The sequence below is a fragment of the Nannobrachium achirus genome (assembly GCF_963921795.1).
Source record: "Nannobrachium achirus genome assembly, chromosome: 7".
NCBI lineage: Eukaryota > Metazoa > Chordata > Actinopteri > Myctophiformes > Myctophidae > Nannobrachium > Nannobrachium achirus.
Genome location: NC_137816.1, coordinates 61,022,270 through 61,094,358, shown reverse-complemented (window position 1 = coordinate 61,094,358; position 72,089 = coordinate 61,022,270). Strand labels below are relative to the sequence as shown.

Sequence of the window (72,089 nt, the reverse complement as noted above, 5' to 3'; positions counted from 1 at the left end):
TGAAAACTTCTGAAATGGGATATTCTGCATAATGACTACTTTCTACTTTTGTACTTTAATACAATTTGATACGTATACTTTTGCACTTTTACTCAAGTACATTTTGAATACAGGACTTCTACTTGTAACAAAGTATATCTACATTGCAGTATTGATACTTTTACTTAAGTAAAGCATTTGAGTACTTTTTACAACACTGATTTAGGCAACGTTACATGGATATTATGAGTAAATATGGAAATAGAGCTCATTTGGATGTTAATGTTCGAGCAGCAAACAGTAAATAGCCTCCTTTCATATATTGTCATAACGGCTAAGCTACTGCAGCACCACTGTATGAGGTAAGCTTCTCTGGCTTCCAATTTAGGGAGACCAAAATAATACTGACCCTGTTAACCTTGCATCACCAGTCTTTACCTGTTAACCTTGCATCACCAGTCTTTAATAATACTGACCCTGTTAACCTTGCATCACCAGTCTTTCCACCTCGGATGAAAGCCTGCTATTGGTTTACAACAGGCCGTGTGATCCGGTCTAGGCGTGGCCTAAACCGGCAACAGGTAGGGCTGTCACAATTATTACATAATCGTCTAATCGTGATTATTTGACATAATCGTGATTATTTGACATAATCGTGATTATTTGACATAATCGTCATAATCGTTTCCATGTCAAAAATAGTGGAAATAGCAGATCTACAAGCTCACAACGCGTCGCATCGCGACGCGTTGTGAGCTTGTAGATCGGCTATTTCCACTATCAATGTTCTTTTTTAAGTATAAAGTTGTCAAATATGTCAGTAATTTATTTGTATATTTAGGTTATGTGTCATATCTACCATATGCAACTTCAAAGCCTAAAAGCCAAACAGAAATGTAATTATCAACGACAAATACACAATTAAATCGTTAATCGCCAATTATTTGAGTGACAATTAATCGTCATGTAAAATTTCATATCGTGACAGCCCTAGCGTCGTCGCTTTGTTTTGGTCCCCCTGTTTGTTTCCCCAATCCCCATTTAAATGCTTGAGTAGTGTAGTCTTGCCAGTCGCTACGAGTTGCACTAAAAGATGGATATACCAAACGAACCATTCAAAGAATAAGCAAAACTACGCCCCATTAAGGGTTTTATTGGCTAGGACCTAAACTTATGTCCTTGAGTTATTTGAGGTTATTTGGTGGTGCGTGTGCTGGTGTGCACCACCACCCCTGTGCTACTGAATTGAACTATCAAAAGATTACAGCACGTTTGCCTTCATCAAGCATGAAAACAAAGCAGAAGACTGGAAAAAAACACCTGTTGTACAGTCTGTTACAATCAGTGAAGTTCAGTGGTGTAAAATAACTAAGTACATTTACTTTTATTTTGAGGTATTTGTACTTTACTTGAGTATTTCCAATTTCCAATACATTGAATTCTACTCCACTACATCTCGGATCCAAATATTGTACTTTTACTCCACTACAATTATTTGAAAACTTTAGTTACTAGTTACTTTGCAGATATACATTATAATAATATTATAAAACATACATAAACCACTTTAGCCCAATTTTATACCTTGGCTATTTGAAAATAGCAGATCAACAACGCATCGCGATGCGAGCTTGCAGATCTGTTATTTTCGAACATTTTGTACTTCTGGTGCTTTAAGTACATTTTGATGCCAACACTTTCATACTTTTACTCAAGTACATTTTTAATTCCAGACTTTTGCTTGTAAAAGAGTATTTCTACATTGCACTATTGATACGTTTACTTAAGTAAAATGTGTGAGTACTTATTCCACCACTGGTGAGGTTTAAATGTCTAGCTGTGAGCAACAGTGTTTCCTTGGCATCTGCAGTGAACACAGCCTAAAGCCATCAACACTTTAAAATGATACTATACATTCTATACATGAGATGGTAAACATACTAGAACAACCCACATAAAGTGGGATGAGTTTTGCAGTACAGTACAGTGGCGTCAGTTCAGCAAAAGCTAGGGTATGGCAAAGATGGGAGCCCTCATGGAAAAGAGGCATTACAGTACATTTTGTATAATACGGTTCTATTGTGAAAATAGCCGATCTACATGCTCATAACGCCTCGCAGCGAAAAAGAGTTTTGTCCGTTTTTACACAGGTTTCTACAGTTTCTTGGGCTGAATATGGCAGCCTGCAATGGTTTTTCAAGTGCATCTAAACTTAGCATGTTAGTAAACGTGACACAATTAACAATAATGCATTGCACCTGTGCAGCTGACCTGCGGAACCTGGGAATATACCATCTTGTCAAGATGGGGAGAATACAAGTGTGGAGAATATAATTATAATACATTGTTAAAGTGACCATTTTGTTACATTTTGCATTTGTAGTTATTTTACTGTAATTTAACAACATAATAACCAGCACAGATAGACAAAGATACATTCATGGATTTATATTTAAAAGTAACTTCTATTTTCCTCCCTGGACCCAGGGTATGGCAGCTGCATACCCCTGCCATACCCAATTGACGCCCCTGGTACAGTAGCTCTGCCTATTGTCTCTCTAGTGTGAACAAGGATTGCTCCATTTCACACTAGACTAAAGCTGTAGTAAAAATGGTGCAGTATCCCCTCCGGTGGTAGGACGTTGAACTGCATCAGAGTAGACAAGTACTGTAGTTAGGTTATTGTACTTTTACTCCACTACAATTATGAGACAACTTTAGTTACCAGTTCCTTTGTAGATTTTGATTATCATTACAAAACACACCAACCACTCAAGCCCTACAGTATATATATTTCGACCATTTGAAAATGGATCTGCAAGCTCATTATACATGTTGAACTTGTGAAACGGGATAATGCATTATGCGCACTTTCACTTTTGGTACATTTTTAATGCCCAGTTTGCCCACACTTTTGTAGTTTTACTCAAGTCCATTTTGAATATGGTACTTCTACTTGTAACAGAGTATGTCTACATTGCAGTATTGATACAATCACTTAAGTAAAAAAAATGAGTACTTTTTCCACCACTGATATTATTGAATGAATGAATGAAAAAAAAAGGTAATTCTTCTCTTGTCTTTCTTTATTGATAGTTTCACAGTTAGAGAGAGTCGCGGAGTGACGTTCAGAAAAGGTCCACTGGGCTCGGGACTCACCGTCAGGCATTATGGCCAATAATGCCCCCCCCCACCCCTTAATTACTTTTATGCACCGGTGGTGTCATTGGCAAGAAATAGATGAGGATTACTGTGGGGGAAAAAATCCATAAAACATCTTAAAAGAAAAAAAGCAGTTTGATGAACCTTCTTCCTCGGATATCACCCATTCAAGACTGCAAAAAATAATCAATTCAATCAAAAGCCTACATTGCTTGCAGCCAGGACTCTTTCCAGTAAAGATATCTCTGCTAGTGTCTGCTGCATAATATTGAGGGGGGAAAAAAAAGACAACTCGGATTGCTTCACCCTTTCCTTACTTGTCTGTGGCATTCAGTACAGTACAGTACAGTACAGTACAGTGTGTTCTTGGCAGAAAAATTGAGAGAAATGCCTCTAGAAATTTATAGAGACGAGAATGTCAGTGTACTGTCTGAGTGGTGTATGCGAGTGTATGCATTTTCTTTGTTGTATTCATTGTTGCATAGACTTCATGATGTTTGCTGGATCAGCTCTGAATCTCCACCGACCTGCTCCCGGTACTGTACTGTACTGTACTGTACTGTACTGTACTGTACTGTACTGTACTGTACGTACTGTACTGTACTGTACTGTACTGTACTGTACTGTACTGTACTGTACACTGGTTCAGCTATGCACTCCACTAACCTGCTCTCTGTATGATGTCTGCTGGTTCAGACAGTGGTGGGAAAATAAAAGTATCAATACTGCAATGTAGAAATACTCTGTTACAAGTAGAAGTCTGGAATAAAAAATGTACTAGAGTAACAGTACAAACGTGTTGGTATCAAAATGTACTAAAAGTACCAAAGGTAAAAGTACTCATCATGCAGAATGTCCCATTTCACATGTATTAAAAATAGCCAATCTACAAGACTCACAATGCGTCACATTGCGAGCTTGTAGATCGGCTATTTTCAAATGGACGAAATGTATATAGGGTTCAAGTGGTTAATGTATGTTTTGTAATGATATGCAATGTACAAAGTAACTAGCAAATACAGTTTTCAAATAAATGTAGTGGAGTACAAAGTAAGTACAATATCTGGATCCGAGATGTAGTGGGGTAGAAGTAAAAGTATTGGAAATTGAAATCACTCCAGTAAAGTAAAAGTAGTACCTCACAATTGTACTGAAGTACAATACTTAACTCATTCTGAGCCCCAGACATTAACGGATTATAATGTCCAAAGTGCCTCCTTCAGGTCCCATTCACTTGCGTTGTCTTATTTTGAAGGCCAGAAGTCCACCGCGCAATCACTTCCGGTCTGACGTCATCGGATCGTGCGCCGGAACCGATCCGTGTCCACGTGGAGTTGTGTAATGGCCGACCGGGAGCTTTTATAACTGTGTAACATAAGCGAGCATCTGCCTCCATCCTAGCTTCTAAAGTGTAGTTTTGAGATAATGGACATTAAAGATGAGATCCCCCGTCCACCTCAATGTTATGGATGGGACTATTTTGTGCTCGTGGAGCCGTGATGATGCGAAATCAGCGACGGATTTCGTCTCCGGACCGCCGGCCATTCTTCTCGGTAATGTACTCGCCGTTACAGTAATATATTACTTTTCCCGAGATATCCCGTGAATGGCACTACAGATACTCGAGTACATTTCGCGAGATATCTCGCGAATGGCACTAGATGAGTTAAGTAAATGTACTTAGTGACTTTACACCAGTGGGTTCAGCCATGAATCTCCACTAACCTGCTCTGTGTACTGCTCCTGAGACAGGCAGTCGGTCATGTTGACACAGCCCAGCAGACAGCCAGTGGGGTAGTCTTTAGGAAACCTGGGCTCTGCACACGCACACGCACACGCACACACACACACACACACACACACACACACACACACACACACACACACACACACACACACACACACACAAAACAAGAGCAGCTTTCAATCACCAATCCCATGCAGGGTCATGGACATTTGGTTTTGGAAAGAGTAAAATCCAAAGATTAAAGGAGTAGTTCACCCCATACAAGGTTTCCTCTTGACAACAACAAAGTAATAATGGTTAAAAAAAATGAATGACACAGGGAGCACGGTGGCGCAGTCGGTAGCACTGTCGCATGAGCTCATGAGCTCTGAAGGAAGCATGAGCTCAGTTTGGGGCTCTCCCCAGGTTGGCAGAGGGAGAGCAGCGCCCAGGATTATAGCTTAGGCAATTGGCACCGGGGGTGAAAAATGGGTTACTAAATCGTGGGATAAAAATTGTAAGAAAGAAGAAAAAAAAACAGAATGAAACAGATGCTTGGGTTGGGGTTTGTGTGTACCTTTTTTGTAGAGGTGACGGTACATGCCCTCGACTTCCTGGATCTCCTGAGGAGTGGGCTTCTTACCCGCAGCAGCAATCCAGAGACGGCCACGGTGGGATGTGTACCAGTTTCGGCCCTCCACCCTACAGACAGAGAGAGGACGACAAGATGTGTCTTTGACATACACTGAAGCATTGCTGCTGGATGGTGCTGTTCACTAGCCTATGGGTTACCAAATATGTTCTGATTCCGGGGTATGTCACCCGATGCCGTCATGATGACATAACCGGAAGCAAAACAGCCTTTCCCTTTTTTTAGAAAAAGAAAAAAAAGAAAAAAAGAAAATCCTCATCATGATTGTGTCTTGGGAGATGCTGCGCATGGAAGCTTGTATCTTTCAAATGGATCGTCGCTCTAACATGAATGAATGAATATTTGAATGCTCTTGTGCATGGATCCGCGCGACGCAGAATATTCAGTGTTTTTTCAGAGGTACGTGAAAAACACTCTTTTTTTTGCTAACTGCTCCATCGTCTGTCTTTGTGTATACAGTAGGAGCACGGAATGAGCAAGGAACTCCATGTATGGAGATGACTAACGTCACAGACAGAACATCCCATACAAGGAGATATGCATGTTTGTCTTGTTTGATACCATGCGAAGTGAGCCCCGGTGTGATTTCTTGTTTAAGTCTAGTTTTAGTCGACTAAATATACGATTTTTTTAATACACTTGGTTTCATGCTGAAAACTACCGATCTACAAGCTCACAACGAGTCGCAGCTTAACTCTTTGTGAGCTTGTAGACCTGCTATTTTCAGAGTGCAACACCGGAGCACAACCAAACATAAAATGACTTATTTTAGTTCTACTGGATCTCTTCTGCAGTAGTCATTTTAGTCGAAATTGTAAGTATATTTAGTCTTAGTATTAGTCATCATAGCTTAGTTTTTATTTAGTTTTTGTCTGTGTAAACAGTCGGCAAAAAAAAAGAAATCTTCATAGTTTTAGTGGAATGAACGCTGCATTTACCTCTTAATGAATGAATGAACGCTGCCTTTACCTCTTAATGCCCTTGACCAGCAGCGAGGCCCAGGGTTGGTGCATGCTGAGGCACCAGCCTCCGTCAGCGATCTCCTGCAGCTCTCTGTCCTGCAGTCTCAGTCTGGAGCGCTCTGCTCCTGCCTTGTCTTCCACCGGACCAGCTGCTTTCTGCAGGCTTCGCCGGTGGCTCTCACCACCACCCACATCCACCCACTGCCAACGGATAGCATATCGTCACTGTCAGGCAGAAACCTTGTATCTCCAAGTTTCAAATTTGTACGTTTTACCATAAGGAAAAGCCCTGGTTCAAGCCCTGGTTCATCACACAAGACTATTGCAAAAAACTAGTGAAAATAGCTGATCTACAAGCAACAACGGTGCGAGGCGTTGTGTTCTTGTAGATCGTCTATTTTCACTAGTTTAGATCATTTTAAAACGATAAATACAAAACGAACGGTTTTGGACACCCGACAACGACGATATGTTAGTGCAGGGTTTCTCAAAGTGGGTGCCATGACACAAGTCCAGGTGTGCAGCGGTGTAAAGTAACTAAGTACATTTACGTACAATTCTGTGGTATTTGTACTTTAACTGAGTATTTCCGATTTCCAATACTTTTACTCCACTACATCTCAGAGGCAAATATTGTACTTTTACTCCAGTTACTAGTTACTTTGCAGAGAAAACATACACTAAACACTTCAGCCCTACAGTATACTGTATACTTTTCGGCCATTCGCGATGTGAGGCATTGTGAGCTTGTATATCTGCTATTTTCAAAAGATTTTTTATCCACAAGTTTCCAACGCCCCATAGTGCATTGCGTAGACGCTGTACCGAGCTTCCGGCACCGCAGCCGAGTGTGATTTACAAGCTCACAATGGGTTGCATCTGCGACGCGACGTGAGCTTGTATGTCTGCTGTTAACTCATACCTCGCGATCCCCGTAGAGCCCGTAGATTTCCCGCTGTACCGCGCTGCCATGCCCGTAGAGCCCGCATAGTTTAATTAGCTTTAATCATTATGAAAGGATTAAAAGTATTAGCGCAGATTTTCGCTGATTCTGGCTCTTTAGGCCCGCCCCCCTAACTGTATCCGGTCATTTCCGGTCTGGACCGGATCCAGCTTTCCGTATCCAGTCTGAGCCTTAGTCCCATAAGTCCCGCCTCCATTGGTTTACTGTGTAACAGAAGTGGAAGCTACTGGGCGATGGAACGCTCGTTTTTCAATCTGATTTTTGCGTTTGGAAACTTTGATCCAGTCTCTACACGCCTGGATTATGATCCCCGCACATATCGTGCGTTTTGTGCGCGAACGTGTCCACGTGTTACCATAGCGCACAGTTGGCTTTTTTCAATGCTTTTTCATGTAAACACTGGCTGATAAGCAGAGATACAGCGTGGCAACGGATATGTCTTTTTCAATGGGGTTTTTTGTATTCGAAAGCTTGTCACCGAGTCTACACGTCTACTAGATGAGTCGCGCACAGATTGTGCACGATGCGTGCGCGTGCCCACGTTAAAAGGTAAGGACAATTTGGCAGCTGCTTACTACAGCTATGTTTAAAATGGCAGAGAAAAAGTTAAACTGAAAGTGTGGTCCAAACAGGTCCACATAATCTCCAGTAAACTCCCGCGGAAACAGGTGGATACATTTGAAAACTTGAAATGGGACATTCTGCATAATGAGCACTTTTACTTTTGTTAAGGACAACTTTGTTTTTTTTACAACAAAGGGTTCAAAAGCCTGGTGATGTGAGGTTACCACTGCAGTATACAAAGGCATACTGTACCTCCTGGTGATGTGAGGTTACCACTGCAGTATACAAAGGCATACTGTACCTCTGGTGCGGCCTGCACAATGTTGGGGTTGACCAGTTCACTCATGTTCTGCCGTCCACTTTGTCCTTCTGGGCGTGAAGGAGATTTAACCTGAGCACCGGTGCTCAAGGCCTTGACTGTCTCATCCAGCCTGCAAATATGTTTGGTAATTGTGAAGGGATATTTTTTCTTACAAAAATGATCATCTGTAGCACAAAGTACAAACTGCATTTGTTTTTTATCATCAAGACATATCTATAATAAACCATTGGATCCCAAAGTGGTTCCTTGAGGGGGTTTCACGGGGTCTCCCAGAAAAACGTGTTAATCCATTTTAACCCCCTTTTCCCTATTTCATATGTTGGATATTCAAAAATAACAGATACACAAGCTCACAGTGTGTCACTTAGTGCTCGCTGCGAGCATGTACATCTTCTATTTTTGAATATTTGAGGAAAAATCTTGAAAGTGTTGGAATCATTTTGAATAATTTGCATTGTATTTTTTTTAAACACAAATCTTCTCTTCTGGTAGCCTGGTTCCCAGTCAGATAATCAGGCCTACTATTCTGGGGATCTCTGGCCCCATACATTTTCAGAAGGGAGTCCGCGGCCCCAAATACATATCAATTTGGGGGTCCTTCCTTGGAACGGAAAATGTTTGAGACCCACTGCTAAACATACAACCAGTAACCCAGGGTTCCCCAATTAGTTTTCCCCAAGGGCCGAATTATGTCTAGGGTACCAAGCCGAGGGCCATAACATTGCAGGGGGCAACGGTGGCGTTCCCGCTACTCCAGCGACAGTTTTCGTCGTTGTCGGGTGAAAACCTTGTATGTCCAAAACCGTTCGTTTTGAATTTATCATTTTAAAAATGATTTAAACTAGTGAAAACAGCCGATCTACAAGCACACAACGCCTCGCTGTGCGAGGCGTTGTGTGCTTGTAGATCGGCTGTTTTCACTACTTTCGTGCGACGGCCTTGTATGATTTGTGAAAGAACGTGCAAATTTGGAGATACGAGATTTCCACCCGACAACGACGATATACTAGTGCTGTTGCTGCTCTTATACCACCATTATTACTGGGGTTGGAGTGGGCCAGACAGTATTCCCCCGCGGGCCGCCTATTGGGGAACCCTGCAGTAACCCATCGTCTTGTGGTACTCACTTGCTGTAGTACTGGCTGAGGTCATCTCCCTCGTCGATCACTTGTCGTCCAGCAAAGTCCAACGTGATCTTCCTGTCTTTCCGGGAGGCGTGGCGAAGTTCTCGTAGCTCCTCCTCCTTCTTCCTCAGCTTGTCGCGCTCACTGGGCAACAACCACTGATTGGAGTCGGTACCAAAGTAGTCCGACTGGTCATCCAGAACCTGAGTTCTCCTGGTGCTGTTGATAGAAACAGGATATCAGAGGTGGGTAAAAAGTATTTTTTTAGTTTGTATTTACCTAAGTAAAAGTATCAATACTGCAAAGCAGAAATACTCAAGTAAAAGTCCAGAATTCAAAATGTACAAAAGTAGAAAGCACTCGTTGTGCAGCAAGTCCCAAGATTTCAAATTTATATTAAAAATCTTTTGAAAATAGCAGATCTACAAGATTGGATTGTAGATCTGCTATTTTCAAATGTCCGAAATGTATATAGGGCTGAAGTGGGAAATGTATGTTTTATAAAGTAACTAATAACTAAAGTTTTCAAATAATTGTAGTGGCATAAAAGTATGTTTGCCTCTGAGATGTAGTGGAGTAGAAGTAAAAGTATTGAAAATTGGAAATACTCCAGTAAAGTAAAAATGCCTAAAAAAGTACAGTACAAGTACATTTATGTGGTATTAAAGTGACTTTGAGACCTGTTTCACCATGCAATTTAAGTCATTGGGGAGCATATTTTTGAATTATACATTTCTAATAAAAAGGAGCAACTATTGAAGATACCTCGCCGTTGGAGTTACATCATGGCAAGATAACTACACAAACAAATGTCTACCAACGTCTCTCTCTCTCTCTTTGATTGATTGATCGATTTATTAGACATAAAAATGCATACAGTACAAAGCACTTTGGTCCAAAAGGATATTCACTGAAGAAAGACCATGTGGTCTTATTTCCATTCAGGTCCCTTGCATTCATTCACAAGAACAAAACACATTGATATAACAAAGAAACATCAACAACAACAACAAAAAATGTATATATATAAAACAACTCTAAAACATTTATAAACACAAGGTCTATGAACAACATGAGGTTAGGATGGACATCCTATCATAGGTGGCTTACCTCTCCATATGACCTGCTAACAGGTGAATTTTCAAGCCATTTTTGAATGAAGCCAGTGAATTGTTTCTTTTGAGGGAAGGGGGAGAGCATTCCACACCTGAGTGGCAGTGTTGTGGAAGGTGAATTTACCCATATTTGTTTTAAAATGGGTGGCACCAGATCCTTATTTGCGCTCCCTCTAGTGTTATGACCGTGAGAGTTGCTCACTCTTTTTAGGTAATCAATCAGATAATTTGGCACAGAGGGCATGGAGGGCAGCGATGCATTTACAATTTTATATGTCAGCCCCAATTTCAGTTGATTGACTCTAGTCGTCCTCAGAAGTGTAATTTTGCTTTAAATGCACTTTGTACAATACCTATTCTTGTCATATTCTAGCAGTTTGTCTTTGTGCTGGATGGCCTTCTCCAGGCCTGCCTTCATACGAGCCTCTTGGTGTGGGAGATGGTCTCTCTCTGAGCCCTCTGTCCCAACAAGAACACAACCAAAGAAAAAATACGAAATTGAATAATATCAGTGAAATTAGCATCACATTAGTTTTGCTTTGCGTCTCACCTACCCATCAGTTTCTTTCGCAGTTTCTGGCTTTTATTGGAGTCTCGCTGCAGAATCTCTTGCTCTTCTTTGGTGCAAACCTGATTTAATAGAAAATAAAAAACAAACATCATGGATTAAAGCAAAAATAAAAAAAAATGATAAGGTTTTGTTCGACCTGTCCTAGAATGCGATTTGTGAAAAACTGTGAAAGGATTGCAAACATTTCACATAATATGTTTGTTTTTTTCCTGCTTTTTTTGTCAGTATCAGTCTTAACCAGGGGTCATCACCATGTGTCGGACATTTTGTCATAATTATATTTTGGACACGGACATACAAATGAGCAGACAATATTATTACCAGATACACAAAGAGCTAGTTAATAAACTTTATAGTACAGTGTTCAAGACCTTCGGGGTTCCTTGAAGGTGTCTGTAACCCTGAGAGTGTGCCAATGGAACCAAATGGTCCATTTGGGTCCATTTGGTTCCGATGGTACACTCTCAGAGTTATGACGGTCCTTGAAAGGTCTCTACTAATGGACTCCTAATGTGCCATAGTGTCATAGTAAATAAGTGTCATACATATTCTGAAGAAAACCTGGAGACTGATTTTCAGTCACTGGGTCTTATAAGAACATTATTATTATGTTATTGTATGTAAAAACTAAACGTAACATTTGTCACGGACAAGGACAAGTCTTTGTCACAGACACAATTTGTATGGACATATTGAGCAACCCTTGTCTTGACTGAAAAGTCCCAGAAACAAAGCAGCCAGACTTACCAGGCTTCCACAGAAGAGGCAGGGCCCAGAGCCTTCTTGCTCACACACAATGCGGCCACAGCTGAGGCAGTTGTTGATGAGGCCGTGCTTCTGGGCCAGACACTCACAGCCGTGGCGCCCGGGCAGAATTATAGCCAGTTGGTCCTGTCCCTCTTTAGCGTAAAGATTCACAAACTTATTTTTCTTCTTGGTCGAAGAGGAAGTATTGATTTCTTGGGCCTGTGGATGGATAGGGGAAACCGGTATGGGGAGGACATCTGAAATGACTGGAGGTCAGTGTTTAAGTGAAGCAATCAAAGTACTGTGTAAAGTCTCATCTGCAAAGCGTTCTCTGTCTTGTGTCATCAATGTGACACATCCAGGACTAGCAACATAAATCAAATGGAAAATAAAAGCAAGGGATGGACAGATAATTAATGTATTGCATTTTTGATCATTTTGTTATTGATTTGATCTCACCAGTAGATTGTATTTTCATATTGATAATTCTTTACACTAGTATAAATAAGTATGGTTGCAATTTTCAGTGACTAACTGTGTTTGGAATATTACTCTTCTGTGCGAAATGTGAAGGGCTTTCTTCAAACTGTAGACTAGGCTTTATGACAAAGCATCCATGCATGTCTCCACAAGCAACACGCATTATATAAAGCAGACGTCTTAAAATGTTCTTCAGGTCAAGGGTCAACCGCTTAGTGAGAAAGAGATGAAGCAGGGACACCCATACATATTGCGTTGCGGATCAAATATTTTCATAGATACAGCGTCATACACTTGTTTGACATCAGTGTCATCAGTCTTGGATTCATGAGTGTATTTTTCATTTGGCCAAAATGGCAATAAATGTACTTAGTAATTTTGTATCTGTATTTTCTCTTACAATAATCAATATTTAAAATTCCATTATTGGCCCAAACCCAAATAATAGCTAAATAGCTTCAACAAGGAGCAACAAGCCGCTTACTCACCTTCTTCAGGTCAATGGGGGTTTTGACTACTTCTACTTCAGGTTCTGCTTGGTTTATGGTCATCACCTCTTGCTTGTTGTTTCGGCCCTTACGCTTCGACTTCTTCTGGGAGTCTTTGGTAGCGTCAAAGATCTCTGGGAGAACAGAACCAGCTGCCCACAACAAACAGACACGTGTTAAATATTTAACTTAGCTGACACATTAGGGCTGGGTAATTAAACTGAAAATATATTGAAAATTATTATAACCGACTTATAACCAAAATAATTGAGAAGCAATATCGCCTCATGAGTGAAACATTCATTCATGCATATTTTGTAGATTTTGACTATCACACATATATTGGACTATGACTAATTTTTTTTATTAAAACTGTGGTTGAAGATAAATCAAGAAACACTGCAGTATAACATTGCAACAATACAGAGATATTGCCCTACCTGGTCCGGGCCTAGACTCTCTAAACAGGAACACGCCTTGGTTATCTGTAGCCTGAGTCAGAGGCTGTCTTTGAGTCCGCTGCCATCGATTCAGGAGCTCATCTATAAATTCCCTCTTTTTCCCATCAGTTCCCTGGAGAAGGTCTCCCACATACTCCACGATCTCATCAGCATTATCAATAGATAGAATGTACCTAAAAAAAAGAGTTGCTGTTAAAAAAGGATTTCCCCTTTATACAATACAATCATACAATGAAGGTGTTGTCCAAAAAATAACGCTATAAGTTCTAAGCTGCTTTTAAAGTCTACAGGTTATCCATAGATAATGTATTCATGCACTTGTTGGGTGGCACGGTGGTAAAGTCTCTGTCCATGAGAACAGAAGCCGGGCAGGGAGGGTGATACTAGTCTAAAGCAAAATGTTGACGTTCAGGGTTCATCGCCATGCTGGCTTGTGGTGGACATGTTTGTTCAAAATTCTATTGTTGACATGGACATACATATATTAGTACTAAATGTACGTATACTACTGTATTAGTGCTGTGGTCCCCAAGAAAGCACCATACTTGTTTCCACTGGGGTCCTTTGTACTCAATTCACTGAAAGATGGAACCAACGTTTGAGAACCACTGTCCTAGTCGACTCCTAATGTGTACATAGTGTGTCATACATACATACATACTAGCCGCAAATTGCAACACTAGATTTTTTTTATACTCGGATGAATCTAGGGTTGCAATACCACCCATAGGGATTCAATGCATGAAAACAGTTTTTTGCTAACTGATTGTATTAAACGACTTCAAACTCACCAATATTGTGGCTCTATGGAAAGCTTGGAATTTACTCTTGCTAACTGCAAAGTGTTTGTTTCTGAAAATTCCACCGTGGAATTGTTATGATTTTATTTTCTGTCAAGAAATTCAGTTCGGGTGATTATTTTTTCTAAGTGCTGGAGTTTGGAAGCGCTCGTGGGAAGTCACTCAGCAGTCCTGTGTACCAGCTGGTTCTGTCACATAGCCTAATGCAGGAGGCAGCGGGACGTGGTGTTATAGAAGACGAGCGCTTCCTAAGTTCAAGACTTAGAAAAAAAACATGGCTGCTCGGATTTTATTAACAGAAAATAAATCATAACAATTCTTCGGTGGATTTTTCAGAAACAAACACTTTGCAGTTAGCAAGAGTAAATTCCAAGCTTTCCATAGAGCCACAATATTGGTGAGTTTGAAGTCGTTTAATACAATCAGTTAGCAAAAAACTGTTTTCATGCATTGAATCCCTATGGGTGGTATTGCAACCCTAGATTCATCCGAGTATAAAAAAATCTGGTGTTGCAATTTGCGGCTACATACATACATACATACATACTAACATACATACATACTGTATGTATGTATACATACATATGGCATACATATGTCTGTCATTGTAAAGTCCCTATGAATTGAGTACAAAGGACCCCTTTGTAAACAAGACACTGTCTTTTTTGGGTTTAAATCCTTTTAGTAGACCTTGTATCTTAACTATACTGTCCTGTATTTTCCTATGCAAACTGCTAATAAAGTATTCAATCATTCAATCAATCAATCAATCAATCATGTCATACACCTATTCTGAAGAAACCCTGGAGAGTGACATTCAGTTAAACTGGGTCTTATGATCAAAATCAGAACATTAATATAGGTAATGTAAAAACAAAATATAAAATGTGCCATGCATGATGTACAAGGACATTTCTTGTGTGCGTCAGCTAACTTTTCTGATCAGCACCCGGCCGCCTCTTATTGAACACGTTTCACTTACTGGACAATGTCTTCAGACGCCTCCAGTCCAAAGCTGTTGTGTAACTGGCTCACACACCAGCGAAGCAAAGCATCCGACATGTCGACAATGGAAAGCCTATCTTTTAACAACCATTACAAAACGTGTCTGTGTCAGACTGTGTGTAGTGTTAGTGTAAATACACCCGGTCGAATAACACCGACGCACACATGCTGCGTGGCAACACCGAATTGTATCCTGCCAGAAAACAGCACAGTCGGTGCATTTGATAAAGGTTCCGCCACCTTTTCCATTGTAAATTTCTCCTATTTCTCTTTATCACTAATTTTTATTTTTGCCCTCGTTATTTTATTTTATTTCTTCTTTATGACTGCTTTCCCCCCTATTGTTGATAATTTCCTATGCAAAGTAGGCCTACTGAGATACTGTAGCCAACATGTGGTTCGCTAAATAAGCCGAAAAGCTTAGGATTCCTCTTAGTTAACCTTGTACCAGTGATTTGTACTGTCATGAAACTTTACTTTTTCCTATGCAAGTAAGTTATGCATCATTCTATTACATTCTTCAATCAATCAATGAATCAATGAATCAATGAATCAATGAATGAATGAATGAATCAATCAATCAATCAATCAATCAATCAATCAATCAATCTTGTTTATATTTTATAAGGACCCAAAAACCGAGAAAACATCAACAGGCAGTTCGCTAAAAGAAAAGTAACATTTCTGTCACGAGCGGGTGTACTGTTCATCACAGTCACTGGGTGGCAGTCTTTATACCTCTGTGGCAGCATAAGAGCACAGGCCTACAACTGAAGTTGTCGAATGCTGAGTTAACTTATTCCCCCAAAGCCTCTTTAAGGGTAAAGGCAGTGCTGGAAACAGTACTAAAATGTTTTGCTTTAAGTAAAAGTACCAATGCTGTAATGTAGAAATACACACAGTAAAAGTCCAGAATTCAAAATGTACTAGGCCTACTAGAGTAAAAGTAGCCTACAAAGGTATGGACAGTCAGTAAGCCTACAAGGTTGAAGTGGGTAACGTGTGTTTTGTAATAATAAAAATCTAAATCTACAAAGTAACTAGTGACTAAAGTTTTATAATAATTGTAGTGGAGTACAATATTGGGATTCTAAAAATGTACTTTCATAGTAGGTTATAGCTTTCTGTGATATTGTACCTTTCTTTACCTACACAATTTGTTTTATTTGGTGTTTTTATTTTATTGCTTTTTTTACTTCATTCAATTCCATTCCATTTTATTATAGTGCCAAATCACAAGTTGTCTCGAGACACACTATTTGTTTTATTATGTTTATTACCGTATTTTATTTTCTTCTTCAACACTTCCATGGTTCCTTTTGTTTATTGTGTTGACCCTGTAAAGCACCCTGTAAAGCAGTTTCCCAAACAATGGGACCCACTTTAAGGTTGCAGAACCATTTTTTGAGCGGTGGTTACACCGTCTCCTATACGTGGCCGTGTGTGTATGCGTCCGTCCGTCCGTGTGTGTGTGTCTGTATGTAGCCTGCAGGCCTGCAGTACCTTTTATGACCACACATGTTAAGGGAGGGGCGCTGTTGTTCAGGCCAGGCCAGACCAGGCACACACACACACACGCACACACACACACACACACACACACAGGGGGGAAGGGGGGGGGGGGGGGGGGTAAACCACCGCTCAGTTCACACGGGTGTGATTTTTTTATGAGTCGCGACTCATGAGTAACTATCCCCTTTTTAACTTTTCCTACAGCCTATTAAAAAGAAAATATTGGCTTAATTTCAAAAGATTATCGGAAATTCTTTCATAAAAACACATTGTCGGACCCACGTATGTCCAGCCACCAAAGTCCACTCGCCCCAGTCAAAACCTGGTGACCTCCGAAAGGTCTGACCCAACAGGTATTTCTGGCTACACAGCCACGGCTGACGTCTCAGTGGAACCGAGACGAATGGTGCTGAGTCGGCTGAAGCAGACTTCTCCTTCGCTGCAGACTTCGGCGCAGCGACTCGCTCACCTGAGCTTACGACACTCGGCGGTGCCTCTTGTGGCTCAAGTCCGCTTCAGACGGGGCGCCTCGGCCGCTGTAATTGTTTTGCCTAACTTGGTGAAAGGGCCTGGTCTGTTTTCAACAAACGGGGCAAGTGGTCCACCGCTGGGGGCAAGAGTTCCGCTGAATGAGAATTAGGGGTGAGCATGATTTGGGGGCAAGCGTTCCGGTTACCATGCATCTGAAATAAAGCATACAGATTGGCACCATTCATATTTTTGTCAAAAAGGGAGCTTTTGGTTATCAAAGTCATACCCACCTTGCACTTCAAGAGATGACCAACAACCTCCATGGGCACGGAGAAAAGGTCGGTCTGCGGATCAGCCAAGAAAAGACCAAGGCCATGACCGTTGGACAAGACCAAAACCTTCCACCGCTCACTCTAGGCGAACAGGACGTGGAGTACGTCGAAAACTTCACTTACCTTGGAAGTAACATCTCAAGCACAGGAGACGTGGAGAAAGACGTACTGACGAGAATTGGCAAAGCTGCAGGAGTGTTCCAACGACTCCGAAACATCTGGTTGTCAAAAACAGTGACCTACGCCTGCGAGACCTGGATGAAGACAGCCAGCATCACCAGCAAGTTGGATGTCTTCCACAGACGGTGCCTCAGATATATCTTGAGGATATCATGGAGAGATCACATCACAAATGAGGAGCTGATGAGAAGGGCAGGGGTGCAACCACTGTCGGACATCATCGCTGACAGGAGGAGGAGAATGACTGGTCATGTACTCCGACTGTCAAGAGAGAGACCGGCAAGTGTTGCAATGGAATGGATGCCAGAGGGTGGAAGGAGGAAGAGAGGGAGGCCAAAGAAGACATGGAGGCAGACAGCCAAGGAAGACTTAAGTGAGATGGGTGTCAGCTGGCATGGAGCAAGAAGGGTCGCTAGGGACCGAAGCAAATGGAGACGACTCGTCGCCCAATGTTCCAATAGGAACGGGAGGAACTAAGTCTAAGTCTAAGTAAGGTTATCAAAGCCGGGGAATATTAAGTATTTCCAGCACAACAAATGTTGGCTTCTACATCTACTATGACATAGTAGAAGACTAAGTGGGCATTACAAGCCTTGAGTATGTTTTATTTTGTTTATTCTTGGCTTCAATGTGATGGCTTTTTCTGAAATGTTAACAGGGCATCAAAAGCTATCTTGTTATATTGAGATATTCTCATTACTTACATCTGTGGGTTGTGAATTGAAACTCAGCAAAAAGAACGTTCTTTGCACAATGATGTAGGCAGAGGAATATCATTATTTGACAGAAATGACAGGAGTGACTGAATTTCTGGAGTTCATGCTATTACTGTATAGAAAACACATTACATTATTGCTTTTAAGTAACTGACTGTGAACCAGGGGCCACCATCCTGAGTAAAAATCTACCTGGGGACCACTGCCGAGTGTGGATGTAGGCTAAGATTCTATTTCGTCTATTCTGTCTATTCTTTAGAGACCTATAGAGGCACCTAGCCCTGTACCAATTATTCAGTTACTGTATGCCAGTCTGGAATAAACACTCAGAGATACATAGTTGCAAAATGTAACATTGTCATCCCAATAACTCAAGCTGATATTGTAATCATAAAATGTAATGGTCATCATCGTGATTCAAATGTGATGTTTGGTGAACGTCCCTCTTCAGGGCGGGTGAAAAAAGCATTTACCTTAGCATGAAATAGCATTGCTTTACTGTACAGTTACTACAGTACACCATCTAAAAAAAAAGCATTCTAGTACAACATAATAGGCTACAAAAAGTATAGAATATTATATAGTTACAATGGAATCAATACTGACAAATCTTACAAAACAAACAAAAAAATATCAGAAATATATATATGTTAATGCACAATTGACACAAATATCAAATTAAAAATGTTTATAGAAATATATTAGAGTTAATGCCAATGCACAATTGACACAAATATCAAATAAAACATCTTTATAGAACATTTTACATGGTTTCATAAGCTTTTTTTTTGTTACATAGTGAAAATAGTGTATACAGAAGCCGGGGGATTCAAATTTAGTTAGTTAGGTACAATAATAAACAAGGCAAAGGCTTTTTTTTTTTTTGTCAATTCATTGCTCTAAAGAGTCTAAACTTTAAGTCCTAGGCTTAGTTGGTTAAACATGTTTCCATCTTCAGTACTAGTGTGCGCAATGATTTATTTGCAAGATGTCAAAATAATCAAGAGGGTTTATTTGTCACTACTCATTCTGTACAACTACGGTACAAGCTGTGAAATGCTAATGAGGCACGGTCCACAGCAACACAGGAACAACTGCAACAAAAGTATTGGATATACTGTATGAAAAAGAAAGTAAAAAATAATAGTTTTAGTTTGGTGGGCTACTTGAAAGTAAGCAAGTCCAACTAGACCTACAGCACTAAGGTGAACATACATTATTTAACCAAATTCGTTTTTAATGCCACTTCCCACTTTAAAAATGCTAAATCATTGTCCTTCTGTTTGGCTGCATCGTTGTTTCTCCTTAATGTGTTGGCCAATCATTTGCAAAATGGGCATTGGTCATTGGCATAGGAAGGTACTGGCCAAGCAGATTTTTCCAGGCACGGGCTGAAGAACCGGAATTCTTTTAATTCAACTTCTTTTATATTCTTTTATATTTATACGTCTAGAATTACCCGCACGCTTAAATAAATCTTCATGTACCGTGCAAGCTGGCATTGTGCGGGTAATTTTGTATTGTTGCGATGTTGCTCAACGCTTTACCAACGCACCTGATTATAGACTTTTAAACTAGTTAGCAAATGTTTTTTTTACTAATATTTATAAACTCTAAAAGTTGTGGCAATTCTGGGCAGAGTGTGGTGAGTGCATTCCCAGGAATCTACAGTATTTGGAGCACATGCACACACACGTCCCCTGGGTACAGATTAGAGTGTACTATTATTTTCTTGCCGAGAAGAAGTCTTTGGAGATGGCCTCTACAAAGTTGGGCGCCGCCATGAGGATTCCGATGGTGCAGAGGATGGTGAAGATGGAGAAAGCCATCAAGCAAAGCCGGTCAACAACAGACGCAGCAAATTTCCACTCGTTGCACAAAGTCTCCTCTTCGTCCTGGTCACGGAAGCGACTGGCGATATAGCGCACCTCGTCCAGGATCTTGGCCACTTCCGGCTCCAAACTGCTCACCGCGGAACACTGCGTCGCAGCAGGGAGGAGCACCTCCTCCTCGCCCACTCGGCCGAGCAGCCGCGCGCTGAGGACCCCCGAGTCGGGGGAGGTGGAGGCGGTTGAGCAGGGCAAGCTTTCTAGACCGCGGTAGTCGATGTACAGCATGTTGCCGTTGGTGGAGTGGGACGCAGGGGTGCCGGCGTTGAGGTCCATGCTGCTCAGACTGCTCTGTGGGCCGACGCAGGCCAAGCGTACCCGGGACTCGCCTGGGCGCTTCATCCGCAGGAACCAGGCACACCAGTTGAGAAGAATAACCCGGGTCTTTGAGATTTAAACATAACAACAGTCAGTCAGTCGATCAGTTATGAGCTTCAAACGTTATCTCCAAATTAGTGTAATAAGCACACATCCATCCTAACAGCTCCGCACTGCCCGCGATGCGACGCGACGTGAGCGATGAAATGTCATCAAAATACATTTGTTTCAATGAGGACGTCCTGACCTACCGCGAGCGACAATGCGTCGTGCCGCGATGTCGTCCACCCCTCCGGTTTTCGCTCGCGGAGCCTCTATTTGAGCAAGGTTTCACGGGGACGTCCATAGAGGTAAATGGCCATGTCCCGCCCCCCAAACACTTTATATTATTATTTATTTATTTGATTGGTTCAGGCTATGTCACAACGCAATGGCCGACGCTCCATATGCGGACAGTATTTTGCGGGACATCGCGTCGCTCGCGGATGAGGTGTCATACTGCTGTTGTTGCTAGGACAGAAAACACAGTAAAAAGAAGTAAAGTCTGCATACTAGAAGATTAACCTGTACAAATGGATTCATATTATCACGTCATTATGTGACAGTTCGAGTGTAAGCTCTTATTTATGTATGCGTTTATTTGGACAGGACAGCGCATATAAATGAACACGACACAAAAAAATACTGTGTAAATACACCGGATTTAGCAAGAATGCTAATTTACATCCGCAGTCCCCATACAGAAAACAAGTAACGTTACATTATTACTAAAAGGGTACAAACAGCAGAGAGAAAACAACAGTAAGAAAAGGCCTAAAATACAAGACACTCAATAAAACTAGAAACAACCTTAGAACAAGGTCGAACAAATACTCCTCCACAGCAATGAACCGCAGGGTCTGATTTAGAGCGCACGCTCAAGTGTGGTGTAATAAATTTGTATGGAAACAGCGTAGAGACTATATCGTTCTTCTTGCCAATGGTGTATATTTCTAATACACTCCAGTTCTTGGCCGTTGTACTAGAACAGGGGAATAAAGAAGGAATGACACATACCCACTTTGGCATCTTGCCTCCATCAGGGTCATGGTGGTGGTATTGTAAGACCAGGACGGTTGCTATTACTGAGAGACCAACGATGACCATTGTGGTGGCAAAGTATTCAGCTGAAGGAGAAAAAAAAAAACAGGGAAGATTTAGTGAGGACAGGGGTGTCGCACCAAATTCTGGGCCCTGGGTACAAGGATTCACTGCGTTATTTTGTGCTTTAACTATTGAAAAATAGCAGATATACAAGCTCACAACGCGGCACCGAGTGCCGTGATGCGAGCTTGTAGATCTGCTATTTTTGAAAAATCGTGAACATCTTTTTTAAAAACCTATGTTTCTATGTCAGTGGTGCTCAAACCTTTTCATGTGAAGGACCCCCAAAATGATATATATTTGGCCACGGTACCCCATCTCAAAATATTTAGTTCCAGGGACCCCCCCAGAAGCAAAATTTGAATTACAAATATTCGCTTAAAAAATACATATATTTATATACAAAGATTTGCACACATTTTCACGACTTTTCGATCTACAATCACAGTGCAGCACAGAGTGCTGCGCTGTGAACTTGTATATCTGCTATTTTTTTCAATAGCTAAATAATTAAGGCCCCTCCACCTTGGGCCCTAGTAACTCAGTCCCACTTTCCCTGAGGGAGGATGATGGGAGAAGGTTACATAGAGGAAACTACTAAACATGCTCAATAGACCTCCACCAAGGTTTGTCTGTAAAGCAGTGTTAATTTCATCTACTACCTTTTTTCACGGAGGAAAACTAAATAAAAACTAAGCTATGATGTCTAAAACTAAGCATAAATATATTGACAATTGCGTCAACAAATAAACTAGGCTAAAATGTTAGGGAGGGACGATCCAGTCAGTGTTGGGCAGTAACTAACTGTAATAGTATTACCGGTACTTTACCCAGTAACAAGTAGTGCAGGGGATTACTGTGCCAAAACCATTTAATACCATATTACTATGTAAAGAATAGTACATATTACATGTTACTCTGGTTTTGTTGGCTGCCTTTTGAAAACATTTAGTTTCAAAGGTCAACAGAGATTGCTGCGTTGTTTTATAGCCTTTTTGGCTGATTGGTGACTCTTATTATTATTCCAAAAAAAAATTGGATTCCGTTCTCAAAGGAGCTGGCTGAGTGAATTTTAGTGGCCCTCCATATCTCCATCATCAAAGTTGCCCATCCCTGGCCTAGCCCATAAAATACACTTCACAGTTCAGATCACAGCAATAATCAATGTGTCTCATACTGTAAGTTTCTTATGAGTGAGTAACTGAAACCTTCCCTGCTCCAGGGGTACTGCTTCTCGCCGACTCCTCTAGTAAAATGGATAGATGTATTTTTGTCTCAAACTAAAACAGACCAAGCACTCTATATTCATAAAGATTAATAGATAACATTAGAAATTTCAGTTTTTCTAACGCACGCAACTAGAAACACTGTTCCTACAAAACAGTGTGGGCTTGCATGGAACACCATGTATGGGCACAAGGATCTACCCAACAGGCACTCCAACATACAGTATATGGGCATAAAGATTTGCCCAACGGGCACTCCAACATTACTTCTGAGACTCCTAGATTTTATATACTTTAAATACTTTAGTATCTAAATATTTGGGAGAGATCAGGTTGCACTTGTTAGTGGTGATGTCACCAAGAACGCTGCCCCCTCATTGGCTAAAGGCATTGGCCGGGTTTCCCAAAGCGATTTTAGCCCATCGTAGCTCACGCATGGTCGTAGAGACCAAGCCCCGACCGTCATGTTCCCGTGTTTACATGGGTTCGGGCAGAGCGACTTGATTAGCCCCCTACAACTACACCATCCTTCAGATTTCACATAGTGCTTAATAAAGTCTCATACCTGTCTAAATACGGTACGGCATTCTATAATTACCCGTATCCTTTGTGTTCTTTAATAAGAAGCCTTTTTATCCGATCGCTTTCTGTTTTCCCATTTATTGCCTGGCATTTCCCATGCGCACCAAGCCCATTGAGATAAACAGACAGCGATCGGATAAAAAGGCTTCTTATTAAAGAACTCGGAAGATACGGGTAATTATAGAATGCCGTACCGTATTTAGATCCAAGGGCCCTGCTTTTGTACTGTCGGTAATTTTTTTTAGGAGGATAACCTTGACCTATAAAGTTCTTTTGGTATAACATACTGGTTTCTCCTTTCAGCGAGCCAACAATTAATTGTTGGAGAAAATGACAACACAATCTTTCTCATGGCTCCTCGAATAGCTAGACTTACTTACCTATTAGAGGCACAGAGTCCGAGGTGGCAGGCATGATCTCTGCAACCAGCAGCATGAAGACAGTCAAGGACAGTAGGACTGTTATACCTATAGGAGAGGAAACACATATATTATTAACACTTGTAATACTCAAAAAATACACTTTCCAGTTAAGTTATGAAGTCATAAGAATGTTTAAGAGAGATGAAAAAGAATGTCAAAAAATAACTTCTCGAACTACAACCCTCCACTCGAAACCTCCACTCGTCCAACACCAACTTCCTCCTTGCCCCCAAGACCAATATCCGCACCATGGGCGACCGGACATTCTTCTCCACTGCCCTCCCTGACCATTTGAGAGTGCCACAATCCACCAATGCTTTTAAAAATGCACTCAAAGCATACCCTTTTTTATATATTAAAATATATAATTTAAATATTTTATTACCCCCGTTTTCTCTGTTGTTATGACCACCCCAACGGGGCTGCTCACGGGGAATTCCCGGGGACCACCCACTCCTGGTGCTCCAGAACGGATGCAAAAGTGGTGGCGCCCCCAGTGGAGGACCCCCTGCCACTGCAGCGCACATAAAATGCCGTAACTCGGGCTAGGAGCGTCCGGGAGAGCCGGGGCCGGTACCTATTCGTCCGCCAAGGCAACGCGGAGACCCCACCCCTCATTTCTCACATGGCCCTATTCTAGCGCCACCTTCAGGCCGATTTTTAAAACACATTTTTGGACACTGCTCCTACAGTTTTTGCCCTAAAATCACGAATATCACTACACAGCATGTCTACACTCATGTCATCAACATGGATCAGGAAGATTTTGGAAAAACACATTTTTGCCCTATTTGTGGAGATAAGCCACCTACGGTCGCTTATCTCCCGATTAGGGAGTCTTACTGGTGTTATGCCAGTTATCTACAGTATCTATCTATCTGTCTGTCTGTCTGTCTGTCTGTCTGTCTGTCTGTCTGTCTGTCTGTCTGTCTATCTTTCTATCCAATGCCTATGCCAATTCAGAACCTCTGCCCTACATTTCTCACACAGGCCTGTTCTAGTGCGACCAGTACTCCTAAAGATTTTGTCCAGATTTCACGCAAATCAGTAGACAGTATTTCTACAGTCATGTGATCAACATGGATCTGTCCAATTTTCCATATTCCGTCCTGATTGGCTAAGATTGGTTTCCAAAGTTTGCAGGATTGGTCCATTTTGAATAAAATGCCTGAAATCATGAACGCAGAGTGCGATATTGGTGAAATTGTGCATGCACATTCCAAATAGGCAGAGGAATAAATGCCTCTAATATTTTTTTAAATCAGCCTCATGGTGGCGCTATGACATGCCAATTCGTGTTTTTACCTATAACTCCACTGATCACTGTACAACTTTGTATGCGCTCTCCCTAGAGGCCAAGGAAAAACCTTTGGCCTGCATTTTTCATATCTGCCTTTTATAGCGCCACCAGGAGGCTTTTTCCTACTGTTCCTTCAGATGGTATGCAAAAATCACGCAAAACAGTACACAGTATCTCTATAGTCATGTGATCAAGACGGATCTGTCTGATATTTCATATTCCATCCTAATTGGCTAACATTGGCTTCCAAAGTTTGCAGCATTGGTCTATTTTTAACAAAATGACTTAAATCATGAACACAGCTTGTGATTACAGAGAAATTCTGCACGCACATTCCCACTAGGTCAAGGAACAAATGCCACTCTTTTCACATTGGCCTGTTATAGCGCCACCAACAGGTTGACTTTTGCCAAACTCATTTTTGGAACAAAATGGCTCAAATCATGCATGCAGCGTCACATTGCCGTTAAAGGCCAAAGAAGACATGGCACCCTTTTCACATTGGCCTATTATAGTGCCACCAGGAGGCCATGATAACATACCTGACCTGGTGGAGACCTGTGCTTGGAAGAGCACTGCTTCTAGTTTTAACTCTTTCTATAAACCTTTTCTGGAAAAAACCTTCCTCCTAGTCTAATCATAATACCTATCATCATATTTTAGGGGGGGAAATCATGGCACCCCATCTTTAAACAACCAACCGCAACGCGAGTCCCACTTGCTAATGAATTCCGTCCGATGTCATCAATATTAAGCCCATATCTGGGAATGCCCATATATGGATGAATATATTGTGTCAGTCTCATGTGGTCTATGACATCAAACATCAATGATGTCAGTCATCTCCATATTTGGGAAAATATGTCCACATTTTGTCCAACTTAAACAACCAACCAGGTCTGTGCATTTTTTTGATCCCATTAACAAATAGTCTTTAAAAGACAAAGAAGAAGCCGTACACAGTGTTGCCAAAGTGCCAATATTTGTTGATCCCATGCCAAAGCGCCAGTCCTCGGCCAGCAGTCTGCTGCACCAGGCGGATGCGTGCACATGCCTATGTGCACGCGCCCATGTGAAGCGACCTCGCGACTTCTCGCCCTTAGGGCGTCCTACTAGTATTATTGCGACCGTAGGTCGCTATTTAGTATGAAAACTTGCAGCCCTGTCTTTCTGTCACACCGTCTGTCACAACGTCTGACATCATAGATGTCTTTCTTTTTTTTTCAGGTTGAGAATTTATTAAGCTCCATGCATGTTCCATTCCAAGATGTGCGTGCTGTACAGACAGACAAGAACCAACAAATGGTAACCATTAGTGCTTGTTTGTGTGTGTGTGTGTGTGTGTGTGTGTGTGTGTGTGTGTGTGTGTGTGTGTGTGTGTGTGTGTGTGTGTGTGTGTGTGTGTGTGTGTGTGTGTGTCCCAGAGGTTTGAGTATAAGTGAGAAAGAGAATGTCTCAAACTTGTCCGGTGAACAGAACTTGTAAACCGTCTCCATCACCTGTGTGTCCATCACCTGTGTGTTTGTGTTTCTCAGAACGATTCTTTATGTGCACACGCACACACACAGGGTTTCAAACTTTGTCAAATTCTCTGTTTAACTCATACACCCCTAACACTCACACACACACACACACACACACACACACACACACACACACACACACACACACCAACAAGCTTAGTAGTCGGGGGCATTAGGGAGATAACATGGCCATTTCGCGCTATATTAGTCTAAAAGCGCCAAATTTTGCACAGATGTAGCGGTAGCCCAGGGAATGCTCTAATGATTTAGCTAGGGCGCCCGAGTCGGCGACCTTTGGGATCGCCACAGCGGCCAAATCAAGTTGGGCTCCCATCGACTTTCTATACAGGAGGAAAATACCCAGAAAAACTTCTTTTTTCCTGGGTATTTAAGTAGGATTTGAGGGGTCTAACTAGGGGTTTGTCATGATGCTGAATCCATTGTAAGCATTTGTTTTGCACAAAAAACATTCCTTGGGCTATAAATGGCCCCAGAAAACGATGGTTTAGTGAAGAAAAGTGATGAGTCATCACTTTTCACTGTTTTGTGGGCGTTTTCTAGGGCCATTTTTAGCCCAAGGAATGTTTTTTGTGCAAAACAAATGCTAGCAATGGATTCAGCATCATGACAAACCCCTAGTTAGACCCCTCACATCCTACTTAAAGCAGATTTTTTTCTGGGTATTTTCCTCCTGTATAGAAAATCGATGGGAGCCCAATTGATTTGGCCACTGTGGCGACCCCAAAGGTCGCCGACTCGGGCACCCTAGCTAAATCATTAGAGCATGCCCTGGGCTACATCTGTGCAAAATTTGGCGCTTTTAGACTAATATAGCGCGAAATATCCCTAACGCCCCCGACTATAGTGTGCAGTGTTAGTTGATTGAGGGCGAGTGCTGGGTGATCCACAGCAATTCGATGCACGGCCACTTGGTCTGAAGACAGCGTTTGACAGGAGTATCATCTGTCCTCAGCACGGGGTCCTCGAAACCCAAGATCACTGCTTTCCCCTCTACGTACTGGACCTTCTCGTTGTGGTTGGACTGTTTGAGACCATTATAGTGGTAGACAGGAAACGAGTCTGGAATCCCAGAGTCCTGATCAGGGAAGAACTCGAGCAGGAAAGGACTGAGTAGGATTACGTCTAGACCCTCTGGATCCAGTTTACTCTTCATTAGACTCACATAGTCGGGCTCAGAGACGAGGTCAAGGGCTCTCATCACGTCCTCCAACAGAGGCGCTGAGATAAAACCATTATCCTCAGGATCAAATGACTGGAAGACTCTCCTGGCCTGCTCTGATGGAGACTCTGGACCAACCAGAGACATTTCCTTGGCGAAGAACACTGAAAGATGAGTCTCACTGCCAAGAATCCAAATAGGGAACTTTGGAGACTTCAGGAACGCGCCGACTTTACAGTAACGTAGAGACTCCATGAGAGTGAGGAAACCCACTGAAGCCTGTTCATGGATCCCGTGCAGTGTCATGCCAGAGCAGTCTCTATCTCCGTCCCAGACGTTAGAGACAGCATGGCCAGTAACTAGCAGATTCACCAGGCTCTGACTGCCATGGCCATGGAGACGATCTATAAGAGGCTCCTCTGTGTCCTCACTCTCATTCCTCATGTTCTCTATACCCTTGGTTAGAATGACGGAATAGAGGAAGAGAAGGACACCACAGCAACCCCTCCAGGTGTCGTAGAGAGACAGCACCTCCTCCCTGAGCTCACTCACTGTCTGCACCAACCGCTTATGTAGAACACTGTGAAACTGCTCAAAGCCAAGGTCTTCAGAAGCAGTGGGCTGTCGCTGGTCCTGCAGGGGCTGGCTGCTCTCCGGCTCTGGCGTGCCCTGCACGTGTGAGGAAGGTGTTTGTGTGTTGGAGGTGTGTTTGGTGGCGTGAGGGCTCTGTCCTTCAGCCCATGACACCAGGCAGTAGGTGGTGGAGGGACCGGAGCAGGCACACTCTAGGATCTCACTCAGAGTGGAGCACAGAGTCGTCTTCTGGTCCTCCTCTGTCATCTGTCTCCAGTCTAAACCTTCTCTGTTGAATAGAATATTCTTCAGAAGGAAGGCCTGAACCGGTGCAATGACAGCGCAGGGTCCTCCTCCTAACTGCTCCAAGCCTGAAGGCTCGTTCACACTGAAAACAAACCCTTGTGTCCATCTACGGAAGATGGAGGCTGACACTCCTCCACTTGCAGGTCTGCCCCACACCAAATCCACCACCTCTCTATTCATATCTGACATGTCAGCTTCCACCCGTCTAAACAGTAGGGACAGTCCAACGATGGGGGTGGGGGGTTGGGGTGGTTATGAAGGGGATAGGGTAGGGCGGAGAGAGTTCTGCTGAGGACTGCCTTCTAGGTGACGTGGAGTGACTTGACTCACAGTGAGTCTGGTGCTCCTCTTATTTTACCTGGCAGGTGAAGCTGTGACGTCAGACATCTATGATGTCAGACGTCAGTCATCTCCGTATTTGGGAAAATATGGTCACATTTTTGTCAACCCATGTGCGCCCTAAAGGGTGAGGTCGCTTCTCGCCTTAGGGTATCTTACTAACATCCTACTGACTCAACCTGTCATTGAGGAGCCCCCAACAAAAGGAGGCATAGAGCCTTTGCCCCACTCCTTCCGCCCTAAACTCCCTGCTGACAGGTGCCGCCCCTCAGGTGACAAATATCACCCTCCCCATCTAGGCCAGTCAATCTAAGCTAAAAAAAAGGGCCTGACCCAAATGAAATTGCAATAGTAATGGTTCAAGGTTTTTTATGGTCCTTAGGGTCATCCAAATAACATATTAAAAGTTGTGAATTATATATTTAGTGGATCAAGGTGAATTCAGGGGGTTCAAGTTTTCACTTACTATAGAGGAAAAAAAGACCCCCAAAAAATCATCTAACTAGGGGTTTTTCATGATTCTGAATCCATTGCAAGCATTTGTTTTGCATGAAAAACATTATTCGGGCTAAAAACGGACACCACAAAACTATGGATTAGAGATGAGTCATCACTTTTCTGGGGTCAGCTCCGTTTTATGGTGTCCGTTTTTAACCCGACGAATGTTTTTTTTTGTGCAAAACAAATGCTTGCAATGGATTCAGGATCATGAAAAACCTCTAGTTAGACCCCTCACATGCTACTTAAAGGAGATTTTTGGGGGGTCTTTTTTTCCTGTATAGTAAGTGAATGGACCCAAACTCGAACCTCCTGAATTTACCTTGATCCACTAAATATATAATTCACAACTTTTAATATGTTATTTGGATGACCCTAAGGATCATAAAAACACTTGAATCATTACTATTGCAATTTCTTTTGGGTCAAACCTTAGATTGACTAGCCTAATCCAGCTTCCCTCCCCCTAACACGGACGGACCAATTGTGTTCGTATAGATAGACGCTCGACAAAGCCAGATGCAACACGGAGAATTCAAACCCACAACCTCTGTGGTGCTAAGCAGGGACATTACCACTGCACCACCTGAGAGCCCCCAAAGCATAACTTTTTAACAGAGCCTTTACTTTTTTTCCCTAAGTCTTTTACTCTATGCATTATTTCGTTTTTAATCTACCTTTTACCCCAGGGAGGGTCTAATGTAGTTGCAGAAAGTTTTTTTGTTTTGTTTATGTCTTGCCTTTGTTTTTTAAGCCATTGTTTTTAAACCCTGCACAGTAGGCCTATGTTGTGATTTGCAAAAATGTAAAGTGCGTTATGAATAAAGTGTATTATTACTTGCACAAGCAAAGCGCGCAAGTACTGAAAATCGGCTGGGTATGTATGTAGTAGGTGACTGGGTTTTTTGAAGACCGTAGCCCTGAAACAGCTGGGATTCTGGGAATGTATGTACAGTACGTAGGTGACACCTACAGCCAATGAGGGACCAGCATTCCTGGTGATGATGTCAGCAGAGTTTGGTATATAAGAGCGCTCTCTGTAATGTCTTCATTAACGGGCAAAGGCATTCGGGACATGAGGCCAGCAGCGCACACCTCGTGGCACGCTCTGCTTGCGCACAAGTAGGCCATGTATGTCTGCTTAAGCTTCAGGTGCAAGTTGGCACCTTGACAAAGTGCAGTTCTAGTTATTATTAAAACACCCTGCATTTTAGAAAACTCACTATTAGATATTTGCAGTTTCCTGCTAGATACATTCCATGTGTTGCATCAATTGTCATGACAATATTGTTTATTACAACATTAATCATTCACAACATTCCTTCAGAGAGTTTACCCTAGAGCTATAATTGTAGATACCTCAAGACGTAAGGGTGAAACAGAGACAGTCCAAGAAAAGCTTTCACTAATGAACTGGCATTGCTAAGCCAGCGGCTCTCATGTCGATATTACCAAGGGACTGACATCTCAAAGAGATTAAGAAGAGGCTTTGCACATCTTCTCCTCTTACATCTTTCTTCCCATTGCTATGGCAACTGCTGCCTCATCTTATCTCCAAAGACGTATGATTTCAAAGTTGCACACCTTAACATTTGAGATATGTCACCTTTCAGGTATCACTCAAAAACATTTTGAAATGTCAAAGTAAACATCACAATATTGATATTAACAGTTAATCATGTCTAGGCCAATATGTCCCGTTCTCCACCAACAAACAGATAAACCGCCATACAGCCTCTTACTATCTTGGAAATAAATAATGGCGCGCACACACACACACTGTGGGGCCATAATGTTGGCATTATGTGCTTGTGTGTGCCATGCTCAATCCATCATTGCAAAGCTCACTTTGATTGCAAAATACATTCATATTCTAGAACATTGCAGGCGAACCTTTCCCGAAGCTCAGTCTAGTCTATGACATGCTGCTTTCAACACATCATTTTGTTCAAAGACAGATTTGCTGTACACTGTGTACCTACTGTACAGAACGGGGAGCTGTATTCCCCGATGGGTTGCTTTATAGAGTGCAGTTGATTCTGGCTCGAAAGATTAGAGGCTTACAGTGCAGCTGGCTTCCCTATTTAACAAGTGAGTGAGAATCCCGATGTGTGGTTCTTCTTGTGTGTCTCACAGTGTCATCACGCATCTCTCAATTTGATGAAAAGTGTTAAACGCACATTGAGAACGATGTTTTGTTGCACCATTTGATCACAGCTTTAATTCCGTACATCTGTCATTGAATAAAATGATATGTTGAAAAGCAGCAACTTAGAGCTTAAGGAAACAAAAGGTCTCCTGCAATATTTTAGAATGTGTGTGTGTGTGTGTGTGTGTGTGTGTGTGTGTGTGTGTGTGTGTGTGTGTGTGTGTGTGTGTGTGTGTGTGTGTGCGCGCGTGTCTGTGTCTGTGTGTGTGTGTGTTTTACAAAAAGTATCTTTAAGCATCATGTTTTCCACAGAGGTACACAGCACAAACTCAACATAATAGAATAGAATGTAGAACACTTTAACAGAATGAATATAATACAATAAGGAAACAACAAATACCCGAAGTGGAATTCAGTAAAATACAGGGTGTTATAGCACAATATACCAGAGAAAAGGTCATAATTTAACCGTGGCATTTTTTACTGGCTGTAACAACTACTGCAGAATGAGAACCTGATGCAGTACTTAATGCCTGAATTGTAAATGCTCCAGCAGAGCACCAGGGTGCAACAGAAATAATGCCAGAGTGAGTTGGCTTCAGTACAGTAAATGTCATGGTCTGAAAAACAACACGTCAAAACACAGAGCATTACAAGTCATTCTGTCATTCTTTATGGTTGCATACACATCCCTGGCAGTTCTTCTGATAAACTCTACTTCAGAAGTTTGGCCAGTAAACAGCAAACACAAGAAAAGACATAAAATATGTGAAAAGACTATAAAAAGAACTGATAAGGGCACTGTCACACACCACACTTATGCTTTTCAATGGGAATGGAGTCGTTTATTGCGACCGTCAGGTCGCAGTTACTATCAAAACCTCGACCAGCTGTCCGTCTGTCCGTCTGTCAGTCAGTCAGTCAGTCAATCAGTCTGTCACACGTCACACTTTTGCCCTGCTTGTATCTCCGCAACTGTTGCCCCGATCCATGCCAAATTTTGCACACACACTCCTTGCCAGCCAAACCACAACCACAATATATGGAATCTGCAGTCTGTGTACTATCAATAACAACTTAATCAAATAGGCTACGCTCAACCATGTGTGGGTGAATTTACGAGAGGTTTCCGTTCTAATCCTAGTTATAACTATGGTTTGATATAATTTAAGCTAATAGTAGCTTACATGATATCAATTAATTGAAGTGTGTGTGCGTGTACCGGTACATGTGCGTGCGTGCGTGCGTGCCTGCCTGCCTGCCTGCCTGCCTGCCTGCCTGCCTGCGTGTGTGTGTGCGCGTGTGGGTCTGTGTCTGTGTGTGTGTGTTTGATAACCTAGACATCATTACATCTTTGACAGCTAATACACCAGATGTTGTTATGGTTGTAGAAGACTCCAGGGAAGTGACCTTAGCCTAGTAGAAGCCTGTAACACGTTGAGTGCCATAGTTTTGCCATAACTAATGTAAATTAACTGCCAAGACTTTTTCCTATTGTATTTACCTGATTTTCGGGGGCTCCGTGCACACGGTGGGTGCCCATTGTGTGCACAAGGGTTCCTGTTCCACTCCGATATACTGTACGATCTCAGAGCTAGGTTATATGTGCACATTTGTTTTTATATTTGGCAGCCTAGGACCAACAGACTGGTTGTTAGAGGGCTTCAACAACTTGGGATGCCCAAAAAGGAGGGGAAAATCCCATCCCAGGCTACTCACCCAGTGAGATCTTCTCCCCAGAATCGGCTGGCAGCAGGAAAACGAGCAGGGCCAGGGTGGAGATGAGCACACAGGGGAGGAGAAGGTTGAGGCCATAGTAGAGGGTCCTCCTACGCATCACGATGGTGAAGGTCACGTCAGGGTAGGGCTCCTTGCAGCACTCATAGAAACGCTCGTTCCTCTGTCCTGGAACCTCTGTTACACACAGTGGTGGGAAAAGTAAATATATATATATTTTTTGTTTTGTTTATTAAGTAAAAGTGTCAATACTGCAGTATAGAAACCCTCTGTTACAGGTAAAGGCCAGTAAAGAAAAGTAAAAGTACAAAAGTATTGGCATCAAACTCTACTTACCCCTTTACTGCCAGATTGACAGATTTCTGACTGATTTTTTAATAAACCCAGAGCACCAAAGACAAATTTGATAGATTTTTTTCTTTTTTCTTTTCTTGCATTTTTCAAATGGTAGCGAACAGCTCCATACAGGAAACAGGATGTGACGTCTGATGTGAACGCCTTTTTCCCCCGCATAGTTTAAGTCGACAACGTGAACAATGTTTAGTGTGAAACAGTTTCTACCTCTTGGCCCATCATTTCCTTCTTACCCACAAGGTCCCACTCTCCATTGGCAGTGTAGCCACTGATATCTGGCTCTACCATCTGCAGGTCCAGGGACCAGCCCCCATATGTCCAGGAACCAAACTTCAGGTCACATCTTTGAACGTCAAAGGGGAACCAGCGCACATCAATGTGGCAGGTGCTCTTGAAGATTCCTGTGGTTGGAGGTGGAGGAACATGAAAAGACAGAGGGTAATTAAGGCCAGAAAGTCTGATCAACAAGGGAGTGCTATGGCACTTTACCGTGACAGCAGGATAAAGAGAGCTGTCGGAATGTGAGGAAAGAGAGCTATTAAGCGACACAGTATGAGTACAATGTGCGAATACAGCAGCAAGATTTGTCAACTTTTGCGATAAAAAAAGGTAAGCCAATGGAATACGGTACAACCACCCTAAGGATAACTAACCATACCAGTGTTCCACACGTAACACATTTGAAATCCGAGGCATTTTTTTGGTATACTATTTAAAATGCTTAGAAAAAAATGCTGCTAATTGTCCCTATGTGACTGCAAAGGATTGCTGTTATTTTTTTATAAAAACCTTCATACCCTGTATATATATAGGAGCATGTATACATAGCTCTGTTTAACACAATGCTGTACCCACTAGTACACAGTACTTTCCCCAGTTTTATTATATTTTAACACTTGCTTTGGCAATGTAAAAGTATGTTCTCTCATGCCCAAAAAAGCTCATTTGAATTTAAATTGAATTGAGTACAGTAGCACAGATAAAGCAGGAAGAAATGACTGATAAAGAGTGTATTCAACCCAGATTGGAAAAAGCAACCAGCGTCAATGAAAGATAAATTACATTCTAAGAGTGCAGAAGAGAAACTGTACATATGAATATGAATATGAAAAACCAACTCCAAAAACAGTGAACAATCACAATGACAAGAGGTTGGGCCAGTTTTCCATCAGTGGAATAATAATAGGAAATAATCTATGGCCAAATAAAATATACAGTAGATACCGGTATGACCGGGGAGGGAGAAAACAAAGATCTGTCTTGCAGAATGACAAAGAGGACAAAATAATGCTAGAACCATACAATTTATGATAGAGTATGAGCAGGCCGACCCTCATTGACACTTACTGCAATGGAGCTTCATCGATAAGACAGATGCCAGGAAATTCAATTTGGTTATATATGGAGGACATGTACGCACATCTCGTTATTCATTTAATACAACCCGAGTTGCTTTCAGTCAAGCTGCATGTCATATAGGTCAGTGGTGCTGAAGCAGTGATCCACTTGTGCTTATCAGTATGTCAACGGTATTCATGGGAATTCATTTTGTTGGAAGGTTAAGAAGCAATTTGTCGGCGATGCTGCAATCAATCCAGAGGAAATCCAGTGATGGAGCTATTTATGTGTATTGATTGAGGCAGGGTTGTGTTTCTGCATAGTAAGGGGAAATGGGAGGGAAGAAGAGTAGTTTGCCAAGGAGCAAAGCAATCCCAGGGTTTGACAGGAAGGCCTCTGAGTTAATTGTGAATCTGCGTGCATGTATGTGGAAATGTGTGCGTACGTCTGTGTGCAGATATATTGCTTGTGCTGTTACTCGATGGGAGAGTGACAGAGATAAAGTGCATCTGTTTGGGTGAGTGCATTTGTGTGTGTGTGGGTGTGCGATCTTTAGACTCGATGTCCTATAAGTAGTGGATCACATTCACTAGGGACTTGATCAGGAAGGCGCTACTACAGGACGTTATTTCAGGGTTGTGTGAGGCTCCTTCGATTAAAATGATATGAACATTTGAAAAAATGAAATAATTTGAACATTTGAGGTCTGGCTGTTTCAAAAAATGTATAATCAAATGAGCTGTATGTTATAGTCCCCTTAAGCCCCTTTTCGACTGCACACCACACCACACCACACCACATACAGTAAAAATATCTACATTTTCCATTACACAAAAGTACCCCTATCGGTAAGAAACAAATTGACCCTTTTAACTGTGATTATAATACATAATACATTTGTATTACAACTATCCTAATTATAATGCACTATAATGGATTATAACTGTGCTTATAATACATTATAAATTATTAATGTATTACTATGATAATTATAATATACTATAATAGATTATAATAGTGGTTATTAGACAATAGAATCTATTGTCATGTATTACAACTATATCCTGGTGGTCTAAATGAAGACCCAGTGAGTGATCAGTCATTATGATGTGTTTGGCCCTGTGTGGCCCAGCTCAGACCTACTCTAGAGTGGATACTTTTTAGTACCCCGTTTATTACCACTTTCACACCACTCTACCCAGGACCTTGTAGTGGAAAACCTCACACAAGTGGGCGGTGTGGTGTGGAGTTGGGCCAGTGGAAAAGGGGCTTTAGTGACGTCACTGTATCGCCATCCTCATCAGGGAGAGAACATTTTCTACTGTCCGTTTTTGTGCACCACATTAAAAACTGGACATGGATTTTTAACGCCTTGCACAAAAAACAATTTCTATTTGTTTATCTGTGTATATAATATTATATAAAGTATATATAATATTGATTTTGAAGTGAATCTCTTAGTTGCTTTGGTGTAACCAGCACCATTGTGAAGCAGTTTGTTTATATTTAATACAATACGTTTTGTAAAACATGATTTCATTTCGACTTTAATTGGACCGTATTAACATGCTATTTGTGACAGGACCACTTGAAGATTTTAAATATTGAACACCAGTCTACTGAAGACCAAATGTGTTGGTGAATCCACGTCTTAATGAAGTATTTTCAGAATTTGTGTTGCATTGGATGCATTTTTCCCGAATGCCATAAGATGGATGTCCATCTTAAGTACAGTAAGCTTCTGTAGACACTAGACAGTAATTTTTTATTTTATTTCTTACTCTACTACCTTATCCTTGAAGAGCCCCTGATTGTTGTTCTTAACCAAGCACAGCACTCCCATTTTTTCTTTAATGTTCCTCATTGCCAAGAGTACAGTAGAAGGCATTAAAAGAATTTGATGACATAGTATTATGTGCTACTTTCAGAGACAAAAAACGTTATAATTAATTAAGCATACTAAAAAGCACAGTGAAGATGTGCCCAAACCATTAGCATTATAAGACAAAATACAAACTACTTGGACAACTCTCAGAACTGCAGACTCGCTCCCCATTTTCTACCGCAGTCTGAAAACTCCCCCCCCACTACTTGCACTCCTTATTCTTTGCATCACTTCTTTTTGCCTACCTATATGTTGTAGCGACCCCACGAAAGACCTGCTGTGATCCTGGTTATAACCATGGTTTGAAATAATTTAAGCCTATATGATATCAAAGAATTCATATTTCTGACACACACTTTGAGTAGCCATAATATAGGCCAGTGGTTCTCAAACTTTGAAATGTGAAGGTCTCCCCTTAACTTTGACAGTTGACAGAGTGTACAAATGGAAATGTGGTTCCATGTGTACACTGTCAAAGTTACAGACATGTAAGGGTCAAGTTAGACTCCCATAAAGGAACCTATAGAGTCCCTGAAACCGACTTTGAGAAAGAGAACCACTGATAAAGGCTACAATGCAAGAGAAGGAATGACGCCGATGAGTCCAAATCAAATGTGTGTGTGTGTGTGTGTGTGTGTGTGTGTGTGTGTGTGTGTGTGTGTGTGTGTGTGTGTGTGTGTGTTTGTGTGTGTGTGTGTGTGTGAGAGAGAGAGAGAGAGAGAGAGAGAGAGAGAGAGAGAGAGAGAGAGAGAGAGAGAGAGAGAGAGAGAGAGAGAGAGAGAACGCCAGGCTTACCTGGAGGTAAGTAGTGGCAGGATCCTGAGGAGTTGACCAGAATGTTGGTGTGGAAAGTAGGATCAAACCTCTCATCTGCACTGTGGACAACATGAAGGACATCTGTGTAACAACTAGTATACAGCACATATGAAGTTATAGCAGGGGTGGGAAAAGTACTCAAACATTTTATTTAAGTAAACGTATACTGGCATCAAAATAAGTAAAGTAAAGTAACAGTACTCGTTATGAAGTAAGAATGTCCCATTACAAGTTTTCCAAATGTATTAAAATCTTTTAAAAATAGCGGATCTACAAGCTCACAATGCGTCACATTAGGTCGAATAGGGCTGGAGTGGTTAATGTATGCTTTGTAATAATAATCAAAATCTACAAAGTAAACTAGTAACCAAAGTATTTCAAATAAATGTAGTGGAGCAAAAGTGCAATATTTGCCTGTGAGATGTAGTGGAGTAGAAGTAAACGTATTAGAAATTAGAAAGGTAAAGTACAAATACCTCAAAATTGTACTTAAAGTACAGTAAGTACTGTATATGTACTTAGTTACAGTACTTTCCATCAGATTATACATGCCAGATTGATTGATTGATTGATGAATTGATTAATGTTTTTATTGACAAAAATGCATATACATGACCATATATTTGTACATATCTATCAAAACGATAAATAAATAAGCTCAAAAACTCGTTTCCATTGTGGTCCTTTGAATGCAAATGTGGTGGAAATAATAATCCACCGTCCATGAACATAATTTGAACAACCTATCAAAAGTCCTACATGAATTCAGGCTGGCCACAAAACATATATTACGGTATATTACAAGTATACATGTTTTTCTATATCTTATTATTTTGCTAGGTTATGCGCACAGATTCTATAGGCACTTTAGATGGCAGATCCCATGAGAAGCATTATTCAGAAGCTATGCCCTTGTTTTACTGCTTCCCATAATTCACTCCTCCAATAACGAACTCCCAAGAGGTTGATCGAGGAGGTTGAAATGTGGATGAAAGAGTTGTTATTAAAACAGGAAACAACACAGTGGTGCTGAGTCAAATCTAATCAAGTCTAAAGCCATTGTTTTGTTCAAAGGGACGATGACAAATGACAAGTACTGTCATTAATGGAGGAGTAGCAAGGTCATTGAAGCAGTCTTTCTGACTGTGCTCGATGGACTATGGAGATGTCATCTATGGAAAAGCTGTTCCCTCTGTCCTCAAGCCCTTGAATACAGTTTATCATTCGGCTATGGGATTTATATCTGGTGGACATTATAGGACTCATCACTGCATCCTGTATGATAGAGTGGGGTGGCCTTCATTGGCCAACAGGCGAAACAAACATTGGCAGGCTAACTGTTTATTTTTAAGGCAATTGATGGGACTTTACCATTGTATATTAAATATCTGCTGGATTGGATTCTTGTAACATATAGGACACTCCAGTGACTGGCTCACACACTAAAGGTCCCCAAAGAAAAGACTGACCTGGGGAAAACAGCCTTTTGTTTTAATGCCCCAGCCACTTGGAATGACCTACAGTACAGCTTAAATTAAAGATATGTTCTCCCATACGGTCAATTTAAATCTTTGATTGCGGACCTACCCACAAGTGTCTGCAACTGCTTTTAACTGTATCACATTCACATGATAGGGGAAAGTCTCTGTTTTGTTTTGTTATATAATTGATTTGAACTGCAACTGAGGGCAACTTCAATGTCTTTCAACCAATTTTCTATATTTTCTTTCTCCACATTACTAAGGGTTATTCATTTTATGAATATGATTTCTTGGCCAAAGGAAACCATTCTTCTGCAGATTATTAACTCTATACCTAACCTAAATTATAGTGTAAAACTAACCTCGAAATTACCTTCTGTTAAATATATTGCTTTGCAATTATTGCAATTACGGTATCTTTAAATTTTAAACAGCACTACCTACTGTAATGCTTGTTTAATATGCATATATTGGTGTAACCCTGTTACAGCATGTTATTAAAGTGTCGTTATTGTTGTTGTTTTGTCAAATCCAAATACTAAAGTTCCATAATGTCAGGGTATTTGTATGCCAGTAGATCTGCTTGGAATGTTTTTGGGGGGGGGACTATGGCCATATAGTATACTGTACTACAGTAGGTTACTGTCAATCCACAATTCCATTCCGGTAGACACATACTGTACCTGTTATAGAGAAGAATGTCTGGCCTCCAAATAAGATGATCAGGAAATCTCACTTTGGATACACCTGGGTAGTCAGATGTGTTCCACTTGAGGTAATAATCATTCCAGTACTGTGGGGTAGAGAGACCGTAATATGCCTATGATCTCATACTTTCATCCTTAAAGCTAAACTATCGGACATCCATGGTCAGCATGATGGCATAAAACAAAGTAATTCTAAGCTTCTCCATAAGACTTTTGGCTTCCCTCACTGAGAAACACCCTTTGCACCTCCCTCCTCCCTCATATATCCCACACCAGATGACCAGCAGTGGTTAGGTGTGTCTAGCTTTGGTTGCTACAGTCTGTTTGGCGTGTCAAGGGGAGGCTGGCTTATATTGACACACAACAGCATAAGGCCCCTTGTTTGTCAGTAGAGGCCACAAATGGGGCTAAATTAGGCTTTAAAGCAGATATGTGTAGTTATCTGCTGAAGTAAGCAGATTTAGTTTGTTTTATTTTTGAATTTATTTTATTACATTCAGACGATGACATTCAAACTGAAATAGAGCTCTTTCCCGAAGCTCCACATCTCCATGTATGGGCCAACATGCCTAACGTTGAGCTTGACACTATGGGTTGAGCTTAACCAATCAGGGTGCCCTCTCGTTTAGGATTGGTCAGACATGTCTGTCAATAATTTCAGCCCCGGGTCGGCCGGTTCATGCACCAATGAGCTGCTACTGAAAGAGCTTCTCACAGATAACGTTTTGGAGGCAAACTGCGGCCTCTAGAAGTGTCAAAGCGACTAGATCTTTTCTGCTTATGTCAGCAGAAAACTACCTATATCAACTTTAATAGCACTAGTTGGCAAGTCTATTTCTAATTATCCTCCCTCCCCATATGAATTATGGAGACATTTCTTACCAGCTGTAGCCATATGTTAGTTGTCAAAACCTGATTCTTCTCATCCTGTTGGAGAAAAGTGCATTAAACAACAGTACTCGTTATCTTAGTTCATGACATTGTAGTCCACAGTTAACTGATCCTAGAGTAAGTAATTTTCATGGCAGCCATTTAAACAAAACAGTTTAAATGCCAAGATGAACGGCTACTTATAACCAAATCCAAAATGTATTTATTATAACCTCAAAGCTTTGCTATGATTCAAATAGCATGCCTAGTTGTGTTGAACAAGAATAATAAAATGGTTATTTTATTATGTATGAGAAACACCGGTATTAGTGTAGGTAACAAAGAGATCTATGTTTAAATTACACTATGCAGTCTTTACACTCAACATACATGTAGATCTGTAAACTGTACAGATCTATGTTGTCTGTTCCCCATAATTCACCCACCACGTCCATGATCTGCATGAGGCTGAAGCTGAAATGGACGGTGAGAGAGTGTGAATCATTGAAGACTGGTCTCTCCAGTGGGTTGTAGTTGGACATCAGGTCCCTGTACAGTCTGTGCTGATGTTCCCCCTGATGAGAAACTATGACAAAAAGAGACAAGCAACGCAAAAACTACTGTAGTTAGTAAAATTTTTCCATTTATGCTTAAATGAATTGGTAGACAATAGATGAAGTGTAAATACTGTGCTAAAAATGCTGTCTGCGTGTTCTCACTTCTCACAGTGGCTTTAAAATACTTTTTTTTTAAAATATATTATTCAGATTTTCTCTCAAAAATCATGAATGATTCACTAAATTTCAAATAGCCTGGAAAGATAACGTCTGACAAGAAGATAGAATTGAAGGCAAAATGCACTGATAAATAGATATTCGTCTCAGTGTTCTCACAGTAAAACATGAACTTGAACTTTCAATTGAATATTTTCCAATCACAAAGTCTGCTAGCTTTGTCTGCTGGTACAGACAAAGCAGTGATTCATGGATAATTCTGGAACCAAATTACCCTGTACAATTTCAAATAAGACTCCTCCGCTTTAGCACCTTGTTCCCACTCCTGAGTAATGAGGCATTTTGGCAGCATCTACTAACTTCACTAATGGCCATTTTGTTTTAATAACACCTTTGGTAATGTATTTATTTGACTGAGAGCATGGAGAGCTTTCTGTACAAAGCATCCTCTGTTTGCTGTCTGTCTCATTGTATCCACTCTTAGGGTACGGTAGAGCCATAAAAGCTTGTTATTGTCTATGGCTGAGTCAGCATTGAATGCTGACCCTCCTCTCCCTCCAAAACCCCCCATAGTCAAATTTCAGTGTGAGCACCTGCAATCTGCAACATCATGGCATGAATGAACACATTATTGTCCAAAGTTTGGAGCTATAAAATACAGCAGTGGTTCTCAAACGTTTTCATTGCGGCAGTGGCTTTAGAGGTAGGTTCCCATTTTAGATCCCGGGCTCCCCCAGAGTCAGTGTCGAAGTGTCCTTAAGCAAGACGCTGAACCCCTATGCAATATCATTTAGCTGGGGACCCCCTGGAAGTCCCTCAAGGACCCCCGGGGGTCCCTGCACCCCACTTTGAGAACCACTGAAATACAGTATACAAATGTCTTATTTTTTACATGGAAAGCATGTATTTACTAAATCAATTGATAAATTCAATCAAATCAAAAACTTTAAATGAAGACCATCACATGCACCAATATTAACTTGTGTGTATGTGCTTGCAGACATAATGCTTGTGCTCTTACATGCATGTAACACACGCACACGCACGCACACACACACACACACACACACACACACACACGCGCGCACACACGCACACGCGCACACGCACACACGCGCACATGCACACGCACTAGGAGAACCCAGCTAAACGTGAGGAGCATTACTAATATGTAATGTAATGAAATCAATATAACATGAACAGTTGGTGAACGTCTTTCTGTGTTGTCAGGGTGTGTTAGGGTAATTGGCAATGAAACTGCATTTGTAGATTAGTTCAAACCATGGAGGAGTGCAATGTATTGAGGCAGAGAGTGTTGTTAAATATGTAGAAGGATTGCTGTACTATAATTAGTCCCTCCAGGAATCTGCAGAGAAAAAGTTTTGATTCCGCAGAGAACAATCCTGATTCTGAGGAGAACAATTCTTGATTCCGCGACTTGATACAATATTCCGTGGACATTAACAAACAACCTAAAATTACCAGTTATCAAGCAAATGATGATCTCTATCTCTCTCTACAATAGCCTACATCATCAGTGGTTCTCAACATGTCGTACGTGTACCACTGGTGGTACATGGGCCCCCCTCTGGTGGTACTCGGAGAAGTCTCCCAAAAATACAAAAAAATACATAAGTGGAGTGAAATATTTATATTATACTACAGGTAGTTCTTCTGACCAAGTCATTGGTTGAAATAGGCCATATTATCACTACAGATATGCTCTAAAGTGTGAAAAAACATATTTTTCATTTCACTGTCTAGGCTAATGTCAAGGCTGTTCAACAGCGCCACTTGGACACCCAGCGGTATTGCAGCTGTTGCATACTTCATACAGACATACCTACACACACTGCATACAGACATGTATCTACACACACAGTCAAGCATTGGAGCGCTGAGGCATCGCTCAAAAAGTTTGGGAACCCCTGGTCTATATAACTGTATAAAACAAACATGGGGTGTCAAACAGTCAGGGGGCCTCATGAAGCTCGGGAAAGACATGTCACATTCAACGTTAGAACTAAGAAGCATCATGTCACATTGTTTGTCATTGTCACGCTTGAGCATGGACCTGTAACTGAGTAATCTACTGCAAAATATTTGATCCGCTGAAGCACAGTTTGGGGAGGTAAACAGGTGAGTTGTAGAGCATGTAGGCTACTGTCTGACTGTAGGCCTATATCTTAACCTACCAGTAGATTATACTTTAGCCTATAGTCTTCTTCAAAGACAAGTTATAATAGCCTACATTTTAACTGAAACAATCTCACTCTTACATTATTCATTATTAAATTACATAGCCTAAAGATTCTTAAAACCACTGGAAGAAACTATATCCACTGTTTGTTTATCCTACTGGTCTCTCTCTCTCTCTCTCTCTCTCTCTCTCTCTCTCTCTCTCTCTCTCTCTCTCCCTCTCCCTCTCTCTCTCTCTCTCTCCAATAGTCTACACATCAGTGGTTCTCACACTGGTTTTTACATGGGCCCCCTCTCTGGTGGTACTTATATGGTGGTGGTATACTGGTATTTATATGACTACTACAGGTAGTTCTTCTGACCAAGCAATTTGTTGAAATAGGCTCTCCAGTCGTGCTGAAATGAGCATGAGGGCACACCTAGCCGTTAATAGAAGATGTGAGAACGGATTAATCACATTTTAAATAGGCCTATCATCAGTTTGCACGGGAAGTTCACAGACGTAGGCCTACTGTATAGCTAAATCGCAACAAAAACTAAAACATCTCCATGAATTGAAGGAATAGATTGCCCCCAGTGTTAACTGTGCATAGCTGAATAGGATTGGGTATACGCACCTGTATCTTTTTTAACATCAGTTATTATGGTGGTACTTGGAGAGACAGATCATCATTTTCTGAGGTGGTACTTGACGTAAAAAGGCTGAGAACCATTGCTCTACATGTTTTGTCTAGGACTCTAGGTGGTCCCAGAAAACATGTAGACCTATTAGTGTCAGTGCATAAGCTTGTGCACAAGGATACAGGATAGGTGGGCTGCCTGTGGGCACTGCATATGGCTGGCTATAGCTATGTGAACATAAACATTTAAAAAAAAAAGAAAAAAAAAAGAATCTGACTTAATTTTATCCTTCGAATTCTTCTTTATGCCCCTATGATATCCTACAGGTTTTGTAGCAATTGTAGAAATATTATACCTTAATTGTTGAATGTTTAAGCATGTTCTAATCATGTATAGCCTAGCCTACTTTGCCAAGCTATTTTTTTAAAATAATTTTACATCCGAAGTGTCCAGATATTTTATTTTTTATAATTGTACATGCCCAGATATCCCAGCACTATCATGTTCGTGCAGGGACGTCCCAAGAAGAACATTGCAAAATTAATTATAAGTTGGTCAGATAAACCATCCTGAAAATATTCACACAAAACAGTAGCCTATTCTTTCCTCAATAAACTTAGATCACGCAACAGACCATAACATGCACGAACAAACAACATAGCCTACCGTTTAACATGCTCGCAATTACTGCAATGAAGAGCAGAGAAATCCTTAAATCCATCTTTGATTTGAAGAGGTAGCTCGTCAAGTCTATGTTCCTCTCTCTTCCTCCATTCATCATAGCACCTCGGCGAATTTAATCCATAGCCATTAGGCTATTAGTGGCAAAGCGACTGAATTGAACGTAGGCTGTAGTTGTTGCGGTATTGCAGCCTACTGTGTCAAAAGATGCCTGCTGTCCTCTCCTCCCAGTTGGATTTTCTAAAGCAGGACCGCGCGCGGGGACCGGGTGATGATTTGTGACATTGTGACATCACACGGTGAGCTCATCCAGCTCATTCATTCAGCTCAAGCCATAAGCGTTAATTGAGCCATTGCCTTGATTGGGCCACATTTGTATGTGTAGAGTTGCCACAATGTTGAAATACACTCTTACAAGTAAAAGCCAGGAATTAAATATTCACTTTACTGAAAGTAGAAAAGTATATTGTTGTCAAAATGTAGGCCTACCAAAAATAGAAAGTAGGACTATAGGCTACTCATTATGCAGATGTCCCATTTCAAATGTTTTTTATTGTAGATCGGCTTAAAGGACCTCTTCACCCAATTTCAACATATCTTCAGATTATTGGTTGTCACTATTATAATGCTAGCCTACGATTATTTACTTATTTACTAAAAATCACACCCGTGTGAACTGAGCGGTGGTTTACCCACCAACCCCTAGAGCTTCGAATTAATTTATATTTAATTAAAACAACAAATCTGCAGCACTTCTCGTGTGTAACGTTAAAATGTGGCTGGTCTCGCGAGGCAGAAGTCTCCATTCGCCGCTGCAAAAGTGGGCTGATCTACAAGTCCACAATGCGTCACTGATCCAATAGGTTGTGGGCTTGTAGATTAATTAAAAGGGTGCTTGTTTAGCGACACCGACATACAGCGAAGAATAAACCTCCAGCTACTGAACTTTCCCTACACTGACCGTCCTCCGCCTAGCAGACAGTGCTTTGCCTCTTGAGTTAAACGTGCTCACGTTTCACACAATGTAACTTTAATTGATTCAGAATGATAACGAGTCAAGCTGAAACGGGCGACTCATTTGGTAGGGACGGGAAGGCAGACTGTTTACGAGACTTCTCCACCGAAAACACTGTGTGGTGGTTGCACACTGCTGCGTTTTTCGTTGCGAAATGCGTTTTTCAGGACAAGGAGAGAGAGGGAGATAGAGAGAGCAAGGGACTGAGTGGTGCGCGAAACGGGCGGCAGTGTGCAAACGTGACTGACACAACGTGAGGTTGATTTTTTTATTTGCGTGCTCCGAAATTCACTCCGATATTCGGCCCGAAAAACGCAGCAGTGTGCAACCAGCTTAAAGCATGGATTTCTTCTCTCACGAGTCTGCCTGCACGCAGCCACGTTCACGGTAAAACTCCCTCCGTCCCTCTGTAGACTACCTAATTTGGTTCAAACGAAAACATAATCCATTGGTGTGATTATAATTGCTCGGTTCACATCGTGGTTGTTCCACGCTTCGCATAGACGATGCGATGATACTGCTCTTGCTTTTACCAACGCCAGTCGTCAGGCACGTGCACACAGACATCAAACGGGGCTTGAGCCCCTGCCCTTTTAAGAGAGAATTGTCCACCAAAGGGCCCTTTTAGAAATGTCAGCCCCTGCCTCTCTTAACATTCTCTGCACGTCCCTGACCAACGCGTGAGAGAGAGAGAGAGAGAGAGAGAGAGAGAGAGTGTGTGTTGTCTGCCTCAGTGGTGCGTGTTCCCCACACTCAAGCCCCCACCGTTGCGCTGTGTGTGTGTGTGTGTGTGTGTGTGTGTGTGTGTGTGTGAGAGAGAGAGAGAGAGAGAGAGAGAGGGAGAGAGAGAGAGAGTGTGTTGTCTGCCTGCCCTGCTCAATAGCGCCCCTCCTTTAACGTGTGTGTGTGTGTGTGTGTGTGTGGTCTGTGTGTGTGGTCAGGAGAGGTATGGCCGGCGACAGACATACACGGCAGGCGACAGACATACACGGCCAGTAACATCTTGAAAGCGAATCACAGGAGCGGCTACCACCGCTCAAAAATAAAATCTTGTTTGAAATGAACAAACCTGATGATGTTAAAATTGTGTTCTGTTCGCTATTGGGTGTTGTTTATACAAAAGCTATACGAGCTACATAACAGCAGTTAGTCTACTATCGTTCATCATAACCTGTCAGAGGAACCACAACATAATGCCTTTATTAAAAGTAAATATCAGCCCTTATAAGGGAGACTATCTTGATTAGCCTATACGCCCTGTTCCGCCTGTTCCACTGTCATTCATCTTCTGATTACCATGTGTCAAAGTCTGTGGTGGGAAAAGTTAGCCTGGTGTTGCTCATACTAATTCCTCACTGCTTGTCTACCGCCAGGGGGTGGTGTTGTGCGGTCTGGTTTATTAACCAGGCTAGGGAAAAGTAGGCCTACTCATATTATTTTACTGAAGTAAACGTATCAATACTGCAATAAAAGTATCATTCTAAAACGGCTAGTTCCATTCCTTGATTCTGATTGGCTGGTTTCCCTTTAAAGGTATATTCAGTGATTGTATTTCATTCAAATAAAAATATAATTGGTACATTTCCCATTCATTCTCCTCACTAGAATGTGTGCTGACCATATAAGGACTTCCACCATGGCATGTGTTGCGAGCATAGCTAGATTCCGTTTTCAGAGGTGGCCAGCCAGTCCTCGACCAATCAGGGTAGAGTATGGCCGTAGTTATGTTATGATGTTTAGTTATGATGGTCAAAATAAAAGTTTTGAGAACAACAGTCGCTCTGAATTAAGAATGTCTGCTAATGCCTAGATTGTAAACTACTGAACTCATAAAATGCCACAGTCTCGTAGTAAATCAGTATCATACATATCCTGAAGCTGGAGACGTAGGCCTACCGATATTCAGTGATTGGATTGAATGATCAAAACGAGAACATTATAATGGTGTAGAAAATCTATAAAAAAAAACATCTCCACGCTGTGACAAGATGACCCCCGGCCACTTTCATTATCACTGAATACACCTTTAATTGCTGTGGTATGTGAGACTATAACCCACACCTTGGCTCTAATCAGTTTATATCAAACCCAGGAGTTATTTTTTCCATAGTGTTGTGAAGCTAGACTAGAGAACTTGATTGCAAGTAACAGGTGTGTTGTTTCTGCAGCCTGGCCGGGAACTACTTTCTTGTAGCTGGGGACTACTTTATTGCAGAGCAGACCTTATAGAGAATTATTTGTGACATAGAACAGTTTTAATTGGTACATGTCTATGATTTTTCATGTTGCCATATTGTAACCGTTTTAGAAAAGCAATAAGCCACGCTAGGCTGAGAGGGTCTCCCTACGCCTCGTGGTGTAGAATACCAGGTAACCACTCACCTCTTGTGGCTTTTGCTTCAATACTGCAATACTCTGTTACAAGTCCAGAATTCAAAATGTAATTGAGTAAAAAATAAAATACAAAACTATTGGTATGGAAAGTAGCCTACCAAAAATAGAAAGTAGGCTACGCATTACGCAGAATGTCCCATTTCACAAGTTTTCAAATAAAATGTATACAAATCTTTTGAAAATAGCAGATCTACAAGCTAGCCTACATTGCATGTTAACGAGTTGTGTCATTCTTAATTTCCAACTGCAAATTCCTCTATGGGCAGCTTTACTATTATTACAATTCTTTGATTTATTCCTTTGCCAAAGTCATACAGTAATATGCAGCTAAATCTCCAAAATGTGCATTGGTCATATTTTTCCCACCTACAGTAGTAGCCTACATGAAAATAATCTTTAAAAAGCAAGTGTCTAAGACTCCTGAAACTTGAACACCATCCTGTATTCGCGACTGAAAACGTCTAAGATTAAAATCTCACTATCGTGTCAAAGGTCATGTCTCACCTAGCCTCGGAAACCCATGCTTTTATTTTGGCGATTGGAAGATGTCTCACCTAATAGACACAGGATCTGACACAAATTTTGACTTCATGGTCAATATTACATTTAACCACTAAGTAAGCAGGCTGGCTGGGCATAACTCAATCGAAACAATCTCAGAAACGAGAGTTCAAATCCGCGTTAGAAGAGGAAAGTTACATGGCGCTGCTTTTAAGTACACATTTATTTGTCTTTGCAAAGGGTTAGCAAAATAGTATATAGTGGACATGTAACCAGAATACCTTGACAAACCTGACAATAACAAGTGATTGACGAGGCAATGAATACAATAAACAACAACATTATTTTGCTGCCACCTTTATTGAATACAATGGGTCATATTTTATGACTTTTTGAATACAATGGGTCATATTTTATGACTTTTACGGCGACTTGATTTGGAGAACTTATTCAGAAGCTTCTTTTCCCTGTAACAATTGGAATATCAGTTTAGATTATTAAACATGAATCTTTAGTTAAATCTGTCAACATAATGAACCTATATAGTGAACATGTATTTACCTTGGAGTCACGACTTTTAACTCTCATCTTGTTGACCTGGGATTCAGCGATGTCAGCACGCTCTTCTGCCTCCTCTAGTTCATGCTGAACCTTTCTGCACTTAGACAGGTGAGCGTTGGCTGCCTCCTCCTACAAGAATATGATAGAGATGGTTCAAAGCCCCCTTACAATCATAGTCCAAACAAGACAATTGTAAAGTGTGTTTGTGGCTAATGCAGTATAGCCCATGCAGCATGCTGTTCATGAGTGCCTTAAATTGGGACCACATGAAGTTCTCATTGGAACAAGCACAATCATGGCTGTGTTCTTGCTGCTGTTCGGCAGCCTGAGCCCCAAAATTGCAGCTTGTAGGAAACAAAATCTATTGCTTTCTGTAGTCCATTTGGGAAATGTACTTTTAGCATTATGCCTGAAAAACACTGCCTGTGTCGGCAGCATGTGTGCATAACAGATCAGAGCTTCCACAAAGCCCATGTGTGCAGCGCAGTTCTGCTGTGTGCATGTCATACTGCAGAAGCATGGCTATATAAAGATTGTGCCGCCCCGTGGAAAGCAGCATGATGGACACTGACAAATGCTCTGCAGTTGGTTCCATAACTGATTCCTATTATTCCTTTAGTTATTCCATTAGCTACACTATGACAACAACACTATGTTCCCACGGCGACCACATCTAAAGATGTATATTTGTCTTACCGCTTCCTCAGCCTGCCTCTTGTAGCCCTTCACCTTCATCTGCAGTTTGTCCACCAGATCCTGAAGCTTGACCAGATTCTTCTTGTCCTCTTCAGTCTGAAATGAGAGTGAATTTATAACATTAGTTGTATGTTCATAGAATCGATTAATTATTTTCAATGGCATGCTGGTCATTGAAGTAAACATGGTATAGTATACCTGGTATGTCAGCTCCTTCACCCTCCTCTCGTACTTGCGGACACCTTTAATAGCGTCTGCTCCGCTTTTCTGCGCCTGATCAACTTCTGCCTCCAGCTCACGCACCTTCACAGTGGAATTATACCGTATCAAGTGGTGTATTCTTATTTAATTGACTATAAACCGTGTTGAAGTGAACTATATCTTACCCTAGACTCCAGTTTCTGGAGCTGCTTCTTGCCTCCCTTCATGGCCAGGTTCTCAGCCTCATCCAGACGGTGCTGCAGGTCCTTGACGGTGACCTCAAGGTTCTTCTTCATCCTCTCCAGGTGAGAGCTGGTGTCCTGCTCTTTCTTCAGCTCCTCGGCCATCATGGCTGCCTGGAAGGTCATGTTAGCGTTTTGTATTGTATCTTAATATGAAGCATGACATGGGGATATCTAAAAGATAAGACTAGGGCTTCCTAACTTACATCAGTGATGGCTTTCTTGGCCTTCTCCTCAGCATTCCTTGCTTCTTGAACGCTGTCGTCCACTTCACCCTGGACCTGGATCAGGTCAACCTCCAGTTTCTTCTTAGTGCCCAAAAGGCTTGTGTTCTACAATGAAGATTCAGATGAACAAAGTAAGTAAGCATGACGTAAATATTGTTTTATTCCGACATTTCTTCATTAACTTGCGAACCTGAGAGTGCAACAGTCCGGCTCGCTCACTGGTGTCCACCAGTTCTTGCTCGGCCACTTTGCGGCCTCTCTCCGTCTGTTCCAGAGCCACTCTCAGCTCCTCGATCTCAGCCATCATGAGGCCGTTCCTACGCTCCACCATGGCAGCTTGCTCCTTCAGGTCTTCTTGAGCTCTGAGAGCGTCGTCAAGGTGCAGTTGTGCATCCTAAAAGAATTCACAGTTGAAGTTGTGAAGAGAAACATTAGAATGTGACACATTTTTCAGAGCAGCTTGAATGTTTCTGACTAATATGTTCTGCACCTTGAACTGTCCCTGGACATTCCTCAGCTGCTTCTGGGCCTCGGCAGCCTGGCGGTTGGCGTGGCTCAGCTGGACCTCCATCTCGTTCAGGTCTCCCTCCATCTTCTTCTTGATCCTCAGGGCATCGTTCCTGCTCCTGACCTCAGAGTCCAGAGTGCTCTGCATGGAGTCGATCACCCTCTGGCTGTTCCTCTTGATCTGCTCAATCTCCTCGTCCTTCTCCGCCAGCTTCCTGTCCACCTCGCCCTTGATCTGGTTGAGCTCCAGCTGGACACGGAGAATCTTGGACTCCTCGTGCTCCAGAGTGCCCTGAAATGTAACACACGAGCAAAAGGTTGTGGGACAATTTAATGTAACATCCTGCTACACTGTTAGAATAGACCATTGCGTTGTTCATTTAGGACCTAAAGGTTTTACCTCTGCTTCCTCCAGGGCTGCCTGGATCTCTGACTTCTCTGTCTCCACCTGTTTCTTGGATTTCTCCAGCTCATGGATGCTCTTTCCAGTTTCACCAATCTGTTCAGTGAGGTCTGAGATCTCCTCTGCAGTTGTTTGAAAATAATGAATGAGGAACTTTCCAATCAGCAACTATTTTGTATTTTCATTTGAATAAAGGTGTAGCCTAACAATTGATCTTGAACATTTAATGTTTTTTGTTGTTGTTGTTGTTGTTTTGTTATTGAATTGAATTATTTACTGTAGAGAAGACTTACGTTGCAGGTTCTTGTTCTCACGCTTCATGGTCTCCAGTTGGTCCAGAGACTCCTCGTACGAGTTCTTCATCTTGAACAACTCAGTGCTGAGAGAACGAGCCTCTTTCTGAGCCCCCTCCAACTCCGCTTGGCTCTCTTCAAACTTCTGCTTCCATTCTGCCAAGACCTGTACAGCATTTATAATGAAATGCGTCATTTACCCCACATTAATGAGGCAAGAATTATTTTCCTTTTTAAAAAATGTATGTCGAAGCACCTTATCGAAGTTCCTCTGTTTCTTGTCAAGGTTGGCGGCTAAACTGTTGGCCCTCTCCACATCGATCATGAGGTCTTCCACTTCACCCTGGAGTCTCTGCTTGGTCTTGTCCAGAGAGGCGCACTTGGAATTCACCGCCTCGATCTGCTCCTCGGCCTCCTGAAGACGTTGGGCAAGCTTCTTCCTGTTGATCAGTGTTGAATGGAATCAAATTATTGTGAGCAATATTGTTTGCACTTGAACTTGTTACCTGATGGTGTAAAAACACTGATGACTCACTTAGCCTCCTCCAGCTCCTCAGTGCGTTGGACAGCATCAGTCTCATACTTGCTCCTCCACTGAGACACCTCACTGTTTGCCTTGGACATTCCTCTCTGGAGCTCTGCCTTGGCCTCCTGTTCCTCCTCAAACTGCTCCCTCAGGAGGTCACAGTCGTGGCGAGCCGACTGCACAGCATGAGCAAGGGCGTTCTTTGCCTGTCAAAAGAAAAATGGTCAAAATAATGTCAGCTGGATACAATTACAAAGAGATGGAAAAAGGTCTATTTGTAAAAATAAATAAATAAAATAAAACAAAAAGAAGAAAAGGCTGTTCCTTACCTTAACCTCCTCTTCAACGTGTCTCTTCAACTCCTCAATCTGCTGGGTGAAGGCCTGCTTGCCTCTGCTGAGCTGAGAGACGAGAGCTTCCTTCTCCTCAAGTTGACGACCAAACTCACCTATAGAAAGAAATGTTAATATTACTTTCAAACATTTACATAATCTTTGTTCAATCAATACATATTCCTTACATTTCTGGGATGACTGCTGATCAATGCATTATCTCTAATTATGGAAATTGCTGAAGTACCATCGACAAACCATCTAGGCTAGTAGACGTAACGATGAAAATGTACCATTTTCCGTCAACAGTCTTGCTCTTTGAGCTCCAATATCATTTATCTGGCGAACATTCTCATCACTCTTGGTCTTGGTTTCACTGAGTTGGTCCTCAAGGGTGCGGCAAATCTTCTCAAGATTTCCCTGTTGATTAACATTGGTCATATTCAATTACTGAAGTAACCTACAATGTATACAACTATAGTCTTTTTTTGGATTGCTTCATTGGTTCAAGTATTTTTTCAAGCATTCTCTTCTACCTTTGCCTTGGCGACAGCCTCCATGTTGCTGGACAGGTCATCGATCTCCATCTTGTACTCGCTTTTCTCCTTCTCCAGTTTCTGCTTGACTCTCTGGAGGTTGTCGATCTGCTCGCCCAGCTCCGCTACGCTGTCGGCCTGTTTCTTACGGAGAGCAGAAGCGGTGGCTTCGTGCTGCAGGGTGGACTCTTCAAGGTCACGACGCAGCTTCTGGAACTCGGCTTCTCTCTTCTTGTTCATCTCGATCTGAGTGGCGGTGGCTCCGCCGGCCTCCTCCAGCCTCTCGCTGATCTCCTCCAGTTCCCTGGAGAGGTCAGCTCTCTGCTTCTCCACCTTAGCACGAGCGGCGCGCTCAGCCTCGATCTCCTCCTCCAGTTCTTCAATGCGAGCCTTTGAAATGAACAAGGTTAGATTGGCATCTGAAAATAATAATTCACTCTTACCTATTAATTAATGATTTTACAGACAATAAAAATACCTGGAGTTCTTTGATCTTCTTCTGCAGCTGAGCGCCTAAAGACTGTTCATCCTCAATCTTACTCAGAAGCTGGCTTATTTCAAAGTCCTTCCTGTGGAACACAGCGCATCATTATTTTAGTGGTCATTCTGCAGGTTTCTCTCCATGACATTATTATATGTTGTTGGTCCACATTACTTCTTTAGCTTCTCGTCAGACTGCTGCTTGTCGTTCTCCAGGTCCATGATGGATTCCTGGGCCAGCTTCAGATCACCTTCAAGCTTTCTCTTGGCTCTCTCCAGGTCCATGCGGAGCTTCTTCTCTTGCTCCAGAGAACCCTCCAACTGAACAACGATAAATTATTTGCACATCATCATTCAGTGAATCAATAAAGATGTGTTTGAAACGTTTGATTCACTTTGGTAAACTCACATCGTCAACTTGCTGCTCCAGCTTGGTCTTGGCCTTGGTCAGAGTGTTGACTTTGTCTTCCTCTGCTTGCAGGTCATCCAGGGTCTGTTGATGGGCCTCTTGGAGGGCTTTTTTCTCCTTGGTCAGCTTAGCAATGCTCTCATCCTGAGAGGACATCTCCTCGGTCAGGTTCTTCACCTGATATAAGCAGAACATGTGTTATCATGAAATGGATCAGTGGTTCTCAAAGTGGATTCCAGGGACTCTCAGGGTTCCTTTAAGGGAAACAAATTACCCTTGCTACTGTAACTATAGATGTTAAAGTTTGAGAACCATCGGAATGGATCATTAGTCTAATATAACTTGATTCGATGGCTAGAGTGTATAATCTTGAATCTAGATTTTATAATGTAGCCTATACCTTGTTCTCAGTGGCGTGCTTCTCCTTCTCCACTTTGGCTAAGGTCAGCTCCAGGTCATCGATGTCCTTCTTGAGCTCAGAGCATTCATCTTCCAGCTTCCTCTTCTTGGCGGTCAGCTCAGCGTTGATCTCCTCTTCGTCCTCCAGTCTCTCACCTGTCTCTTTGAGCTTGGCCTCCAACTGGATCTTACTTTTGATAAGACCCTCACATCTCTCCTCAGCATCGTTCAGAGCCTCGTCTCCCTGGTTGTCAATGGAAAAGAGAAGAGAAGGAACATGTCAGCATTTGTTGGGTGAGATGTATGAGATTTGTTTTGGGGGCTGTTCATTAACACAAGGCACATTAACAGACTGAACAAGCTGGTGAAAAAGGCAGGCTCTATCATTGTTAGAGCCTGGATGGTACGGAGGCGGTGGCAGAGGTGAGGACAAGGAGGGAGTTGGAGGCTATCAACCTCCTCCACAAGGATATAGTAGTGTGTGGGTGAGTGGCAGTGGCATATGCACACAGAAGAACGTACTCCCCCACAGAAGAACGTACAAATTGGGTAAGGCCTTTGTGCTGCAGCCATGTTGCCATACAATCTACATTCTACATTAGATAAAAGATTTAAGATGATAAGCAATATGAATTATTAGCAACATTTCCTGTACAAGTGTAGCTACTTACTGATGACGCTGCCGATGCCAGGTTGTTTTTCTCCTGCGCCAGAACCACAATTTTCTCCTCCAGGGTCTTCTTGGAGGCCAGGGCAGAGGCCAGGTCAATCTTCATCTTCTCATAGTTCTCCTTCATGTTCTGTAACTCCTTCTCCGTCTCAGCGCTCTGCAGAAGAGGCTTGACCCTGAAGTAGAGCTGCATCCATGGCCAGTGTTTCACATTGACGAATGAGCGCACATTGAACTGGATGGAGTAAATGGCCTCTCTGTGAGAGGAAAGCAGTTTCAGTGGATCAGGATTGACTTTACATTTATTTTATTGACAATGTTTACTGATGTTTTCAAAGTAGCCTACCTCCTTGCCATCATCTTGACAAACTCCCTCCTCATGACGTAACCTCGTGCAAGAGCCTGAGTCATGGTGACCAGAATAGACAGTTTTTCATCTCTCATCTCCTCCAGCGTACCCAGCAGACCAGCTTTGAAGAACACCTGAACACAATGTTACAAACACTGTAACTAAACAACCGTAACATCTACTTTTAGTCCTCTCTGGATAATTTTAAACAAGGTTCACAGTGTTTTTACCTTGGTGTGTCCAAACTTGTACTCATCCTGTGGTACGGCAATGGACCCAAGCAGCTTCTCAGAGGCTTTCTTGTTGTCCATGAACGCGCCTTCGGGACATGCGCTGGCATTCAGTACTTTGTACCTGTTTTGTAAAAGTTCATGGTCATTTTGCGCTGGTGTTCAGTACTTTGTATCCGTTTTGTAAAATGGATCATTTTGCGTTAATAGTTGTGGAACTAAAAGCTGCTGGAACAAGACATAAGTACCTCTGCTTGAAGTCAGCATAAGGGATTCTGCTGGGGAAGCCCTTTCTGCAGATCCTGATGCCCTCCAGGACACCGTTACACCTCAACTGGTGGATGACCAGGAAGTTCTCCATCAGCCCTGTAACGATGTTGCTTCATTATTATCAGGACAAAATAGTTGCACACTGGCCTACTGCAAGTTGCATTAAATGTCCACCTCAAGGTCATTGTTTACATTTTTATTTTCTGTGTTTACCTGGAGTCTTGGACTCGTTGGGAATCAGGCAACGCACAAAGTGAGGATGAGTGCTCCTCAAGTTTGTCATCAGCACTCCCAAGTTTGCCTATTGAGACATAAAAGAGCCAATTAGGCTTGTTATTAGTAAAAGGTCATGACAATAGTGTACTTCTTTCCTACACTACAATTATTTGAACTCTTTAGATACCAGTTACGCTCCAGATTCATTCAAAGATCACTGATCTACAAGCTCACAACACGTGATACAGAAATTGTTTCGTTCCAACATGAAAAGACATGCCTATTTCTCACATGGATATAATGTTGATAATAATGAATAAATATTCTTACCCTGAAAGCACTAGACACAGTCTGCATGGAGCCACCCTTCTTCTTGCCTCCCTTCTTTGTATTATCTGTTTATATTTGTTAGAATCATGAGCTATCATTAGTTATACACAATGAAAATGGCTCCCTTCTTGTCAGATTAAGAGTGTTTATAGTATTAATATAAAAATGCCTTCAGGTGGGGGACAGAACATATATATTATATTAATATAATTATATATATATATATATAATTATATTAATATATATATATATATATATATATATATATATATATATATATATATATATATATATAATATTAATATATTATATTAATATATTAACAAGGTCGCACAGGTATGACAGTGGACCTGGGTGCTGAAAGTACATCGCTGCAAGTCAGCACTCAGCAGCAACAGCAGCGGCGGCAACGCCTGGATCACCTGGTGGCTGCTTTGTCCTGTTTTAGTTTTTTTGTTTCGTCTGCAGCCGGTGTGTGTTCCCTTTTATAGTAGTGTTTAACACTTCAAAGTGCCATACTTCACTAACTTCAGTGACCATTGCTCTTATCAGCGCAAACATAGGTTTGAAGTCTGCGTACGTATAGCGGCCTGAAAATCGCGTAATAATAAACATACCTTCAGGCTCAGTGAGATAGACTAAATTACAGTATATTATATTATTATATGAATAAACATACCTTCAGGCTCAGGTGGGGGATACAATGTGTTGAGCAGCTTCACTGAAGACTTCTGGTACAGCTGCACCACAGAGTCGTTGAGCGGGTCCTTGTTCTTCTCCAGCCAGCCTGTGATGCTGTAGTCCACGGTTCCAGCGTAGTGGACCAGGGAGAAGTGGGCCTCGCCCTTGCCCTTCGCAGGCTTCGGCTTCTCAAAGGCTTTACACTTTCCGAGATGCGTGGTGTGCAGCTTGTCACAGAAGGTTTTGTCTGAAGCCTTCGGGAACATGCACTCCTCTTCAAGGATTGAGAAGATGCCCAAGGGCTTTGTGAAGGAGACGAAAGGGACAAATCACCCAAAACAATATTAATATCCTGTTCATTAAAGCACAACATAATTGAATACCTTCTCAATGTGCTCAATTCAGACAGCCGAGTCCATATAATAATAATAATAGTAAAACGCCTAAAGCAACAAGCGACCTCGCCCTAAAGGGCGAGGTATAATAGTATACCTTCTCAATGAGCTCAATGCAGACAGCCAAGTCCATGCCGAAGTCAACGAGATCCCAGGGAATTCCCTCTTTCAGGTACTCTTCTTGTTCAAGAACAAACATGGTGTGGTTGAAAAACTGTTGCAGTTTCTCATTGGTGAAATTGATGCACAGCTGCTCCAGGGTGTTGAACTGTCAGTGGGAAAAAAAATCATTAAAGTCCTTGTAACAAAAATAATGAGTATCCCTCTTAAAACAGACAGCAGCTACCCGTGACTTGTAAATAGACTAAGCCCCCATGCTCCCCCCCCCCTTTTCTTTGTATTCTGCCTTTTGTATTTGATGTTATGCTTTTGAAACTGATATTACCCTAGATAAAGTACTATGTTCTATCCGTCTGTCTTTCAATGTTATATGAGATACTTAAAGTGTGGTTCCTGTGGAAATAAGCCTCGGCTTTCTAGGATCTCCTTTTAGTTGACCTTGTACCAGTGATTTGTACTGTCATGAAACTGTACTTTTTTCTATTGCAAACTTCTAATAAATTCTTCAATCAATCAATCAATCAGTCCAATGCCACATAAAACAAGTCCATGCTTACATCAAAGATCTCAAACCCAGCGATGTCCAGCACACCAATGTAGTAGTTTCTCTGCTGCTTGGTGTCCAGCATCTCATTGATCCTGATGACCATCCACAAGAACAGCTTCTCATAGATGGACTTGGCCAAGGCACCCACTGAGTTCATGACCTAAGGAAATAGGAACATTATTTAGTAGGGATCAGGGACGTGCTGGCCATTGGGAAAAGCGGGACAACTCCCGAACGGCCGGTTCATTCTCGGCCGGTCCAGGCCGGGCCATTAGGAAAAAATTTAACTGTTTGCACAAAAGTAAAAATTAAACTGTTTGCACAAAAGTAGTGAAAACAGCAGATCTACAAGCACACAACGCCTCGCACCGCGAGGTGTTGTGTGCTTGTAGATCGGCTGTTTTCACTAGTTTAAATCATTTTTTAAATGATAAATACAAAACAAAACGGTTTTGGACACTTGTCACTTGTCATAATCTGAAATGGCAAATCTTTGAGTAGCAGCAGCGCTATAGAGAGAGATCTCTCTATAGCGCGCAATGAGGGCCTCTCCAACTCTTTTTCCCGGGCTGAATCAGGGGCCCAGCACGTCCCTGGTAGGGATGTGAATTACACAATTTACAATTTAAGCATTTAGCAGACCCTCTTGATCCGGACCAATTTACAGCAAGCAAGGAAAACATGAGGTAATACATCCAATGAATAGCAATAATAATCTATATGGATCATGTATGCTGTGTTGAGAATATAATGAGAGGTGTGTATGAAATCAGAACATGGAAATCATATACGTATGTTACTCACTTGTGGCACAGTCTGTCCCTTAGTAACGTACTCGTTTCCCACTTTCACTCTGGGGTAGCAGTATGACTTAAGCATGTCTGCTGAGTTCAGGCCCAACAGGTAGCAGATCTTGTCTGACACTGAAATGTTCACACAATTTGCAATTTAGGTATTTACAGTAGCAGACGCTCTTAATCCAGAGAGCGACTTACAATAAGCAAGGTAAACGCGAGGTAATTAGCCTACGTCAAATACTTCATCAGTCTAAACAGTATAATATAAAATAAATAAATAATGGAAATAGTTTATTTAAAATATAAGTAAATACAATACTTTATTTGACTACATCATTTTCATTCCTCTCACCCTCCGTGCCATCAGGTTCTGCTTGCTCCTCTCGCTGCTTCTGTTTGAAGGTCAGGACCCCATGATGCATCACTGCACCGGTGAACTTGTAGATGTGCACCTTCTCATCTTGATTGAAGCCCAGGATGTCAATAGCTTCCTTATGTCAATGAGCACAGGAACATATTCAAGAGATTAAAGCATTAGATCAACAAACAACCTTTAGAACTATGTACCCAACTGTAAAAAACAGTTCAAATATAATTATTCTGGGGGTCAAGGCCTGAAAAGCACTGCTTTAGAAAGAATAAAATAAAAAACATTTTGCAGAGCAACTGACTGCAGTGTACAGTGAAGTATTAGAAAGATAATAATGTTCACTGACATCAGTAGCTTCTAGTTCGGCCTTGTCATCAATACTGGGGACAGCGATCACACCCATGCTGATCAGAGGGTAGTCGTAGGGGTTGGCGGTGATCAGACACATTTCTGAAAAGGGATTAAAAAAAATTATGAACATGCATGTGTTTTTATGCTTTCATTGATGTTCTCATACTGCATTGTCACATTTGTCAGTAGGCCTAACCCATTTAGACCTGGAACTCATTATTACGCAATATTACTTTAACCATAATTTTATAAAAGATAGCACATTACTGTACAAGCTCACAGCTATATGTACAGGCACTCTGTGCTGCGCTGCGAGCTTCTATAGGCTATCTGCAATTTTTCAATGGCTAAAGTATAAAATAATTCCATATCTTAATTCCACTTACCAATGATCTCAGGTTTGTGGTTGGTCATCATTTGGAAAAAGATATGGTAACCTCTCTCTGCAGGAAGCTGGTAGGTCACTCTGGACTTCTCCAGCAGATCTATATGGGTTGTACATAACTCATAATAATAATAATAATAATCTATATGGATTGTACGTAACTCATAATGTAATCCTCAAATCAACAAATATGCAATTTATCAACTCCATACTTACATGTCTCAATATCAGCACTGGCCAGTTTACCGGTTGTGCCGAAATGGATTCTGATGAATTTACCCTGTTTGATCAGAACACAATTTGTTGCATCCCCTCTACATTGTGGAATTGTTGAGGGTTTTCACACGCAATAACAGTACACTTACAAAGCGAGAGGAGTTGTCATTCCTCACAGTCTTGGCATTACCATAGGACTCCAGCAGGGGATTGGCTGCAATAATCTGATCCTCCAGTGACCCCTAGAATGTTTTAGACAGCCCAATTTGAAATTTGGTCAGAATTCGTTTAACGCTATATTGCATATACCTGTAAATGCTTTATGTTCCAAGAAATGCATTTGTTAAAGTTAAAAACCTGTACATATACCTTGATTTTACCGCTATCGGCCGCCGATTTCTCTCCACCAGTACTAGCTGCTGTTGCAAAGTACTGGATGACACGCTTGGTGTTCACAGTCTTCCCAGCACCGGATTCTCCACTGGTTACATATACAGTACATACATTCAGAGAAATGCAGTAAGTGAATTTGTCTACAATGTTCCTTTTTTAATGGGACACTTACGTGATCAGGACAGACTGGTTCTCTTTGTCTGTAAAATGTAAATCAAACATTTAGTCATGTATACAACATAAAACCATTATAGTGTAGTTGTATGTGTTTAAATTGTTCTAATTAGTACATACCCATCAGCATGAACTGATAGGCATTGTCAGAGACAGAGAAGATGTGGGGTGGAGCTTCAACACGCTTCTTGCCTCTGTAGGCATTTACAACCTCACTGTCGTACACTGGGAGCCACTTGTAGGGGTTCACAGTGGCACAGAACAGGCCAGAGTAGGTCTGAAGGGGAGAAGAGAGAGAGAACATTAACGTCTTGGTTGTACAATGGGAGCCACTTGTAGGGGTTCACAGTTCGACAGGTGCAATACCGTACTGTTCTCAGCATGTTGAAAACCTTACATAGATCATCCATGCTGCATAACGCTCTTTGAGGTTATACAGGACGGTGGCTTCAGTGAGGTGGGTCATCATGGCCATGTCCTCAATTTTGTCATACTTGGGAGGGTTCATAGGGGTGACAGCAGCCTCAGGCACAGTTATTTCCTAAAAAAATAATAAAAACACAACTTTAGAATGTCTTGCAATCACAGTTGTACCATGTCACTATTTTATTTTGGATCCAGTACCTGCTTTTTGTCGAGCAATTCCACGGTGACTTTGTTACCGTCTTTCTTGATGATTTTACACTTGAGGTACAGTTCCTTGACGTCGGCCACATATGCTGCCGTTTTGGCATCAAAGGGTCTGGCCTGGGCCTCGATTCTCTCCCTCTCTGGCTTACGGAGGTAAATGGCGGCCTTGCCATACTGCTGCATCTCTGCGTCCGTACTCATGGTGGCGGCTTTCTAGAGACAGACACATAGAGGGTGTTGATGAGGCTTTCTGTAGACAAATAAATAATAATAATAATAATAATAATTTATAATTTATATACAGTATATTAAAAACATTATTTATAAAGCACTTTTCAAAACCAGCTCAGTGGCCTCGTGGTTAGAGGATCCGCCCTGAGACAGTGAGGCCAAGGTACAAACCCCGGTCGGGTCATACCAATGACTCTGAAAAATGGGACCCAGTGCCTCCCTGCTTGGCACTCAGCATCAAGGGGGGGTAAGGCCCTGCGACAAACTAGCGTCAAGTCCAGGCGGTGTACTTGTCTTGTACATCAACAGGAGATAGGCTCCTGCCCCGTGGGCTTTATGGCTCGGCAAGGCTTACTTACTTTTCAAAACAAAGTTACAAAGTGCTTTCCAATGGCAGCATAAAATACAGTGCAACAAAATGAAATAACGCCAACAGTTAAAAATTAAAAGGTAGACAGCTAAAACAAAATAATACATAAAATACATACAAAGTCTAAGTAAAAGCCCTATACAGATGGTGTGTAGATTTTCTGTAGACAGACAAATAGATGGTGTGTAGACTTCATGTAGACAGAAAATAGATGGTGTCGATGCCTTTGCTGACTTGAGATCTGAGCAGATAATTGTAGGACTAGTCTTATGGTTAGTGTAGGTTTAATAGAAACATTATGAACACTCACGTTTCCCCTCTACCAGTAGCAGTGGAACCTTGTGTGCAACCCTTAACTGTGGGGGGAAAAAAACAGATCATTTTGAGGACATTAATATGAGTTGAATGACTGAATACAATTCATAATCATCAATTAAATTATATTGTGAATCATAATGTTCATTCTTGCCATGCACATGCACACTCCACTTCATAAGAGACATTTTGACATTTTTCATTAGTTCCGCATCTGAAGAGTGAAGCAATTCAATATCATTACACACAATGAAATGAAATGATGCTTGCCCGTTCAGTTCAGTTCTTTTCGTTTGTTTGTTTGTTTGTTTGTTTGTTTGTTATTAGCTTATTACCAATTTCACCATGATAATTTTTGTTATTACAGCCATGTTAATTTTCTTTCTTTTTTATTTGTACTGAAAGCAATGCTATTTTTCTTCTTCTTCTTTCAAATACACTTTAACTCCATTTAGGTTACGAGACTAGCCAAACTGTACTCAAGTAAACAAGAAATAATAATAATAATAATAATAATAATATTGCTACTATAAAATACTAAGAACTCCAGTCGATGTAAAAGTACACGCAGTGCACATTATTAGTTAAATAATCCTAACATAATTGAAATATCTAAATAGAAATGAATGAACAAAATCTTACCTAAACCTTAGCATTATAAATAAAATAATACACAATCAATCATTTCAATCAGTAGTACAATATAACATCAGTTAGGTTAAAGATGAATAGCGAACATGTTTAATAGATTTACATGACTACAATTAGCTACCATCTCTAACACATTTAAATGACTATGAAGGACAGATGAAGGCTCACTCACCACCAAATGCAACTCTGAGCTCCTCTGCAAGCGGGTCAACTGTTTCAGCGTGCTTATATGTGTTGTTAATTGCGTGCGATGCAGAAAGTAAAAGTAGGAATGGCCTTTTAAGGAAGGTCTTTTCCTTCCCCCTTGATATTGCAATAGCATCCTTATAGCCGAATCATTCCCATGATACTTGATAGGACATCTTGGATTTGTGGTTAATGTCCATGCCAGTGGCTATGATTATAAAAATAGCATAATTGGCAGGGAGGTGGGTTACTAGGTTTGATATAGTCAACACAGCAAGTCTTGCCGGATGCTGTTTAATATTCAGTGAGGAAAGTAAGTTGAGAGTAAATGTTCTCAAACTGGAATATATAGTTTTGAGGAAGTTGTCATTTTACGTCCCGGTGGAAGAATTATTCACATCTTTTACTTAAGTAAAAGATGTATCAATACCACAGTGTAGACATACTCTGTTACAAGTAAAAGTCCGGTAATCAAAATTGACTGGAGTAAATGTACAAAAGTATCAGCATCTAAATCTACAAAGTACAGACTAAATCTGTCAAATAATTATAGAGGAGTAAAAGTACAATATTTGCCTCTGAGATTGATTGATTGATTGATTGATTGATTGATTGAAGAATTTATTAGAAAGAAAAGTACAGTTTCATGACAGTACAAATCACTGGTACAAGGTCAACGAGATCCTAGAAAGCCGAGGTTTATTTCCACAGGAACCACACTTTAAGTATCTCATATAACATTGAAAGACAGACGGATAGAACATAGTACTTTATCTAGGATAATATCAGTTTCAAAAGCATAACATCAAATACAAAGGCAGAAAAAAGAAAAGGGGGGGGGGAGGAGCATGGGGGCTTAGTCTATTTACAAGTCACGGGTAGCAGCTGTCTGAAGGTGACTTTTCATACCAATTTTGAAGGAGGCTAGGGATTTGCTCTCCTTTAAGGCTTGTGGAAGGGCGTTCCACATGTTGATGGTATAGCAGGAGAACGAGTTAGAGCCTTGTTTTAGTGAGATGTATTGCAATAGAAGTATAAAGTATTGAAAATACTCCTCAAGTAAAAGTAGCCTTAAAATTGTGCTTAAGTACAGTACTTACTTAGTCAGCTACTTTACACCACTGGTATTTCCATTTTATGCTTCATACTTTTACTGCACTTTCAGGAGGAAACTTAAGCTTTAGTTACGTTTGGGGGGTTTTGATGTTTTTTTGTAGTCAGGGTCAAAGTTAAAATTTTAAAAGACCTTAAACTGTCACTTTAGAAAAGTGGAGAAATGTGCAGATACCCTGTACCGTACACTTCTTGTATGTTTTTTGTTCGTTTTTTACACTCAGTGAGAAAACAGGTATGTGGGACTCCTGGCCCACAGTTTGAGAACCACTGGTCTTTTCTTTAAAACCACTAGATTTGGGTTTAGTAACAGATATATACAGTATATAATATATTAATAGCAGATATACAATCTCATAGCGAACAGATAACCCTCTCAAGCAAGGCCTTTATGGGTTGATGAATGTTTTTTTATGTTGAAATGTAATGGTGAAATGAGATGTGATGAGCACAAGGGATGGGAATGACGTTAGGTGAGACACTGTTGATGGGCCGGGCCACTCAAGGAGGTTGAGTGGTCAAGGACCAATGCCCCTTGTTACGACCCTTGGGGGTCTTGATATACTGTATTGTGTATAACCTTCTTTCCCCCCTGAGAGGACCTGAGAGAGTGGCTGTGTGTGGGAGAGAGAGAGAGAGAGAGAGAGAGAGAGAGAGAGAGAGAGAGAGCTGAGGGAGTGGTAGGTGTGAATGGGTGGTTGAGTGAATGATTGAGAGTAGGTGGCGATTGGTCCAGTGTGGTGCAGAGGGAGTATATAAGGGAGACCAGCAACAGTGCCAGCGTTTTCTCTCTTCACTCCCAATATGGACTGCCAGCAACCCACACCTCATGTTCCCTCTGTTGTACTCATATGTTACTGATTTACAGCCGGGTTGATAAGGGTGGGGGTTTGTTGAGTTCCCTTTTGATGTTTGTGTTTGGAGGTAGGAGTTAGTTCATTTATTGTATTTTGGTTTACTTATGTGGGAGGGAGTTTAGTTAGGGTTATATTGTGTAGAGTTTGTTTATTTTGATAACTAATCCCTCACCCTTCAGAAAATCAATAAAGACCCATTGTATGGCTGCAATCCTGCCTTGCTGGTGGTTCATTTGGGAGGTTCCAAGAGGGGGGTCCCACGTCGTCATGTTGCCCCCCCAGTCCCCCTAGGCTGGGGTGTAACACCCTTCATCAGGCTTTCTCAAAGTGGGTGCTGTGGCACCCTAGGGTTCCGCGACATGTTTGATATTTGGGATTCATCAATATCACTTCAGTTAAACCTCTTAGACCCTCTAAGCTTAGTTAAACAGACCTAAGTTGCACTGTACTTGATAAGTTCTTTTTTCATGTTGAATGGTCAAGTGGTTAAACATCAAGTATAAAGTTTCAGTCTGTTCTAATGGAAACCAATATTTCTCCATGACATACAGTATCTTAGGGGAAAAGATTTGCGTTTACATAGATTAGACATAGAATAAGATTCTAAAAAATATAGTGAAATTCAAAGGTGCCGTGGATGAAAAGGTTATTTACGGTACAAGGGTACCCTGAGTCAAAAAACTTTGACCACTGCCTACATTGAAGCCAGAGCCATTAAACCAGTGTCTTACAGTAACTCTGACCCTGACTATAAAAACATCAAAATTTCATCCGTTGTCCTCACATAAAACAAGAACAAAACAAGACTAACAATAACAAGAACAGAACAGTACAGGGCGAACAAAACACAACAAGAAAAGGTGCTTGACGCAACAGAGTGCCTAGTGCAACAAAGTGCTTAGTGCCAGAAATAAGCTAAAAACCATACAGGAGAAACTAACCTGGCAGAGTAATTCGTATCGGCATCAAATAGTTCTTATAGGTGGTTACATGTTTGTGATCGTTTTAACCATTGCTTCAACTGCCCTTTAAAAGCACCGAATGTGGGGATCTCTCTAATTGAGGTAGGGATCTGGTTCCAATATTGGCATCCATTTATGGAGAGAACGTTTTTACTAAAAGTAGTTTTTCTAAAATCAATTTCACAGTCTCCCCTGGATGTTGACCTATAGTACTGCGTCCAATATCCCTCTTCTTATGGATGAATTCCATAAGAGGCCCACCCACCACCCATCAACCTACAACACCCATCACCCCACAAACTACCCACCGCCCACAAACCCCGGTCTCTCTGCTCTGCTTTCACTTGTAGACAGTAGACACCCACTGCAAAATAAAGTAATCCATTTTGCCACAGATTGACAGTTCAGTGACGATCTGAGAACCAAAGAGGAGGCAAAAGGAACATTGCAGGTTGTAGATCCGGTTTGTGTGCCTGAGTGCGTTAATGCGTGCAAATGACAGAGCCAATAAACACTATCTAGGCCTAATGGTGTTTGCTAGAAGGGAGAGAGGACACAGGAGGAATGACCCGTAAAGTAACTACGGACATAATTTTGACACTATAGATACGTTTTTTACATCACCACGTTCGCATGGGTCTGCCCTCTCATTTAGTCTAAGCTGTGTGATATATACATTTTAGTTAAGACCATATATATCAACCCATGTCCCTCTGCATTGTAGCAATTAGTGCACTGGGGGCTGCTTCATACTTATCCTGTTAAAATGGTGCAGTGTAATTAATTAAATTTACTCAAATACTATACAATAATGTGCAGTGCTTACAATGCACAATACAATTTGAGGTACTCTTTAGGCCTGTCCATATACTTTGAAACAGAACTTTTCGACGGAGAGTTACGACTTTCCGACGTGCAGCTTTCAGAACTCTAATTCTTTTCAGAAATTCCGATTGACGTAATTTTGTTGTTGAAACAGACCTTTCAGATGAAAAGTTCGGTTCCAGAGAGAGTATGGACAGACCTTAACTTTTCTTTCCATTTTTGTTACTCCACTACAATTACAGCATTTGACAGCTTTAGTTACTTGTTACTTTGCAGGCTGTATTATAGATTATCCACTTGGCTATTTGAAAAATAAATTGTCTACAGTGTGTTGTGAGCTTGTAGATCTGCTGTTTTTGAAAAAGCGTAACAATTATTTGGAGAATCTGTGTACATTTACTTTGGTACTCTAAGTATATTTTGATGACTGAATACCCCCCCCCCCCTCCCCCCGTCATGATTGCAATAGTATCCATTTACCATTACAGTATTTAAAGGTTATTAATAAGCCACATTAAGTAGCTGTAAATGATACTTCCAACATTCACTCCATACTTGGTATGGGATGAATGAGGTGAACTTGCCTTAAGGTTAATATCTATTTGCCACTGGATATTAAATGTAATCACTGCTGACTGCATAAAAATAATCTTTGGGAGAGTGCTGTGTTTCTTCACTACGTAGTTATTATGTCTTGTCAACTAAATTATTTAGATTAATATTCTGTGGTGGAAAGTACATTTTGCTGTAATTGCTTACTTATACTTTTCAGATTTCATTTTCGATGAGGTCCCATAAAAAAAAAAAACATGAACAGGACACATAGATAAATACAGCACTTTGTATGTAGGCACCCTAATGTCAACCCATAAAAGGTGCCTCAATATTTTAATCCCTAGTCCTCATCACATTTCATTTCGACATTACATTTCAACATCAAATGATTCATTAGACTATATCATGTATTGCACACATCATCTCTCACACAGCTGATACAGTCCAAGATGGTCACAGCTTGCATTTCAAATCAAGTAGATACAGAAATAGCCTAAACACAAATCTAGAGACTGTGGTCAGGCATAACCTCTGACTGTAGGCTACTACCTACTGTTCATAATTGTGGTAATGTATTCAATCAGTCAAAAGGAGCTGAGCGCAGAACTAGCAGGGCTAATATACTTTACTCATACTGTATGTTCATACGTGTGTATGTTGGCTGTTTGTTGTCCGCCCCAGTGGCGTAGGCAGGAATTAGGGTCAAGGTATAGGCGAAATGCCAGCCGAAATGCCAGCGAAGTGCCAGCCTCGAGGTGCCCCGAGGTGCCAGCCCCGCCCCACATCCAGTTATTACACTGGCCCCACATCAGTTATGATACAGATACAGATCACGGATACAGGACGCATCGTCTCCTCAATTTGACCCAGGCTTCTGGTTGGTCCGTGACTGACCAACCAGCAGGCTCTTTCTGACTTGTTCTGCCCTGGCTCCACCCTGGTTCCGCCTTATACTGTATGGTTGTGTGGTTGAATACACAGAATATCATTACGAAGCAACTGAAAACCATGTGATTTCAATGGTAGTGACAGGATTTTTGTCCAACCATGAAACAGCAACCAATGGGTGCGTAGAGGGGCATAACCATGGGTGGGACCTAACAAAGGGTCCCTGAACAGAAATGAGTCAATGCCTTAGCTCTTGGCTTGGTCATTCCTGCAATCTGCAGGCCTCTCACTTGGACATTACATCCAAATATAAACACAATTTGTTTACATTTGTAACCAAGCCGCTGTAATTAGAAAAAGCTTCGCAAGCAATGCTCGCATCATCTACACTTCAACAGTATATGAACGTTGGCAGTGAATGGCTGTGTCTGCAATTTAGATGTTAATAAAGTCTGTTTATTTTCAGAAGTTTCTTTGTTTCTTTGCTTCTTTCTTGTCTCCACCAGGCTGAAGGCTTGGCAGATGTTTTGCCTCGTCCATCCGGTTCCGTCCGTCCATCCATCTGTGTGTCCATGCATGTGTTAATCTGTCGGTGAACAGCTACAACCACCAGGAAGCAGATTTTTGCAAAACAATTTTTTTTTTAATATTACATTTATATTAAAATGAGTCTTGTGGTTCGAGGAGCACTTTTTCTTTCTTTCTTTTTGAAGCGGTGAAAGCCGCTTCAGAAGGAGTGGCTTTGTGTGTCCCGTTCATTTCCATATATGGTCATTCCAATCCAGAATGAACAGGTTTTATCTGTCCCGTACATGTGTGTCCCGTGTGTGTCCCGTTCATGTCCATATATGGTCATTCCAGTCCAGAATGAACAGGTTTTATCTGTCCCGTACATCCAGAATATGTGTGTAACGCCCGTCCCGGTCTGATGATTGGATGATTAAAAATGTCCAATGAGACCATACTTTGAGGATTGGTCAAGCTTCACATGACAATTCGGCCCTCCAGATAAAATCATTCATTCATTCAGAATTGGAAGAATGTATAGATCACAGAGTTCATAGCTCTAGAACACATAGAATAAAAGTTCACCGCTTCACTTCGAACCGAGGTTTAATTTTTTCTTTTCTTTCTTTCTTTCTTTCTTTCTTTCTTTCTTTCTTTCTTTCTTTACCCATTTCTTGAAACTGCACATTTCGGGAGCTTGTATGGTTAAGAATGTCATCCTTGATGTGAATCTCAAAGTCAGCAAACAAGGTCTGAAACTCAGCCAAGATGCTCAGTGTAGCTGCATGGCATCTCTGCCTTGTTGAGCCAGTTCTGACTGCAAGTGTGGAATGTATTGCAGCTCACAGATATTCAGCTTTAAATATTCCATGTGCAGCTTTGAATATTTATTTGTTTGTGATTTACAGCAAAGTGCTGATCATGTCCATCACACACCTGGCTGTACCCAGAAATATACAGAACAGGGTCACCGATAATGTGTTGTGAGACACAGGACCCAACCACTAATCCAGCCTATATAAGGATACATGTACACTGGATTTGACATCCATTTATCAACTGCACAGGGGTATCAAGCACAACTCTTAAATTACTGACATATGGTGTGTGTGTGTGTGTGTGTGTGTGTGTGTGTGTGTGTGTGTGTGTGTGTGTGTGTGTGTGTGTGCGCGTGCGCGTGCGCGCGCGCGCGTGCGGGTGCGTGTGCGTGCGGGTGCGTGGCGTGTGCGACTGTGCGTGTCTGTGTGTGACACCCTGAGTACAACACGATCACAATATACAAAAAACGATACCATTTTAAATGCATTCTCAACTCTCAAGTACCCTAAATGAGTCCTGGAGTTTGTTCCATTTGTCTGGAGCATAAAAGATGAAAGCAGTCTTTTCCTTACTCACTGTTCATTCGTGGTACCGTGTGATGACTGATGAGTCTAATGTGTGTCTGTGAGCGTGTTAGATATCCCATAGTTTTTGGTTCTAAAATATAAGATAAATACAATGGGAGCTTGCCATACAGGGCCTTATAAATAAATGTAATGTAAATATTTTTTTGCAAGGGTATACCTACAGTACCCTAGGGGAAATGTGGATAACATGCAAACTCCACACAGAAAGGCCCTTTCGCCAACCCCACCTAGATCCTACAAATGGTCTCCCAAGTGGGCGCACGTCCTATGTTTGCTGGATCCCACGAGAGTGTGTCGTTGGGACAGAGAAAGGTCGATAATAAAGTTGATTTTCTCCTGATTTGTCTCTCTCTGAGAAAAGCCATTTTGGTAGGAAAATCTTGAGAATATTGTGTGGCTTGTGACGATCGGGTCCAATATTTAGTTCAGTGACCATGGGGCCAAAGAATGGTTCAGAAGCTGTGTTCACCTTCACTCTCCCATTGGAATGAACAGACTCCAACCTGCTTCACATCGGTAAAAAGGTGTCCGACCACTTCACACAGATACAGGAAGTAAATCGGAGATGGCGAGTCTTGCCATTTCCGTTTTGGATCATTGTGACCGTCAGGTCGCAGTTACTATCGAAACCTCCACCGGCTGTCAGTCAGTCAGTCTGTCTGTCTGTCCGTCCGTCCGTCCGTCCTTCCGTCCGTCCGTCCGTCCGTCCGTCCGTCTGTCACGTCACGTCACACTTTTCCCCTACTCATATCTCTGCCACCGATCCATGCCAAACTTTGCACACACAATCCTTGGCTGCCAAACCACAACCCCCTAATTTCTCCCTCTTCTAGCGCCACCATGAGGCCGATTCTTGCAAGACACATTCTTGGACACTGCTCCTATCAGATTATGCCCATAAATCACGCAAACCGGTACACAGTATCTGTACAGTCATGTCACCAAACTGCATCTGTCCCATCTAGTGCCACCATCTGGCCGATTTTTGAAAAACACATTTTTGGACACTGCTCCTACAGATTTTGCCCTAAAATCACGCAAAGCGGTACACAGTCTAGACTAGAGTCATGTCATCAACATGGATGTGTCCTATTTCCCATATTCCCTCCTGATTGGCTACCATTGCCTTCCAAAGTTTGTGTATGCGACCTGATGGTCGCTTATCTCCTGATT

At 41.6% G+C, this 72,089-nt stretch overlaps 3 protein-coding genes and 1 pseudogene across 4 annotated transcripts in view; all 4 read right to left on the bottom strand.

Moving 5' to 3' along the window:
- trip4 (thyroid hormone receptor interactor 4) overlaps positions 1-15,234 on the bottom strand; it is a 104,645-nt gene extending 89,411 nt beyond the window's left edge. Inside the window, exons 1-11 of the mRNA XM_080729597.1 lie at positions 15,100-15,234; positions 13,297-13,490; positions 12,857-13,008; positions 11,889-12,107; positions 11,125-11,200; positions 10,924-11,029; positions 9,459-9,674; positions 8,311-8,440; positions 6,489-6,682; positions 5,445-5,569; positions 4,867-4,958 (exon numbers count right to left, since the gene is read on the bottom strand). Of these exons, the coding sequence (XP_080585723.1) occupies positions 4,867-4,958; positions 5,445-5,569; positions 6,489-6,682; positions 8,311-8,440; positions 9,459-9,674; positions 10,924-11,029; positions 11,125-11,200; positions 11,889-12,107; positions 12,857-13,008; positions 13,297-13,490; positions 15,100-15,179 (1,584 nt within the window). The 5' untranslated portion in view covers positions 15,180-15,234. The remainder of the gene's footprint in view (positions 1-4,866; positions 4,959-5,444; positions 5,570-6,488; positions 6,683-8,310; positions 8,441-9,458; positions 9,675-10,923; positions 11,030-11,124; positions 11,201-11,888; positions 12,108-12,856; positions 13,009-13,296; positions 13,491-15,099) is intronic.
- A 4,823-nt stretch (positions 15,235-20,057) lies between these two features.
- Positions 20,058-51,633, bottom strand: LOC308288881 (neuronal acetylcholine receptor subunit alpha-7-like; the record flags this gene model as incomplete). Its single annotated transcript, XM_080730356.1, has 16 exons — positions 20,058-20,606; positions 21,597-21,706; positions 23,872-23,958; positions 33,501-33,695; positions 34,106-34,273; positions 37,891-37,970; positions 40,076-40,185; positions 40,982-41,026; positions 41,416-41,586; positions 49,676-49,804; positions 50,372-50,467; positions 50,570-50,674; positions 50,758-50,928; positions 51,021-51,146; positions 51,232-51,435; positions 51,532-51,633. 16 exons carry the CDS (start codon positions 51,631-51,633, stop codon positions 20,058-20,060), a joined length of 2,448 nt encoding a protein of 815 aa, XP_080586482.1.
- LOC308289162 (ubiquitin carboxyl-terminal hydrolase MINDY-3-like) lies at positions 27,611-28,984 on the bottom strand (the record flags this gene model as incomplete). The annotated part of the gene is made up of 1 exon (XM_080730766.1): positions 27,611-28,984. The coding sequence occupies one exon, from the start codon at positions 28,982-28,984 to the stop codon at positions 27,611-27,613; it is 1,374 nt and encodes a 457-aa protein (XP_080586892.1).
- Positions 51,634-51,647: 14 nt separating the features above from the next.
- Positions 51,648-62,251, bottom strand: LOC308289075 (myosin heavy chain, fast skeletal muscle-like; annotated as a pseudogene). Its single transcript has 32 exons — positions 62,045-62,251; positions 61,818-61,961; positions 61,541-61,697; positions 61,419-61,446; positions 61,223-61,334; positions 61,003-61,095; positions 60,854-60,917; positions 60,639-60,737; positions 60,248-60,351; positions 59,884-60,022; positions 59,539-59,657; positions 58,745-58,894; positions 58,165-58,335; positions 57,671-57,974; positions 56,992-57,056; positions 56,659-56,746; positions 56,424-56,541; positions 56,176-56,299; positions 55,943-56,079; positions 55,598-55,853; positions 54,928-55,170; positions 54,528-54,704; positions 54,294-54,439; positions 54,117-54,207; positions 53,639-54,028; positions 53,396-53,522; positions 53,100-53,218; positions 52,780-52,976; positions 52,501-52,684; positions 52,245-52,410; positions 51,949-52,073; positions 51,648-51,840 (listed from the first exon to the last, which is right to left on the bottom strand). The product of its transcript is annotated as a myosin heavy chain, fast skeletal muscle-like (transcript).
- Between the last annotated feature and the right edge of the window lie 9,838 nt (positions 62,252-72,089).